At 41.0% G+C, this 71,280-nt stretch overlaps 4 protein-coding genes across 6 annotated transcripts in view; all 4 read left to right on the top strand.

Annotated features, from left to right (window-relative positions):
• Positions 1 to 1,520: 1,520 nt before the first annotated feature.
• On the top strand, positions 1,521 to 6,749 carry matn1 (matrilin 1). The gene is made up of 10 exons (XM_042506933.1): positions 1,521 to 1,752; positions 3,153 to 3,337; positions 3,425 to 3,589; positions 3,680 to 3,902; positions 4,784 to 4,906; positions 4,997 to 5,169; positions 5,261 to 5,492; positions 5,576 to 5,728; positions 6,290 to 6,370; positions 6,482 to 6,749. Exons 1-10 carry the CDS (start codon positions 1,665 to 1,667, stop codon positions 6,529 to 6,531), a joined length of 1,473 nt encoding a protein of 490 aa, XP_042362867.1. The 5' UTR covers positions 1,521 to 1,664; the 3' UTR covers positions 6,532 to 6,749.
• A 2,917-nt stretch (positions 6,750 to 9,666) lies between these two features.
• Positions 9,667 to 23,281, top strand: sesn2 (sestrin 2). Of its 2 annotated transcripts, none has more exons than XM_042507095.1 (11): positions 9,667 to 10,440; positions 11,965 to 12,030; positions 12,682 to 12,873; positions 17,051 to 17,233; positions 19,411 to 19,638; positions 19,846 to 19,978; positions 20,064 to 20,179; positions 20,303 to 20,386; positions 22,042 to 22,148; positions 22,257 to 22,401; positions 22,664 to 23,281. In XM_042507095.1, the coding sequence occupies exons 1-11, from the start codon at positions 10,138 to 10,140 to the stop codon at positions 22,748 to 22,750; spliced, it is 1,644 nt and encodes a 547-aa protein (XP_042363029.1). In that variant the 5' UTR covers positions 9,667 to 10,137; the 3' UTR covers positions 22,751 to 23,281. The 2 variants fall into 2 exon arrangements, with proteins under 2 accessions (XP_042363029.1, XP_042363030.1); XM_042507096.1 differs by lacking the exon at positions 9,667 to 10,440 and adding an exon at positions 11,131 to 11,244.
• Positions 23,282 to 26,426: 3,145 nt separating this feature from the next.
• yrk (Yes-related kinase) lies at positions 26,427 to 51,842 on the top strand. Of its 2 annotated transcripts, none has more exons than XM_042505975.1 (13): positions 26,427 to 26,570; positions 38,158 to 38,201; positions 39,849 to 40,109; positions 41,227 to 41,329; positions 42,542 to 42,640; positions 42,833 to 42,936; positions 43,269 to 43,418; positions 45,537 to 45,692; positions 47,740 to 47,919; positions 50,178 to 50,254; positions 50,371 to 50,524; positions 50,697 to 50,828; positions 51,443 to 51,842. In XM_042505975.1, the coding sequence occupies exons 3-13, from the start codon at positions 39,872 to 39,874 to the stop codon at positions 51,649 to 51,651; spliced, it is 1,602 nt and encodes a 533-aa protein (XP_042361909.1). In that variant the 5' UTR covers positions 26,427 to 26,570; positions 38,158 to 38,201; positions 39,849 to 39,871; the 3' UTR covers positions 51,652 to 51,842. The 2 variants fall into 2 exon arrangements, with proteins under 2 accessions (XP_042361909.1, XP_042361908.1); XM_042505974.1 differs by lacking the exon at positions 45,537 to 45,692 and adding an exon at positions 44,441 to 44,605.
• A 15,151-nt stretch (positions 51,843 to 66,993) lies between these two features.
• Positions 66,994 to 71,280, top strand: part of ahdc1 (AT hook, DNA binding motif, containing 1) — a 10,486-nt gene continuing 6,199 nt past the window's right edge. Inside the window, exons 1-2 of the mRNA XM_042507154.1 lie at positions 66,994 to 68,190; positions 68,744 to 70,470. Of these exons, the coding sequence (XP_042363088.1) occupies positions 66,994 to 68,190; positions 68,744 to 70,470 (2,924 nt within the window). The remainder of the gene's footprint in view (positions 68,191 to 68,743; positions 70,471 to 71,280) is intronic.

Here is a 71,280-nt window from a genome sequence, read left to right as displayed (position 1 = left end):
TCATGGCGCTGTGGAATAGTTCGCCAATGCTGATAGATGCAGGTAAAGCTCATCCAGCTTATGTTTGTGTTTGTCCTGCCTGCCGAGCAGACGGGGGTTACATAACCTGCGTGTGTGTGTGTGTGTGTGTGTGTGTGAATCTGCTGTATATGTTTGTGTTTGCAATATGTGTACGTGTGTGTCTGTGGTGTCCTCTCTTATAAGCCAAAAAGCTCATTCCCAGAGATGACACGCTGTCCAGGAATAACATCTCAAACCTTTCATCTCCAAACGCATCGCCACCATAACACACACACACACACACACACACACACACACACACACACACACACACACACACACACACACACACACACACACACACACACACACACACACGTTGATTTTACAGCTTGTTCAGTTCAGTAGGAAATCTGTCTAGCTAGTTACTGTACAGCCGGAGCCCCAACTCCTCTTCCCCTCCCACTTACCCCCTCAATTTGCGGCTTGTTCAGGTCGTGTGTGTGGGTGGAGGTGTGTGTGTGTGTGGAGGAGGAGGAAGGGGAGGTGCGGAGGAATGCAGGGTTGGGTCGGGTGGAGCGGGATGTCGGAGGAAAAAGAGGGGTCTCTGTTTAGTGTGTATGTGGAGTCTATAGAGAGATTAAAGATGTGTAAGTGAGTATTGATGAAAGTGTGTTTTCCTACTGTGTTTACTCTGCTGGGGCCCAACGCCTACCTGACAGTGGAACGGAGACTAATGGGGAAATAGGTGGGAAGAAGAGTCAAGGTCAAAGCTTTTTTGATCTAGTTGCAAACAGGGAATCTTTTATTTTTATGTTTGTTGTGCGAGTCAAAGCTTTAAAAATCTAAAAAAAAATGCAAAGTCGTGAGGACATGAAGAAAGATGGATGAGAGGAAATGACCAAACAACTGATAGAAAAACAAATCGTTATAAATCAGAAGCTGAACTGAGCTGAACTTCAGAATCTAGGAATTGGCGTGTACACTTCAAGTTATACAGAAATGCACGCTTATGCAAAAATGCACACACACCTCCCAACGTGCCGAGCGGTGGGAACACTGTGGGCTGTGTACGGTGGCTCTCCTTCACTTCCGCACCATAAATGTGTGTTTGCTATACGAGGGAACACGGGGAGAAAAGAGGAATTCATGTTGGTGTTTATTTGAGCTTTGGCCAAATCCAACCTTGGGCGGCTGCGTTGGCGCGCACTCTGCACCAAACCCCAGCCGCTCCTGTACCCCCAGCCACACACACATACTGTACATGCTCAGGGACTGGAGCGCACACACAATTTTACTACTCCCTCTCTCTCACATACACACACATACCTGTCCATCCTTGCCATATCAAGGTGTGTTTGTCTTTCCCTGCCCACCATTTTAGGTCCTCCCAGAGCAGGTATTTCCCTCTCGTACCCACGCACTTACACACACACACACTTATACACACACGCAGCTAAAGGGGGGGTGTCTGTGGGCTGAGTGTGAAGCACTTGCATTGATAACCTGCAGCTCCGAGTCACTCAGTCTCACTTTGTGGCCGTCCCCCTCGCCTGGAACTCCCTTCGCCCTGCTCTGTCTCCTTTCTGGCTTCTCACTTTAGGACTGTCTGCAGACACGCTCAGACCCCCGCGTTTCCTCATCACCCCTCTGTTGCTGTCACCATGATGCCTACGCCGCCGTTGTTCCTGCTGCTGCTCGGCCTCATAGGGGCTCAGGCCACCGTAGACGTCCGCACAGCTGCCGCCATGGGTAAGAGTGATGACCTTTAACCCTGAAAGCTGATTTGAACTCCAGTTACCAGATCGCTGATATCGAAGATTTTTTTTTCCTTATCCTCAAAAACAAAAGAAAAATCAGAGGATAGTTTACCTCAGAATAGACATGATATGATCAAGCGAATAAGATACTTTAAACAGATGTAAAAGCGTTTCAGAGGAATATCCCTCTGGTCTGAGTTTAGTCTTTTCCATCTATTCAAGGATGATGTGATGTATGTGAATAGTTGCACTGCTGTGGAGTGGAATTAATCCCCTGAAGCAGAGGAATGGAAAATTTAAAGTAATTTATTTGTCTTAATCATGTTTTATTCATTTACTTGTTACATTTAAATTAATCTGGTCAATTGCATAAGAACTTAAATTACATTGGCTGCTGCCCCCGCGACCTGACTCCGGATAAGGATAAATTTTTTAGTGTCTTTGGGCATTCGTTGATTAGTCAGCCGGCATTAAAGACAGGAGCAGTTTTTGTGTTGTTGCTGGTGTTTGGATAGTGTACGTGCACAGTTTGGATGACTGTTTCAGGATGGAGCGTGGCAGTTGGTACAGTGTGTGTGTGTGTATGTGTGTGTGTGTGTGTGTGTTTGCGATGCAGAAGTTAGTGGGAGGAAAAACTGAAGGGAGGGAGAGAGGTGAAGGGTGAGAAGGGAGATCAGTGATGCTGAACAGACAGTGGAAGTTAAGCAATTTAATTGAAAGAGGCCTCACTGAAAATCCAATACATCCTTCCTGATGCAAACAGCTTCATTAATATTATTATTACAGTTAAGCAAAGACCTTTATTATTATTGATAACAGACACTAACACAAAAACATTTTTTGTCTTACACATAAGGTAGCTTAATCGGTGTTCAGCTGAACAGGGAAAGAATTTTCAGGCAAAATATTTGTATCAGTATGATAATTATTACCAAAAAGAAAAATATTGAACTTTTTCACATCTCATCTGCTTAATTTTGGTCAGTGGTCATTGTAATTATAATTTATTCAAAATATTATCTAAGAGGTCTTTTTTAAAATATATTTAAAGCAGGCAACGTCTCATTTGATCTTTCTCTGGTCTTCATCTTTGTTTTTTTTGACAAATATTTTTCCCTCCACCCTCACCTCTCTACACCCCTGTTGCCTCTATGCATCCTGTTTTTCACTTTCCTCCCACTTTCTCACCAGCCACCATCTCCTCCGCCCTCTTTCTCCTCTCAATACCTCCGTTCTCTCCACGCTCCTCCCACCCTGCCCCCCTTTTCTCCCTTCTTCATCGACGTACCCATCTACGTTGCTGGATCATTTTGTGGATGTGCAGTTGTTATGCAAATTACTAAGATAAGATCTGATAAGATGATGATCCTCTTTCTGTCTTTTCACATATAGCGGCAGGTTTGTGCAAAACTCGTCCCACAGACATTGTGTTCATCATCGACAGCAGTCGGAGCGTCCGCCCATCAGAGTTTGAGCAGGTCAAAGTCTTCCTGGCTAAGGTCATTGAGGGGCTGGATGTTGGACCCAACGCCACCCGTGTTGGTGTTGTCAACTACGCCAGCCGTGTCAAAAATGAGGTTTGGGGCTCAGCTCACCTTCATTCAGAAAAGTTTTTATTATTGTGTCAATTAAATATCACTGACTTTGCGATTATGCATCTGTAGGTGTCTCTGAAGACACACCGCACCAAAGCCGGCCTGGTTAAGGCTGTGACCAAGATTGAGCCCCTGTCCACTGGAACAATGACAGGCCTGGCCATCCAGTTTGCCCTGAATGTTGCCTTCAGTGAAGCCGAGGGCGCTCGTGTCAAATCTCCTGATATCAGCAAGGTTAGACACATTCGTCCAAACATGAAATTCAACATATTCCATCATTATGGTCTTTATTTTTTATCTAATTTTGCTCCTCCTCCTTTGCAGGTCGCCATTATCGTGACAGATGGCCGTCCCCAGGACAACGTGAAGGATGTGGCTCAGCGTGCACGGGAGGCTGGCATTGAGATTTTTGCCATCGGTGTGGGACGTGTGGACATGAGCACTCTGAGGCAGATGGCCAGCGATCCTCTGGATGACCATGTAGACTACGTGGAGAGCTACAGCGTCATTGAGAAGCTCACCAAGAAGTTCCAGGAGGCCTTCTGTGGTAAGATGGGAGGAGGTAGAGAGAGAGGACGAGGGAAAGATTAGAGCTTTATTGTGTGAAGTTGGAAGGGCAGATGTAGAAAATGTGGATGGAAATAGACAAAGATGGCTGGAAAGAATTACTGTCAGGGTGGCTCATCATCATTATCACAGTGGAGCGAGCTGTCTGCTGTCCCCCCTATACTTGAGGGTAAGGTGTCAGGACTGTCATCTTTTCATTCCTATATATTGTTCCCTTCCTTTTGTCCTCAGCAAGTCGACAGTACGTTCATTCAACCATTCACTCATTAAATGCTCCCAGTGCATGAGGGCATCAGGGCAGAAACAACCTTTAGGAATGAAATTTGCTCCTGTTCTTCAGTCAACTCTCACATAACCGAGAGGCGAGACTGATCTCTCTGTAATTACCGATCCATTAGTGACAATCATTAAACCTCTAATTAGTGATGCCCTTTGGCTCTCCCCGTCTGCGGCAGCTCTGACTGCTGCCTGCCACTCAGTTTGCAGCAGCCAATCTCGCTGCAAATGTTTCATCCAAGGGCAGAGCTGCATGCTCGCAGTGCTGGATTGTTATTGGACGAGCCTGTGCCTTTAATCATTGACAGATCTTTGGATCGTCTTTATTTTAGGCTACTCCAATCTTTTCCACCTGTTCACTTTAAGGATCCACTGGATTTATGCAGCATCCACGCATATTCAAAATTGTTGGCTGCAGGTCACAGTGGATCATTAAAAATCAATGCTAGAAGTTCCCATTTTCAAACTGACATAGTTTCATTCTCTCCTCCTAACCCCAACCACCCTCCCCCCCTCTACGTGTGTGTGTGTGTGTGTGTGCCTCAATGTATATTTGGCTGTGTGTACGTGCGCACACACACACAGTGTCGGACCTGTGTGCCACCGGGGATCATGACTGTGAGCAGGTATGCATCAGCACCCCTGGATCATTCAAGTGTGCCTGCAAAGATGGCTTTACCCTCATGGACAATGGTCGCAGCTGCAGTGGTGAGTGTGTGTGTGTGTGATGGTATTTGTCCAAGCGTGGTCACTGTGCTGTCAGAGTAACATGCCCTGTTGTGCGTCTGACATCACCAGCTTGCAGCAACTCAGCGACAGATGTGGTGTTCCTGATCGATGGCTCTAAGAGCGTGCGCCCCGAGAACTTTGAGCTCGTAAAGAAGTGGATCAACCAGATCGTAGACAAACTGGATGTTTCTGACAGCAAGGCTCATGTTGGACTGGTTCAGTACTCCAGCCAAGTCAGACAGGCACGTGTCCATGTTTGTTATTTTGGTGTCACTTAGTAATCAGCTTCCTTCTCTTCCACATCATTCTCATGTCTCCGTCTTCTTCCTGCAGGAGTTCCCTCTGGGCCGCTACAACAACAAGAAAGACCTGAAGGAAGCTGTGAAGAAGATGGCCTACATGGAGAGGGGAACCATGACCGGCCAGGCTCTCCGTTATCTGACAGACAACAGCTTCGGCCCCGGTCAGGGCGCCAGACCCGGAGTCACCAAGGTAGGCATTGTCTTCACCGATGGACGCAGCCAGGACTACATTGGAGATGCTGCCAAAAAGGCCAAGGAGCACGGTGAGAGAATAGATGGGTGTAGTATAAGTACAGCTGACCTCTAGCAACCAAATGAGGGAAAATTAAGTGCGTTTATGTTACAGGTTTTAAGATGTACGCTGTTGGAGTTGGCAACGCTGTGGAGGATGAGCTGAAAGAGATTGCGTCTGAGCCGACTGGAGAGCACTACTTCTACACTGCCGACTTCAAGGCTATGACCCAGATCGCCAAGAAGCTGCAGATTAACATCTGTCAAGGTCACACATGATGATTAACCCTTTGAAACTTAAAAAATGGGCTAGATTTCTTTCAAAAACTTGTGAAGAAGGCAATACTCAACTTAAGAGTAAAAGATCCAAAAATGAGCAAGAAAATTGCAAAAAATAAGAGAAAATTACCTGGAAATTTGCAAAAAAGGAAAAAAACATGAAAATGTTAGTTAAAAAAAGAGAAGAAAAACAAATCTGCTTAAAAATTATTAATATATATATATATATATATATATATATTATATATATATATATATATATATATATATATATATATATATATATATATATATATATATGATTATTATAAATACAGTTCCCTGGCTTTAAAAAAAAGGCAAATTTTACTAATTTCTTGCCATTTGCCACATATTTTTGAAGAAATCAAACCGATTTTCTCAGTTTTCAAAGGTTTTAACATTTGCGAAAGGCGTGCCTAAAAAAGTGATGCTGACCCAGGCTTTAAAGTCTTAAATACAAACATTAAAAATACTTATTATATCCATTACTGGTACAAAAACTCAAAACGTGTGCTTTCTGTTTCCACAGAGGAGGACCCTTGTGAATGTGACTCCCTCGTAAAGTTCCAAAAGAAAGTAGAAGACGCCCTACAGGCACTAACAAAAAAATATATCCTTTACAACGGGAGAAAGCTGTGAGAACATGATGTTGGGAGAAAGTTTTAATGTTATCCTATTTTCTGTCTTGTCTCCATTGTTGCTGTCCTTGACAAAATCTTACTAGACAGCATGTCGAAGAGGATCGCCTTGCTGGAGAACAAAATCGTCTGAGGACTCACATCCCACTCTGTCCTATACATCCTCACACCCATCCACGTACACACAAAAACACACACGAACACACAAAAATTTTTTACTTCCTGTAAAACGCTGAAGAGGAACCCGTGTGTGTGAGTGTGTGTGTGTGTGTGTGTGTGTGTGTGTGTGTGTGTGTGTGTGTGTGTGAGAACCCTGACCTCTGCTTGTATCCTGAGCTCTCCCAAACCACATCTGTCCCCCTCCTTTCTCGGTCTTACCTCTTACACCCTTGGGTCTCCTGGGACACGAAGCGCCGGTTGCCATGGGGACCATGCCTTTGTGTGTGCTCCGAAGGTCATCCTCCATAGCCAGCCTGTGTGTTTGTTAATAAAAGTCTTCCCTCATAGGGAAACGGTGACGGTACGCTGAAGGGTTTTTCTTTGTTGGCTGCCACAATGTTGAATTTACTCCTAAACCCTGTAGAGTCTGTGTTGTCATGTCAACGGAGCAGCGCATCACCCTCACTCCTCTGTTTCTATCTGACACTGTCATCTTTCCCTCTCACTCTTCTCATATCTTAACTTTCTTCACACCTATCTAATATTATATATGTTATATATATATATATACAGGTAAATTAATATAAGATATATGTCTGATAATAAGGGTACACCATTGATGTTTTTTATTTTCCTAAATAAAGGTGATACAGGAAGTACATATTATAAATTGTGAAACTATTGTATGCACACACGCACAAAGCAAGTCATACTTTTACACAGTTTTTGAATACAAATAAGTATAAAAAAAGTACACTGGATTTTCCCATAGCTCTAATATGCGGGCTACAAGGACCACAAGGACAGGTGCTCCCAGAAAATGGTGAATTGTTTTATTTCATTGTCAAAGATTTCCACTACAGCATTTATATTTAACAAAATTCTGCATAAACATTGAAACTGTGAAATTCTTCTCAGGCAGTGATCAGGAAAAATAGTTTAGTGTGGGTGGTTAGATTCCCCGTCAAGAAAAGGTTTACTCCTGCGTCAGAGTGCAGCTGTAGAGGTAATGTAGTGCTGAAATTAACTGTAATCAATTATTTGATGCAAAAAAAATTAATTCACCCTAAATTTTGATATATTTCAAGTAAGATTTACAACAACAATTTACAGCATCTTAAATGCTAAATGTACTGCTTTTCTTTGTTGCATCTACAAATTTGATGACAGCGTAAGTTTAAGACATTACCTGAGGCTCTGCTAAGTATTATTGATGTTTGCAACCAGTGTTGACATTTTACGTTCTCCATAACAGATTGATATATAGATTACAGGGCAATAAAAGTAAATCTAACTAAGTACATCTACTCAAGTACTCTACTTAAATACAAATTTGAGGTACTTGTACTCTACTTGAGTCTCTACTTTTCCTGCCACTTTATACACTACATTTCAGAGGGAAATATTGTATTTTTTACTCCCCGTCATTAATCAGAAAGCCTCCATTGCTAGTTACTTTACAAATAAATATTTTACAAATTTTTTTCATGAAACAAAAAGTCTGCTATAAATTAAACTACCAAATTAAACCAAAATTTGATATCAACATTTAAGTTGTTTGCTAATTTATTTTGATTTTTTTTCTGCATTTGATACTTAAGTATTTTATACTTAAAGTATATGTACTTTATACTTAATTGCTTCAAGTAACACTATCAGTGCAAGACTATTTGTAACCGATGCTTGTAACAGAGTATTTCCAGTGTGATATTAGTACTTTTACTTAAGTAAAAGTTCTGCATACTTCCTCCACTACTGATACTTACCTACAGTCATGTTAACCAGTACATTTTTTTAGAAAGCTTAAATCAGGTATTGCAAATTAACTTATATCAGTTTCTGTTATATTGATATTTGCCAATTATATATTAGTTTTCGTTTAGCATGTGGTAACATACATGAAGTGTTTAAACGGAGAAAACCACAGTTAACATTATTTCAAACAGATGATGTCAGTGTATGCCAAAACACTTCTAATAATAAAATGTAGTTAAACAAAGCAGAAATAGAAACATTACTATTTTTTAAATTTGGTATCATTTATTAATGCAGCCTGAGGTGTATTTAAAAAAATGTTCTTAATTGAATGCAAGATCATTACAAAAATGCATACAAATACATAATACGTAAAATAAAAATGCATTAAATGAAACAGGGTGCTATACTGTTGAAAATCATTAATACAGTGCAGGAAGGTTGGTTTAGTGCCTGACCATTTTTTCTTAGAAATATGGTTTTCCCAAAAATAATAAAAAAGTTGTATCTTATTTTCAGCCTTAACTTCCTTATGACATTACATTAATTCTGTTTATTTATACATTCATCTAAGTTTCTTTTTCTTTTTTTTTTTTTTTTTAGCAGCAACATCAATCCAAAACATTAAGGTGTAAATACACAGAAAAAGTGACAAATACTTTCTTTTTCAAGCCCACATAAATCACATTTATTATTAATATTCAGCTTGAACCTTTCCAACACAAGCTTTACTGGATAAATTATATGTAATATATCGAAGGGCACTTCCTTAAGCTTGTTACTTATACATATTATATAGTGTATATAAGTGTATTTTTTTAAAGGTTAATTTAACAAAAATATGTACAAAATATGTTAGGCAAACAAGAACACAGACATACATGAGAGAATGAATAATGACACGATATTCGACACAGAACATGATAATTAATATAATAATAATACTAAAACTACAACTAATCGGGATTCTAGTACTACTACTACTGATAATACATAAATCAATAAAAAAAAATCTTTATAAAAAATGGACACGGACAGAAACAAAAGCAAGCAAACAAAAATAATTCATATTCATATTACATCAGGGGGTTCGCCAAATAAGTTTTTGCTTTTGTGTTATTTGAGAGGAAAGTGTTGGGTTTAAATCAATCAAGAAAAGATAGAAAGAGCGGTGTGAACCTAAACTTTTTTTGTCTATGGATAAAAAAAATCATCCTTGAAGTAATATGTTAAAACAATAATAACGTAGTTCGCACCCTGAAGTGTAGTTCATGAGTGAAAAGTTTCGTTTACGTCACAATGACGTTGCATAAAAGCAAAAAAAAAAAAAAAAAAGCTCTCTAACTGTGAGCAGCTGAGCGAAACCAGCGTGTGAAACCCGAAAATTGTGTCTCGGTGCCTCATGAAAGCTGATTCTACACTTTAATCCGACTGGGCTCTTACTCTGGGAGTCCAGTGTAAACACAAACCTCTGAGCTCAGAGTGTTTTTATTGTCGAGCCACCGTTTAACATTGTTAGAGGAGTTTGCAGCATCTGCTAACAGCAGCTAGGCTAGCTCAGCGAGCTAACCGGCAGACCGTGTTTACGGTCATCGTTAGCTGACCGGCTATGAAAGAGCTTTGAAGGTGGTCCGTTAATGATTAGTGAAAACAGATGATTGCGCAGTGAAGTGAGGCCACGGACGCCTCAAGTATACGACAGGAAAGAAAACAAACCTTTGCATCAAGCTATCGTTAACGGTTAGGTTTTAGCTAACAGTAGCTAGCATTAGGTAGCTTAACCCAGGTGCTTCAACGGTCACTTCGAGTTGCTCTGGGACAAGAGATGGCCAGTAACGGAGAAAACACACCGGGACAAGTGTCCGGTTCACGTCGCCACAAGTCCGAGTCAGAGTCCGATGGTGACCCGACTGTCAAAAGCTTAGCACGGCTGTGCAGCAGGGATGTAGAGGAGCGAGCAGCGGCTCTGGAGGAGCTCAGCCAAGGGGTCCTGCTGTGTTTAGAGCTGAACCGGCCCGGTTCGGCACGGCTCAGTAAACAAACACTCCTTCAGCTGCTTCGGCTGTCCCGGTCATGTCCGCTGCAGGAGGTACGAGAGAGAGCAACCGAGCTGCTGCGAACCGCACAGGTAACGTTGAGATATTATATTATTTTCTGCTTCATAATGTCTGTTGAAACACAGATGGACCAATTTACCAGCAACGAGTAAAGATACTGCAACCAGAAACATGCACAAGGTTCACGAGTATCCTGAAAAACACTTAGAAGGTATTGAATCCATCAATCTAAAAATAAGGCCCTAAGTGGTATTAACATGTCTTAAAGTCTTTCAAAAGTCATGAACATGCAAATACAGAGGAAGTAGGATTTTTAGTTTGACTGATGTTGCATTGTAAAGGTTCAAATAATAATAATTTACCGAAAGCCTTTTGCACCAAGAAGTTATGTTTTACGTCACAATACATATTTGTCAAATATATTCCGTATTTTATCGATCAAAATTTAGAAAAACTCTTAAATTTCATTACGAGTGGCATTAAAAAAGGTTTTAAAACGCATTATAAACCCTTTTCACTAAGCTGTAGGGACCAAGTGAATGATTGATTATTAGTCCGGATAACCTTGCAGCTGCTCAGCCACAGTTATCAGCTGATTACCATTTTCTATCAGATTGCTGAATATTTCATCAGACGTTGAACTGTATGAGGTGATGCAAGACTCTGCTGCGGTGTGCACAAACAAGCAGGCCGGACACGCCCCCTCCCGGTGCCCTGAAAAACACCGGACACACCCCCGAGCCTTTTCACAGCCCGCTGTTAGCTTGGAGAAATACAAAGGCAGGCCGCGTCTGACGCATTTTTATTTGTCTCGTCTGTTGGAAATAACAAGCGGTGAATTGAGGTGTTTTGCTGCCTGTTTTCCGATGATGTCGGTGAGTTTAATTCATGCTTTGGATACAGATTTTATGGGCTGAGAGTTATGAAACTAGGTCTCCAGTTACAGTACAGCTGCTACAGCACAAGTAGGTCTTGTCAAGTTCAAGGAGGTTGAAGCTTTTCTCCTTTATGTTCAAATGACCTTTATTATATGCATGATATAAAGAAGAAAACACACTGTTGTTTCATTGTAAATCTTCAGTTTGCTCAAAACTTTAAAATTTCTAACATGATGTTTTGTATAAGAGGATTTTAGATCAATATAATAGAGTTGTTTATCAACAGAAAAATAACTAGCTATGTTTATTCCATCTTGTGAAGGGCTCATTGTGTGAGTGGAGTGTACTTTCAACCAGAATATATCAAATGTAAGTCTCCTTCAAAAACAATCCAAGACACAGTGTAGGATTTATGTGATCATTAGAAAGACTTAGCAGCGCTTTTACTCTTTTGTCTTCATAATCAGCAACTATTTAAATATTTTTTGGTTTATAGTTTGTCATTTTTTAAGCAAAAAATGCCAAACACGCCCTTGTTCCAGCTTCTCAGTTGTGAGATGTTGCTGCTTTTCGGTTTTGTGTGATGGTAAACTCAGTAGATTTGTGTTTTGGACTTTTGGTCAGACACAACAAATCAATTAGGTTACATTATCCTGGGCAAAATTTGTTTCTATTTTATTGTATGAAAAATGTAACTGTGCGTGTCTTGTTTCTTAGGAACAAGGAGTTGAAGTTCCTCGGGCTCTGGCATCAGGACCAAGTGCCTTTATTCCTGCAAAAGAGGTGTGTATGGCTTGTTTTTAAAGTACATCTGTTTGCTCCATTATATCAGCTGCTATATATGTCCAAATGAAACGCCTGTTTAAAATTGTCTTCTGGATACATAGTTGTGAAACGTGTAAAAGAAACTGAAGTGTTTTTCTTCTAATTGATCAACATTTTTCTCTTTATTGCTACATAATGCTTATTGATGAAACTATTCATATTCAAGATTTGGTTGCACAAGTTGACTTCAGTGTGGCACACAGCTGGCCTCCATGTCTAATCCCAAGATTTGACTGGGCATGTTGCAGGCTGGTATCATGATAAATGGTCAAATAAATGCTATTATAGGCAGTGTAGCTCAGTGTTCTGCCGCAACACTACAGGCCTGTTGCTTCATGTCATGAAAAGAGGCAACAGCAGAGATGTGTTGCAAAAGCCAGTGACTAGAAATGCTGATTTCGTTTGTGACTCACTTAAAGCTTTCCACTGGAGAACATGGGGGTTTTGTATCAGCTCTTTAAAGCTGCTGATTTCCAGCTTCAAGACAAACATTTTTTAAGTGAATCCTTGGCAATCTGTCCACAAGCACAGTTAGATATATATAAGGAGTTGAGTTTTCAACTGGTTGTCAGTTTTGAACATGCGTTTTGTCTCATTCTCCCTCTTCAGATGTTGAAAGATCCTGGGCCAGACCAGGACATCCTTATCGAATCTTTCCTGTCACTGGGTCGCGTGGACCACATCACCATGGTGATGGCACTGCACCCAGCCTACCTAAGCTGCTTCCTGAGGACCCAGCATGCTTTGTTGGAGATGGATGGCCCCTTGCCCTGTCACTGGAGACATTACATTGCTGTTATGGTAAGAAAACCACAGTATATGACTGTTAATTAGTGACATATATCAGCACTTATAGATCAGTTTTAGTAACTGTAATAACAGCCTTCTGAATGTAATATTTTACCTTTATCTTAATTTTGAACAGACACAATTAAAAAAAACACTTGAAGTTTGACAAAATGACATTGACTAATTTGCAGTCAAATGAATGTACAATGAGAATCAGCAGTTTCCGACTTCCAGGCAAAGTAGTTGTTGTAACTGACGTCAGCTTCAGTAATTCTCAGTGTTTGGTGACTCAGTCGAGTTTTTTGGTTGTCGCAGTACAGCCAGTATACAAGACAAAAGTACACTACACACAACATACACAACATACAAACACAACATAAACAATAACGCCCAAACTATTTTGTATATTTAAAAAAAACTAATCAAACAAAGATAGCTTTGAATACAAAAGGCATGATTGTGTTTTCTTTGCTTTTTCTCAAACTCCCTTTGAAATACTAAGGTCTTAGCAGTGTCTCATATTAGTCAATAAAACAGTTCAGTTTTCTGAGTGAATGGAGGGATGTTGGTCATAGTGTGTGTTCCTAGATGTAAACACATTATTTTCTTCCAATGAGGTTGAAGTACTTTTAACAGCAACTATAACTGGTTAGCTTATAATTAATTGTATATACGTTTATTTCAGTTAACAAAATGAAACTATATAGTCCCTAATGTGATGCAAGCACTGTATATTGTTGCACTGATTGGTGTGTTGCTCTGCATTATGTTGCTGTCAGTCAGCCCTTTCTGACAGGGAACTCACGCCGTTCTCTCGCTCTCTTTAAAGCCTTTGACAAAAAAATGGTAATTTTACCTTGCAGAACACAGGAGTTGCTGGTTTTCCGCTGCCTCGATCAGATGGTTTGTTTTTGTTATTGTGTGACTTGGTGTTTTAAAGGGTTAATTCACATTCACCAAAGTCACACAATTACACAAACTAACCGATCAAGGCAGCAGTAGATCAGGAACTCTGTTCTATCAAAGGAGTCTGGTGGCTTTGAGGAGAGCATAGATGGCATCAGTTTACTGTTGGAGAGGGCTGTTTGACGGCAAGGTACAGCAGGGAAAATATTCTTAATATAGCGTACACATAAACTGATATAAAACTGCTATCAGAAGCTAAAATACGTTTTGCTGCAGACCTAGTCCACAGCAGTGCCTGCTCCTCTTCTCTCTCTGGGGTTGTGCAGATCTCCATCTACTGCAGTCAAAAAAAAAAGCTAAAAAATCGGAACTATTTTTTTTAAATATAATTTCTGTGGTTCCTTAAAAGTGAATAATTTGATTTGCTGCTAACGCTGTAGATCGGCACTTGCACAAACAACCATCATTGGACTATGTGAATACAAATAGATCCAAGTAATATTGGTGCACACTAAAATTTTCCTTTATTAAAAACAGATGATTGTTGCTTAGATTTCCCATCATGGTATAAAGCGGTGGCACTGGGGGTGAATTCATAATGTCAAAGTGATTACTTTACAATCTAAATCATAAGCCCTTTAGTAAAGCATTTAAGGGTTAGCCACCAAGTGTTCGTCTTATATTTATTTACGTCAATATTAATTCTTCTTGTGTCAAATGAGGCAGCAATAACAGCAGCTATAAAGGCTCTAAAGCCTGTAATTGGATTGTGAAAGGCCACAGTCACAGGGAGTCTATCCTTTCAATGTTCAGGCCAGATATTGCATGACTAATAGCCTAAACATTCAAAGTAATGGCAGACTCTGCAGCTATTATTTTCTGTTTTTGTAACCAAGTCAAGCGTGCCAAAGTGTTTATATGATTTCTTTCTTCTACACACACACACACACACACAAACACACCTTGTTATTTTATGTGATACCATTATCCCCCGCCTCCACTAGTAGTTGGACAAAAACAGTATTGCAGTATATTAATATTGCACTGCAGTCCAGTGCTTTTACAGTCCCAGTGAGTTTAGCTGTAGTGATTAATAAATGCATTCAGACTTGGTTGCTGGCTCAAGCAGCTCTTTTAGTAAACTGATATCACTACACTTCTGCTTTTCTACATTTCCAACAGAACCTCTCAATGCCAAAGCTGTGTGGAAACACCAGTCGCTAATAAAATGAGTGGAGTTGAGTTTGATTTATGTGTGCCAGTTACAGTTGCAAGCACTGACAGTAATGATTATTGTCAGCGCTTGTTCCTTAGCAAACAGTAATAAAAGGTCTTGTTATTTTATTTTGCTGGAGCTGTAAAAATGGTAAATGGGGACACAAACTGTTACAGCTACATATGTTTAACAGTTCATTTAGCTTTTTCTTTATTTTAAAAGCCATTTCACACTATAATCTACACATGTTGAGCCAGATGTTAATATGTGCTGTCATCTTTATGCTCCACCTTAGAGCTGTATCACAGGTTGTTGCCTCATCAGGGTTTCAGGGTATCTTCAACTAATTATTGAAAGTGAGTTCTTTAAATATTGACTGATGCTTCAGATTTGGGTTGTACCCTGACTTATCCAGTTATCTAAAAGTTGTGCTTTAAAAACCTAGATAAGTTATTATAAAGCACTGCAGGCAAACGTCAAGTGTACAGATAGACCTTAGTTTCCTCTAAAACAGTAATACCATGAAAGGGACTAAGATAGTCATGTAGATATTCAAATCATGGGCAGATCATGAATCAGCGGGCCCCTGGGCACAGATATGCAAGGGGCCCAACCACCTCTTAACAAATTTATGGTGGTTTTACATCAATTTGTAGTTATTATGCGTCTTTGTGTGTGTGGTTTTTTTTTGTTTTTGGTCCCTTCACTGTCTTTTTTTTGTTGTTTTGTGTCTATTTTGTAGTCGTTTGGGTCTCTTTTAGATAATTTTATGTAGGGGTTGACAGATTACCAGCCTGGCGATTACAGGGGCAGAAAGTTGGCATTTTATCTGTATTGGTGTTTTATGTTAATGGTCATTGATAAATTAAAAAGTGCAAAGAAAGTGTCAGCATGGGAGGAACTTTTCCTTTGTGAAACCTCAGGGAGCTATTTTTATTTATCCATTTTTAATTTAAATTTTCACTTGACTTTATTAAAAAAAGAAAAGTTGCTGGGAACTTGATTTATATGATGCTGAAAGTCTCTGTTTTGATTTAACATTTGCCAAAGGTATTTTAACAAAGTTTTGTGTTGGAGTGTTATATTCCAAATTCTAAATATTGACAGAAAGCTTTTCATTTTCATTGTATATGCATATCAGTTCCAAATATTGGTTATGGGTCTCATAAACTACTAATAATCAGTTCAATAATCAGTTCAGCTCTATCAGTCGACCCCTGATTTTGTGTCTCTTTGTAGTCTGTTGTGTCTCCTTGTGGTTGTTTTGTGTCTATCTGTAGTTGTTTGGATCCCTTTGAGGTCATTAAGTGTCTTTTTTTTGGTCGTTTTCTATTGTTTTGTTGTCAATTTGTGTCTTCTTGTGATTGTTTTGTGTCTCTTTGCAGTCATGTCCGTTTGTCTTGTTATTTTTTGTTTCTTTGCTGTTCCTTTGTATCTTTTTGAGGCAGTTTTGAGTCTCATCATCTTTTGCACACATTAATTTAAGTGTCATTATGCATATGAAGGGGGCTGACACTTGCACACACTTGCCTGGTAGGCCTGTTTAGTAATCCATCCATGATTCCAATCAACAGTTGCGAGTACATTTTAGGATACTTCAGTGGTTAAAGTCAACTATTACACAAAAATGCAAATGTTGAAAGTGATAGAAAAGTCAGGAACAAGATTCTTCTAAGGTTGTAGGAATCCAAAAATCAAGAAAAATTGAACGATCCTAACTGAGAAGAAAGATGACAGGTGCAAAATGAACTTGGCAGGTCATTCTGTACTTGAGGGTTTTCCAGCCACTGTATCATAGCGAGCCACTAACAGGGTCTGCCAAAGACTGTGATCCTCTCATAAACATTTAATGACTCTCATTGCTCATATACTCAGCACATTAGCTGCCCTTTCTCTGTAGAAATGCCAGTCATTACACTTAAAATGATCCACTGCTGGAGAAATTTAGTTGTGTTGCTTTAACCTCTGAGCCCTATTTTTTATTCATGAGCACCAGCAGTTCTTATGCATTATGTAGTTGCTATACACAGACATTTTTATGGATGTGGCCCCATGTTTGACTCCCAGGCTGCAGCCCGACACCATTGCTCGTACCTGGTCCAGCAGCACAGCGCCGGCTTCCTGGAGGCTGGAGGGGAGGAGAGCTGGTTGAGCGGCCTTGAGCATGCTCCCACCAAACTCCGCAGCCTGCAAACACTCAACAAGCTGCTGGCACACAGACCCTGGCTCATCACACAGCAGCACATCCAGGTCAGACACAACACCCACTCCATCCCTCCCTGTGTCTCACTCTCCTGCTCTCTCCTCTGCTCCTAGTGTGTCATCATATAATAGTAATATGATTTGATGCATCGGATTTCTGACTTAGGCTGCATCTGAAATCAATCACCCACTCACTACATACACACACACACACACACACACACACACACACACACACACACACACACATATATATATATTTATAATCTACTGTAATACAACAGTCCATGAATAAATACAACCTCTGTGGTGTTTTTTTAGGCTTGTCAGGTGTTCATGTAATGTTATCCTTTGTATTATGTTTTCATTACTTACATCAGAATGCTAACATGGTCACACGTGTTTACAGGTATAATGTTTATATTGTTTACAGTCGTTGTTTGTGTGAGCATGGTAGCAGTTGTAACTCTGAACACAGAGTGAGTGCAGCTGAGGCTGGACGTGAATATCCTTCTAATCAGGAGAGACTTCATGTAGAGTGAACAGTAATGTATTATGCAGTGCACAATAAAGATGAATAGTGAAAAGTTCTTTGGGGATTAGACTCCATCATGAGGTGTATATGGCGCAAAAGCTACTGATAGACGTAGAGGGGGACCAATAGAATTAATCTATGAAAAAACATGAAAACAGTGACACGTGGAGATACGAGGTTTGCGCCCGACAATGACGATATGTAGGGGGTAGCGGCCCCATGTTTGTTCAGGAAACAGTCCCCCAGATAGAGTCACTGGTTGTGGAGGTGAAGAGACAGTTGTTTGAAGGATGACAGGGTTTGGAGCAGGACTGGGCAGTGGATGCGCTGAATAGCGGAGGTGAATGGCGTGGAGGAGGGTCGTATCTGTTCACCCAGAAATGACAACTGACAGCAACAGAGACGAGAGCAGTGTTACTTTTTGAAAGCAATCACATGATTGGCTTTGGGAGATTGTGGCAGAATCTGGTTGGATACATTTAGAGTGACGACCATGGTCAGCTGATAGAGTAGAAACTGGAGATTGATTTTGGATCGAAATGAAATTGCAAAGAGAGTCTTTCTCACTAAACTTTCGTCACACGTTAGGAACGTGTCTTAGGTTCAAGAACACTGGGTGCTTAGCCCCGACCTTCGGGGGGGGGGGGGGAGGGATCCAGTTCAGCACCTTATTTACACCTAAAACCTTTTTTTCTTTCCAGATTATCTATGAATTGAGATGTTGAAATTGATCGTAGTCGTTACTAATTTGTATTAAATAGAAACAGAAAACTTTACGTCTGTTATCATTAAAAATGTATTGACTAGTGTTGGAAAAATGGTTAAATGTATGTATTGATGTTAACAGTGGTGAAATGTACATTTATTCAAGTAAAAGTATGAATGGAATGAGAGAGATAATTAGATCCAGGGCTTTTTATTATTAGACGTATTCTTATTTTTAAAACTTATACTGTGTGTAACCTACATATTTCTACAAAACATTTAGGGCTGAACCCTCAGACGCCCGGGCGTTACGACGCCACTGCGAATTGTCATCAGCTTTGCAGCGATTTGATTATAAACCAAAATGAAATATTTATAAACTTGGCAGTGCTTGATAAAAAATTGAGGATCACCAAAACAATTCAGTACAATTCATCCTGAGGGGAATTTGAATATCTGGACAGAATTTCATGACAATCTCCTCGACAATATCTCCTCATGTAGACACTGAAGGCTTTGATTGATTTCAAGTGACAATGTATGATGGATTCAGAATGCATACAACAGTTGCAGGATGTTGTGTTTTTGTTGTGCAAACTGCAACATAGTAAAGTCAGAACTATTAACAAAGTCTGACTTTTTTTAGTCACAGAAAGTTTTATTATGTGTCTTGGAAAACTTTTGAAATTTAATCCATGAAATTGTGTGGGTTAACAAGTGTTATTAATTGTTAGAATCGTTAGTATGAACTAACTAACTTTTTTAATCAGTCCTGTCCCGTTCATGACAGTGTGTGCTGACTGCAGTGCTCTTTGATGCCTGTTGAAGAGTTAGAGACACAGATTCAGCAGTGCATCAGTATGACAGTATATGAAAAAGTCAGATCATAAGGGAAATTAAAACTGGAATACCAGACGAACTGATATCATATCAAACCTACCATATGAAACTTCACTTACCCAGCGCCCGTCCCTCTGTCCTGCAGGAGCTGGTGTGTCCCGGAGCTGAGGCTCGCTGGTCATTGGCTGAACTCATACACGTTGTGGTCCTGATGGCACAAGCTCATTCGCTCTGCTCTTTTGTGTGGGGCTGCGGCCTAAACCCCGAACCCGACCACATTGGAGGCTATACTTACCAACTTCCATCACCCAGTCACATTCCTCGGAGCCCTCATAGCCCCCACAGCCCTGCTCATGAGGACGGAAGGCAAGAGGTGAGTAAAACAGTCATTTTTCACTACAGGTCTGACGGGTCTGAACTTCACAATGTCAACAGGAGAAGAACAAAGAGCGTTGTTTCACCAGTCAAGCTGGTTTAGTAAAGTAAAACCACAGGGCTGACTTTCTATATTTGATTTACTGTTAAAAACAAAGTGCTAAGTCAATTCCCAAGCCCTTCTCTCTTTCGTTATCTTCCCCAGTTGGTTGATGGAGCGATGGAGGTGGAGGTGTTGATGCAGAGGATGGTGGAGCTGCAGCAGCAGGAGGAGGAGTGCACACAGGAGGAGATGGTCACTCGCTTCGAGAGGGAGAGGAGCGAGAGCATACCGACTGGTACAAACATGCACATGCATCACTCAGTCTTTCACTCAGTTGGCATTTGTTTACTCACTATTTCCTCTTTGTGGTGTTTGTTCAGCGGTGGTGCGCGGAGCACCACCTGACCTGGTGCTGCGTTTGGTGCAGGATCCAGAGTTCAGATACGAGGACTTTGCCCCCAAAGGAGAACAGGCACCACCCACCATGAGAGCCCAGGTAGTTTGGAGCCTTTTTGGAGTTATTTCTCCATATTTTTTACTTCGTACAGTGCCTGTTAATTTTTTATGCTAAGTTTCATAGTCCTGTGTTTTTGTTGATGCCTGTGTCTGATGTGTGCAGGACTATTCGTGGGAGGACCACGGCTTCTCTCTGCTCAACAGACTACTGCCAGACATGGGACAGCTCCTAGATGAAAAATTCCAGGTACCCTCAACTCTAACCTTGTCGAAGTACACTACACAGGGTTCCCATGATCATGAAAAACCTGGAAAAGTCACATTTCACATTTTCCAGGTCAGGAAAAGACATGGAATAAGTAAAAATAATTGTAGGTTTTGGAAAAGTCATTGAATTAGAACCTTTGAAACCTTAGTAAACTGGATTTATTCCTTTCAAAAACAGGGAAAAGGCAACAAGCCAATTATAAGACAAAAATTAGCCCAAAATTTGCAAGAAATATGTACGAGCAAATTACATAAGCAAAAAATAATAATAATAAAAAACAAGGAAATGACCTGAATTTTATTATTTTGAATATAGAATTATGTTGATTATATAGTTTCCTCAACATTTTCTCCAGCTTTTTTAACATAAGTTTCTAAAACTTCTAAATTCTTGTTATTTGCAGGACAAATTCATGCCAAGTTGCTCATTGAAATCAAACCAACTTGCTCAGCACTCAGAATACCTGTGGAAGGCATCTGAATGCAACACAAGAAAATAAATGACCATCCAATTTTTAAAGGGTTAAAAATAGTTGAATATTTTTTTTTTTTTTTTTTTTTTACAGTAATCTTGCATTGATAACCTTCCACACAATGTAACATAGTTGGTGGTCCAAGTGAAAAACTAGATTGTTTTACAAACATACAAGAACAGTATTTAACCCTTTAATTGATCCTCTCACATCTCGTATACATGCGGCCTGAAACAAGAGATGCATAATTCCCTACACCATGCACAGCTCAGCTAAGAGATAAGGAGTTCACACTGGGAAATAGTTATGACCAACATTACTAGAATGTGGGGAACAACACAAAAAAGAATTAAAGCAGGTGCCAACCAGGTCATGAAATTACTCGTTGGTATCTTGTTCAGACTTGAGAATACTGTATACATGAATTTATCAGATTAATTGAGCATATAGCCGGTTTGCAATCATGTGACTATCATGACGCGTTGTCCAGACCTCCTAACGTTACATGGCGACCTAATGAAAGCATGCAAGAGTCTCATGGACTGTTTTGTGTGCGGTTGCATCCACGACTAAAATGACTGTTGTCTTGTTTTTGGCCTGGTCAGTAAATGATCTTGAGTATAACTGTTTTGGTTTTTTTTTATAAATTCAACTCTGTACATGGATGCACCACTGCCAAGCTAAAATTACTAGGCAACAGTAGAAAACTTTAGCTGCTAATTTTTAAGTAAAGTTAAAAAAAATGTTCTCGGAGGTCTGGTGATTCGGTGATAAAAATCTGGGTGCCGAAAAACACTAAAAAGTTGTCACAGCAAAGGCATGTTTTATACAGTGCTTTAACATTAATGTTTGAAATTAGTTCATTCAGCGCCTCGAGACTGAAGACAGAGATTTTTGATCCACATCTGCCACTGTTTGATTTTTTTTTTTATATACTTCTCCCCATTGCGTGTTATTGTCGGGACTTTAAATGTGCTGTTTTTTCCCCAATTTGAATGATTGTCGATATCATGAGCAGCTGTAAACAGCATAAGTCGTAGGTCTTTGTGTAGTGTTTGTAGTCTCTGCCTCCAGTTAACTGTCCTCCATCTGGACATCGCACAGATGTTTGACATCATATGCAAAGAAGCTATTGTAATGAGATTAAATGGCATCTTTGCAGGTTGTGAGCAACTTGACCTACCACAGGATGGCCATGCATGAAGGTGTGGACACTCACACTCTGAGAAAAGCTCTGTGGAACTACATCCACTGTCTGTACGGGATACGGTCAGTGCCACACACTTTTAGAAATCACATAATCAAAGTTTTAAATTGTTTTTTTTTTTTTTTTTTACTTTCCTGTGTCACTAACATTTTATCATTTCACCTGTGCAGCTACGACGATTACGACTACGGCAGTGTGAATGTGTTGTTGGAGCGCTCCCTGAAGGTTTTTGTTAAAACCATGGCCTGCCACCCCGAGCAGACCACGGCACGCGTTTACCACGCCTTCTGGAGACACTTCAGACACTCCGAAAAGGTGCGAACAAGTCCAAACACACACCCGACCCTGCCTCTTCAGCCGCACAATGAATGAATCATTTGACATTTTAACAGGCTGTGTCTCTTTGGTACCTTCTCGACAAAGAATGAATCATTTGACATTTCAGCGTGTCCTCTCTTTTTTTTTGCGTCTTTTTAAAAATGTCATTAGAGACGGAAGCATTGGATTGCAGACAGGGCTTGCAAGTGTGTGACCTAGTAACCTGAAGGTAATGACATGCATTTCTTTCCCCCTGCAGGTTCATGCAAACCTTATAGTGATGGAAGCCCGGCTACAAGCAGCCCTTCTCTATACCTTACGAGCCATCACACACTACATGAGATGACACGCTCACTCACACACATTCTTGCAGATGCTGAGCCAGCTGTGACGTTCCACAGCCCAAACACAACATGGAAAGACAATCTTACACACACACACACACACACACACACACACACACACACACAAATACAAATACTACAGTGAATGTTTCTTTATGCAGATCTTGTGTTTCAGTGTTAATGTTTTGATGCTGCTTTGCTACTGGGATATTCAATATTTAAAATTTGTTACTTATTTTGCACTGAAATTTTAGGTTTTTTTTCCCGCACTTGAGCGCCAAGTGTTGTTGTGAATATCTTGCACATGTTTCTGTCACACCTAGACATATCGACATGCTTACATGCCAGCTATGCAGGTGCAATCAGGTCTGGTAGAAATCATTATCATCATGGTTCAACTGTTTGACATGTCTGTTTGAGCTACTAATCCATCACCTACAAACAGCTGCTGTTCACCAAACCATGACTACTAATGTCTCTGTCCTCTCTGTCTGCAGCACACGGAGGCTGAGATCAAAACACAAATAACTTGTATTTTTATATACAATAAAAAGTTACTTTATCAAAATTAAAACAGTGTTGTGTCTGAACGTCATGTTCTGGCAAAGACAGTCAGACAGAACAATTTTTCATCTGCTGCTTGTAATCTGATTTGAAGACTAATAAGACTTTGCTCTATTTACTTAACAAAAACTTTAAATGCAGCGCTTTTGTTTTTGCTCCCATTTTTCACAGTTTAAAGTTAACACCTGCACTGAAATTTTAGGGTTTTTTTCCCGCACTTGGGCGCCAAGTGTTGTTGTGAATATCTTTCACTTGTTCATAATATTTGAGAAGACAAGTATGACTAAACATATTCGGTCTAGACTCTATTTTCTCTACTCTTAATATCACAAGTCTAAGCATTCTAGCACAAAACATCGCGCAAGCTTTTTTATTCTTTTTTTTTTTTTTTTTTTTTTTTTTTATCTGTTTTTTTTTCCTAATCTAGTTTTTTTTTTATTCTTATCTTTTTTTTTATATTTTTTGTTATAGTTTTTTTTTTTTTTATATTGTGTATTTTATGTTGTTTTTTTTTTTTTTTTACCCCTGATTTTTTCTTTCTCTCATGTGTTTGTATTTAGGTTTTTTTTTTTTTTTTTTTTTTTTTTTTTTCGTGTTTTTTTTATTTTTTTTTTTTTTTTTTTTCGCTGTTTTTTTTATTATTTTTCATTTTTTTTTTCGTTTTATTTTTTTTGTTTCTTGACTTTTTTTTTTTTTTTATAGTTTATAGCATTAAAGAATTTTTTTTTTTTTTTTGTTTTTTTTTCAGATTTTTTTATTTAAAGCTGATTCCTGATGTAATTCTTTTTTAATTTTTTTTCTTTTCATTGCGTTATTTTCTTTTTTTTTTTTTTTTTTTTTTTTTTTTATATCCGATTACTTTATACTCGTGTTAAAGATTTAATACTTTTATAATGTGCTCTATCAATATGTTATATTTTATATTATATTATATTATATTATTAGAATACAAACATACACCTCACAAAGCTACATAAATCACATATGAATGTGAGTATCAATAACATGTTTTTTTTACATTTAGGTATTTGATAAAAAAAACTTCCAGGGCTAAAAATCAACAAAGATTGTGCATTATATCCTCCAGACTTTTGCAAGCATGGTCTTGAAGTTGGCACTAAATTTCATTCTAGGTGGTAATAACAAGATGGTGCAGGTTTTGAGGGGGTGTGCCATTGGCATGCGGACTGCAGGAATGTCCACCAGAGCTGTTGCCGGTGAACTCAGTATTCATTTTTCTACCATAAGCTGTCTCTAATGCTGTTTCCTTGAATTTGGCAGTACATCCAGCCAGCCTCACAATCGCACAAGTCGATTACGATAACAAACTGCTGTCAGGTCAAGACCCTGGTGAGAACAAGTTTGCTTCCCTGAGACGGTTTATGAAAGTATGGACAGAAATTATTCAGTTTTAAAAACAAATAGTTGCATCAACTGTCCAGGTGTCCGGTCTCAGACAATCTGGCAGGTGAAGACGCTGGATGTGGAGATACTGGTTTGGTGTGGCTGTGTAAATTTCAGGGAAAACTCTATAGTGACCATCCCAAGGCACACCTGTGTTAATGATGCTGTTAAACCCTTTGGAATATGAGCATATTGGTTTATTGAAAAAAAAAAAAAAAAAAACACGGAGAGGTCAATGGACAACTTAACAAACAGCCCATAAAAGCAAGAATTTAGTTTAAAAAAAAAAGTTATAAGAAAATTAACTGAAAATAAGCAAAAGTAGAAAAGTAAAAAACAAAATTAAACAAGAAAATGACTTGAAAAAAGTGCCAAAAATTAATAACTGAATGATTATCAATATCGTTTTCTGGACATTTCCCTTAGATTTTTTTTTGAGAATTTGAATAAAAATAATTTAATAATTCTTCCCTATTTTCTAAAGTTTTCATCGCCTTTTACTAATTTCTTGCAATTTTTGGGTCATATCTTGCCAGGTTGGCTGTTGCCTTTTCCCTTGTGTGTTTGAAAGATATCCAACCAATGTGCTCAGGTTGCAAACGGTTTAAAACTTGTGAAAGGCGCCTTACCGCAGCACAGAAAAACGGATGTCGACCCAGGTGTTAAGGGGTTAAATAATCATCATCTTGATATGCCAGGCTTGCCAGGTGGATGGATTATCTTGGAAAAGAAGTGCTCACTTCGCACGGATTTGAGCCAGGAATTTGAGAGAAATATATCTATTGAGCGCATAAAATGTTTTAGATCTTAAGGCTGTGGAAATTGGAACAAAAAACATGAATTTTGTTACATTTTTGACTGCGTATTTTGAGACTTTATTTCTCGTGTTGACAATCAAAGAAACTCGGATGGACGTGTTGCTGCTGGAGTTTCATTGACACGCCACAAGATGGAGACAAAGACTTGGATAAATGTGAAATAGCACTGCTGCTCACTTTGCCAAGTCACTCTTCAAGGTGAATTGCAGAAGAGTGGCAGCTCACCTGTCCTCTTTCTTGAGTTACAGCTGAATGAGCGTGATCCGGCGATGGTCCAAAGTAGTATCAGCGCGTGGGGGGAAAAAGGCATGCCGGTAAAGCGCACTGTACAGGTTTTTGTACGCGGATATCACACATCTCATTCAGGCTTCCTGTAGTTCACACCAGGGAGTGCATACGTGTTGCATCTCACCCCGCGTATCGATCGATCACACCAGACAGCATCAGAACCCGTTACTGCCGTTTTGTGGTTGTATGAAACTGCACTTATTTCCACATTAACTTCTTTTAAAAATGACCTTTTACAGTATGAACATCAACTTTTGTGTCAAGGCAGTCCAATTCAACCTATTTTTTAAAATTTTATTTTTATCTATTTAGGCTATCAGTGTAGCCTGACGCTTGTTAGCGTAGTTTTTTTTATGTCGGCTGTCGAAATCATTTTTTAAACTGATTTCATGGTCAGACTGTGTAGCCTACTTCAACTTCACAATCATTTTAGGTGGTGCATTCTCTATATATGAGCTGAAAAAAATGGTTGTCCACACTTCTTAAAGATTGTTAAGAATAATATTACTCACTCCTATTACACATAGGTCCGTTTTCAACTACACGCGCGCTTCCCTCTGGGGTGGACTTCATCGCGCGCTTAAAGCCCGTTCCTAAAGTCATCCGGACGAGGCGCGCGCTCACTTCTCACTTTGCTCAGCACAGTAGCTCGCGACTGTTCTCCGTGCGCCCCGTGAGCCACCGGTCACCGCAGACACTCGCCTCGGGACAGCAGGATTCCCCGGGATTACGACGGTATTTGTGTCAGGTATGTCTGCTCTGTTTCTAAAACGATACATGCACTTATTGTGTTATGATTGAAGTGAGCGGTTTGTTGTTTTTTGAAGAACTGCCCATAATTTACAGGTAAACTGAGAATCTGGTGAAACTGGTGAAATATGATACATATTGACAGGTAGTTTTCCCACATAGTTTATCAAATGGGTTTTACTTTACAGTTTTCACTGTTTAGTACTTGGTGTGTGGAGGAAGTCGCCTGTAGTTCATTTTTGTGTGAAAGAGACTGAGACATTTGACTAAATTTAGGTAGGTAACAGGACACTGGACGCACCAAACAAACCTTAATGAGTATTTTCACTCTTGCCTTTAAAAAATGTATATAAATTAAAGTCAGAACTCTGTGGACACTTTTCAGTGTTTCTGAAAATTGAGTAATTTTGGACTGTTTGCTGTTAGATAAAAGGAAGTTTGGGTAGTTTGCCTGTGAGAAGTTAATTAAGTGCAGCTACCAGTACTTCCACTATTGATGGTGGATGGACACCACAGTGTAGAAATCAAACAGCCAGCGTTGCAATATTGACAGAGTGGAATTTACCAGAGTTTAGTAGGAAGTGCTTAAACTGGGATCTCTTTCTGTCAAAATGCTCATAGTTACTCTTTGAAACCTGGACTGACATCAGTTTTTTGATCCTACATTTAAACGCCTTTTACAAACATTTTAACTTTGAACCCCCAGCAAATAGGTTTAATTTTCTACAGAAACATGCTAGAGAAATAAGAGTATTAGACAATTAATGTCCAAAAACGATATGAAAAAAATGTTACAGAACATATATATTTATTTTTTTATTTTTAGTACTTGTCTTTGGCTTTCCCTTTTCTTGATAAATTTTAGGTAATTTTCTAATTTTCTTTTTTTTTTTTTTTTTTTAACTAATTTTCATTTCTTGTTAAGTTGCTTATTGCCTTCCTCCCATGTTTTTGGAAGAAATCAAGCCCATTTGCTCAAGTTTAAACTGGTTAAAGGCAGGGATTATCTGTTAAGGTTGTTGTCATGGATCATTTGTTAAACTGAAAAGATCAAAGGGTCAAACAAAAACTCTTCATAGGGGTTGTGGCTGACTGCATCATGTGGGATCAACTGAATGTTTTTGTAGTGTGTACTGCATATTTGTTAAATTTCCAACAGATAAATTCAGAAAGTAACTCAGACTGAAGTCCTTAGGTGTGCCAAAATATGTTAAATTGGCTCCAGAGGCAGAATATTGCTTTTAGTAAATGTAACTGTGATTTATTTGGCAATGCGCCTACAGGAAACCACCTTGAGGAAAAGGCAGGGCTGGATGTTTCTTTAACATGTTCGTCCATCTGAAGTGTTTCTGTGGCTTTAGTGCGGTCAGATCGTGGGTGTTTATCCCTTCATCACGATTGGTTGCGGGGTGGTTGCATAGTAACACCACCTTCCTTTAAGTTATCAACATCAATCTTTGTTTCGCAACTCATTTAAAGGTGGCTCGTGTGTCTGTGTGAAGGAGTTGTCGTGGAATTTTGAGGGTCGGATGGGGAAAAACGCGATTAGGCTGTCCAAGGCCAGACTTCATCACTTCCTGTTTCTTTTTACGAGGTCACTTCCTGTCTTTAGCCTCAGGGCCAAGCAGGAAGGAAGGGGGAGTAGATAGGTTTTGTAGTTGGGGTGGTTAAAAATGGATGTCAGCGTTGTCATGCAGCTTTCTCACCAAGCAGCTGAGGGCTGTGACAGTTGAGGGCTTGTCTAAGATGAGCCCTGCAGTCATTGGTGGATTACTGAACGGGCCTACAGGGCACAGGCCCAGGGGCCCAAAGTGTCCCCTGGCCCTCACCTGCAAAATGCCACTCAAATTAACACACACTGACCAGGGAGAGACTGAAAATGACCACAAAGAGACACAAAAAGACAACAAAGAGATACAAAGCAACTGCAAAGACCCAAAAAGATTAAAAGAGACACAAAATGTCTTAAAAGAGTCATAAGACAACAACAAAAAGATACAAAAGACCAAAAAAGACAAAATATAACCTCAAAAATATGCAAAAAGACTTAAACGAGACACAGGATGACACAACAAAGACCCATGTTACCTCAAAGAGACACAAAAGCACCACAGGGAGACACAAAATGACCAAAAAGACAAAACCTAAGAGACATATAGTTATTTCAGAAAGGCACAATTACCTCAAAAAGACAGAAAATGTCTTGAAAGACTCATAAAACAACCACAAGGAGACTTAAAATGACCAAAGTAGACAGAAATTATCTCAAAGAGATATACAATGGCATGAGAGAGACACAAACTGACTAAAAAGGGACACAAAAGACACATATTACCTCAAAGAGACAAAAAATGACCCCCAAAAAAGTTGTCAAAAATATGCAGAGATTTTTTTAAAACACACAAACTAACCCCACTTAGACACAAAACTGTGCCAAAGAGGCACAAAATGACTTGAAAGAGACATAAATGACCAAGAAAAGAAACAAACCTCATCAAAGAGACACAAAATTACCTCAGAGACACATAATGACCAAAAAAGACAATATCTTTCTCAGTAAGACACAAAATTATCCCAAAGAGGCACATATACACACTTATACATACACTTGAATGTGACACAAAACAACCCCAGAAATACATAAAAAAAAGACAAGGACACACAAAATGACCCCCCAAAAAGACACACAACTACGACAAGGAAACACAAAAGGACTGCAAAGAGACATAAAACCACAAAAAGATGTAAAAGAGACGCATAACCAGCACAAAGTCTGTTTGTCTTGCTCCTGTGCAGAAGAGGTGGTCTTTGTCTTTTGTGTATCTGGGCCCAGGGGCTCATTGTCTGATTGTCTCTGCCTGTAGTGTGATGTTGGACACCTGTGGAAGGAGGGCGTCAGCTGAATGTGTCATAACAGGTGCTTTGCTGTCGTCAGCCTGCCTAACTTTGTGGCCTTCCTGTGTTTCACACGAGCATAATGTTAACCCATAACTGTGTTTCTTAACATTTTATTAAGGTCTACGTCCTGAGTCTTGTGTTTTATCTCTGCTCTGTCTGTTGCTGCTTCTTGTTGCTGCTCTGCATGTCTGCATGTTATGCTTAGTGTGTGTTGTTGCTCCGTGATGTGTGCATTACTACTTAGTGCTAAAATGCTATATGTTGTTGCTGTGCTGTTGTTTTACACCGTTGTTCTGCTGTTTCTTGTTGCTTCACATGACTTGTGTTCCGTCTTGGGAGTTCCTGTTTGTTGTAGCTGTTGCTGTCTTTATGGTGTCCTGCTGCCATTGTTATGTGAATTCAATCATTTTACAGGTTTCAGAACATCTTACATATTAGCCTGATGGCTAACACTGGCACATTTACAGAAATAAGGGGTCAATCGCTTTTGGTTTTTCAGGGCCGATACCAATTATTAGTACTTAATGAGACCTATAATCGATATTTGGAACCGATAGATAAAAATGAAAATATTTCTGTCGACATGTAGAATTTGGAGTATAACAAATTCAAACGCAAAACTTTGTTTAAATGCCTTTAGCAAATGTTTAATCAAAACTAAAAACATTCAACATCAAATACAGCAAGTTCCCAATAACTTTTTCTCATAAAGTTCAGTGAAAATTTAATTAAAAATGAATGAATAAAAGTAGCTCCCTGAGGTTTTACAAAGTAAAAGTTCCTCCCATGCTGACACTTTCTTTTCATGTATTGCAGACTGCCCTTCCTCTTTTATTTATTCATTTTATTGGCGATCATTAAAATAAAACGCAGATAACTGGCAAAATGCCAAATATCGGGCCGATAATTGTCCAGGCCGATAATCTGTCGACTTCTAACAGGAATGTTGATTTATGTGTGTCGTCCTTATAAATAAAATAGATCAAATGAAACCTCTGATGCAACCTGAGGAAGACTCAGGTCCTGAGTGCTTAAAAAACAGATTAGATCGGTTATATTCAGTAACTTAAATCATGTACGCCTTCCTACAAGCTACTTGAGTCCACTGTATCTGGAGGATGTGATGACATCATGTGGAAACAGGACGTCCCGATGACCAAGACACCTTTCTTTTCCATTGCCCCCACCCCCCTCCAGTCTCTCTCCCGCTCCTCTCTGTGTACTCTCTGAGTGTGTTATGCGTGTGAGGGTTCGGTGACAGCTTGCTTCCCATTGTCCTATCATTCCTGCTCCACTCACCCTCTGCATCCTGTGGGGCTTCCTGCTAACGAGGGAGCGAGTCAGAGAGAAAGAAAGGTTAGAAAAGAGACGGAGAAACAAGAAAAGAGGAGGACTGGAGAAAGTCTGGAGAGAACTGGTGTAAAAGCACAGAAACTCAACAGATCCGAACAATCGTGTGTGTGTGTGTGTGTGTGTTTCTCTGTGTTCCCGCAGTGAATTCCCTGCTGGGAGCAGCTTATCTGCAGTCCACTGTGCAGGAAAGGGTGTGTCATTTGGATTTGGATGTTTGCGAGTGTGACGATGGAGGGTGATGTTATTGTGATTTTGTGAGAGTGCACAGAATGCGTGCTAATGCCGTGTAGGTCCATATTTATTTGTTTCCTCATATTGTTTTAGAGTTTACCTATATACTGCAATATACTGTTCTGCAGTTGTGGGAAGTATAATTTGGAGGTACTTATACTTTTCTACTGAAGTATTTTGTAATTCACTTATTTTATGTTATTATTTGGGTATACATTTCAGAGGGAGATATTATACAAATATGCTGTAGATATCTGTTGCTTTTAAAGGTGAAATGTATACAACTTAGGGGGATTTGGTGATTTCTAGCAGTGAATTGCAGATTGCAACCAGTTAAAAACTCTCCCAGATAGAATTTCTTCAGTTTTCATTATTAAGGAAGTTTTAAATGGGAGTCGAGTTATCCACAGAGGTCTCTCCTTCTTTAAAATAAACAAAGCAGGTATTAAAATGGCTATGAATAGCAAATAAAGCAGTTTAGCGTTGCATATCAATCAATCTCTGACGCCCTTTGGCATTGGCAGTCAAAAACTGAATAAAGCAGTTTCCGTTGAAAAATCCATGTATTTTGAATGCACTCTGGCATGTCACCGCAGACTGCCAATCCAACACATGATAATGTGAAGTCACATTTTAATAGCTTAAGATCCAGATGTTCAGGATGTCTTCATTGAAAGTCGAATTATCAACAGAGGTCTCTTCTGCTCCAAAACGAACTGATCCGATGATTTAAACCCCCAAAAACACTGAATAAAGCATGTTCACATTACAAACAGTGTAACTCAGGTGCTGCTCAGTGCAATTGGGCTTCTTACTGTGGTGGCCGATGCAAAAACGCAAACGGCTGTATCTGGAGCCGGTGTTTGGTTTGACCATTCTGGGCTACTGTATCAACATGGCAGTGCAACATGAAGATCTCCAAAAACTAAGGACCCACCCCCTTTGGTCCCTATGATCATTTGTAGGTGAAGTATTCCTCTAAAGTAGTGCAATGACTAAAAATTCGTGCCATGTTATTTTCAAAGATTCTTGTGGTTTCACAGTATATCACAGTATTTTTTGTCCTTTTATGTAGGTTATATTTAGTTATTATACTGTCAGGAGTTCAACGATTCTAGACTTTGGATTTGAAGGTCATGCTTTGATTTTTGATTCAAAATTTTTACTGACAGCTATACCACCGTTTCACAAGTGTGTGTATTCAAACATCAGCAGGTCATTGGTTTCATGAGAACTGCCACTTACTTTTTTAAAGTTATTTTCTAAAAAGATGCTCTTTGGTGCCTATTGAAAAGTTACAGCTGTTGTTTCTGCAGTGCATCGTTTGGGATAATGATATAATAATATAAAACCGTTAGGGGCCATTTTACACACTGAGTACTTTTACCATGGGTCATTTTTGCAGACTTTGCAAATAATACTTTTTTACCTATACTTAAGTGCATTTTTTAAAAACAGAACTATTTTGTAATATGTGCAGATTCGCTCCTTTTACTGAAGTAATTTAATTAAATAGTTTTTCATTACTGTTGTTCTGTGATAGGTTTTTCTCAAAGGGTCTGTTCACTAAATTAAAAATAAAATCCATGCAGGTAGTTTTGGTTTTGTCCAGGTTTTTAGATATCCACATTTTGCCTCTAACCCAGTGCAATTTACAGAGGTGAATCGGATTTGTGGTGCTCTCAGCAAAGAGAAATAACATTAAAAAAATTAAGCAGTGACGACTCTTTCCAGAGACAGTTTCCCCGTCACTCTGGAAAATCCACCACTTTCTTAAAATCCGCTTCTTTGTAGAAAGAATTTTATAAGTTAAGTTTGTGAATTACAAAATTCAATTCACCTCCATTGTACTGGGTGGAGGTAGATATTTCAAAACATGGGTAAAAACACAGCCCTCGTAACAACCCTTAAAAAACTCACCAACACTGATGCCTATCATCCAGTAAAGATGAAGTATTAGTATGTGCTGTGAAAGAGCCTGTTGTTAAAGACAGACTTATCACAAACCAACATCACACGTCCCCCCACCAGAGGAAGCTGCTGTATTCTTGTTATTTCTTTTTGCCAACTGCTATAAAAATCTGCTGTGACGGGAAGCAGTGAACTGAAGTTTTGAAATAGCCAACAAAGATAATACTGATCTACCTTTGTAATGAGAATGATTGAAAAAGTAGTTGTTTTTGTTTTATGCTTGAGCAGGAGACATGCATTAATGGGAGTTATATCATGGAGGAATAATGACCAGTTTACTGTCACACCGCAGGCAGGTTTTTGCAACTGGTTCAGAGGGCTAAACACGTTTTAGATAAGGTGAGAGACAGCATGCAGAACTGGGACAGAGACTGTTTTGCAAGTCAGAAGTAAGTCTCTATTCTTTGAACTCAAGTCCTGAATAAAGTTGCAAGTTAAGGCCAGAGTCAAGTTCTGACTGGCAAGTCCGAAGTTTAGACGCAAGTAACAAGTTAAGACATGCAAGTCCTGAGTCAAGTTAAAATAGGGGAGTCCTAAGTAAAGACCCAAGTAAAGACTTAAAGGTCCCTAGCACTGAACTTTCAGTTTTTAGTCCTAAATAAGTCATCACAAAATGTAATGCCATTTTAACAACAAAGTAATAATAAAGTAAATTTACAAAAATCCTGAATGCCCTTGTAATGTCCTCCCGATTGCTATACACCGTTTGTCCTCTGGGGTCATTTTGACCCCGCCCTGTTTTGAGTGTCATTTAAAGCATATTGTATAAATTGTCAATCAATTCTGTGTTACACCTTTAGAGTTACTTCAGTCCAACCCATTACCACACATTTTCCCCTTCGTTTTAGGACCTTGTTTACATAAGTATAAACAACATATTTTGATGGCATAAGATTTAATTTGGGGTCAAATTGACCCCAAGGACAACACAAGGGTTAAAATTTGTATTTTTTTGTGAAAACAAAATTGTTGGAAGCTTTTGGGTTTCCCTCTGTAATTTTTATGTTAATTTTATGTTGACCACGCGTGGTTTTGATCACACACAAAATATCTATCATTTTTTCACACTGGCGCTCACTAATGTAGAGTTAGCTCCTCATGGTTCTCTTCTGCAACACGCTGTCAGACTGCTTCAAACAAAGTGGATCTGTGTAATTAATGGCGACTTGCAGGGATTGAATAGCGTTAACATTAGTAGACTCAGGAAATAAATTGATTTGTGGAATACATCTGAGATAAATATTTTTCGAGCTTCGGGAAAGGTATTAAGTGTTTTCAAGTAAAAAGGCTCAAGTCCAAGTGACGTAACAAGTCATTGGTGTTAAAATCCAACTGAAGCTGCAGTGTTTTTATGATCCTCTAGAGCAGAGTCTTAAATCGTTTAATTTGTGACTCAAGTCTGACTCGAATCCAAATCCTGTATTTCGAGTCGACACCTCTGGTGCTCTTAAGTCATTAAGACTGAAGAGCCTTTTCAAGGCAAAATTGTAGTCTTTTTGTGTATGCATGGATATCACTACGGCTTTCATTTCTTTAACTTGGTCATGACATATTTCAAACTTCATGTCAACAGCTAAACTCATCAAAAATTGAGCATGCTTTGTGTTTGTCTGTCTTGCATACTGTATCTTTGTATTTGTTGCTTAGTTTCAAGAAGCAAAGAGGAACTCGAACTATTCTTAAATAACTCTGGTGCAATGGTTGCAGTCTTATACGGACTCTTATACAAAAATACCCTGTACAGTAGCAACAAGTGTTCAGTGCGCTAATTTCCTCAACATACCACGTATCACCACAACACACCCACACACTCACATACACTACATACACTTTGATCTAGCACCTTTAATGTTTGTGGCTGACTGAAAGGGATGTTCAGCTAAATATCACATAAAGCACAGACAAAGGTGAAGGAATACATGTTTAATTCTACAGCAAGGCAGGTTATATACACTGTAAAATCTGACAAGTTGATCTTAAAATATCTAGGAAACAGATCACCTTGAAAAAGTTAAGTTGATTTAACTGTTCTATTCATTATGTTTACTTTATATCTATTTGTAAGGTTTACTTTGTTGTATTTACTTAATTTTGTATGCATCAATTAAAACCAGTAGTTATATTTATTTATTTTTTATCAAGGCAATCAGTTTTGTAGATTTATAAAAGTAAGATCAGCTTGTGACTTTACGGTGTATCTGTATGTGGGTGCACAAATGTGTATTTTGGTTCTCTGTGCATGCTTGATTGGTGAAGCCTTTGTCCAGCGGGCCATGCACCCTGCTACATGTGTGACTACTGTCAAAATGCTTCCTGACTGTAAACACTGGTTAACTGAATTATCAAGTGCTATTTATGAGTTGATACACCTTCTGTGTGCAGAGAGGAAGACAGAAATTTGATCAACAGGAACCTAATGGAGAACAATGACTGTATGGCTGTCCTGCAAACTGTGTGTGCATGTGTTGTGTGTTAATACCTATCCCTGTTATTGTGCTGAGGTCATCTGCCAATCTCAAAAAGCAGAAAAAGACGAGATGAGAGAAAGGTCAGAGGTGAGATAAGGATGAGAGGGAGGAGGCTCCTTCTACACCCTCTGTCATTTCTTGTTTCTAAAGTTTATTAGAAAGAAAGAGTCAGCAGCTTTGGTCCAACGGACGGGTGGACAGAGAGACTATGAAAAGTTATTGTTGGAGGGGTGTGGACACAGAAGAGAAAACCAGCAGCAGGGAGGAAGATGTGTGTGTGTGTGTGTGTGTGTGTGTGTGTGTGTGTGTGTGTGTGTGTGTGTGTGTGTGTGTGTGTGTGTGTGTTTTCAGGGTGTTTTGTGGCACTGCAGCTGCGTGGTGTGTATGTGTGTGTGTGGACTCTGTCCTCAGTTTCCAGGAAAAGGGGGGAGCCATCCAAAGGGTGGACAGGAAACTCTAACAGGGCTAACTTCCTGTAGCTCTCCTGATGGCTGACCTGATAGTGAATGATTGTGTGAGTGCGTGCACGTGGGCTTGTGCACACGTAACATTTTTGCATATTTTGCTCTCCACTATCCTGGATGTAGCCCATAATGGCTTTTAAAGATTGAGTGGAATTTTGGAAGAATTTGTCAGGTTGATGGGACGATACCTGATGCCGTTCACTGGGAGCTCTGGTGTTCTTTCATAATGAAAGAATTGCTTACTTTTTTTTTTTTTTTTTTTTGTCGCTCCCTGCCATAACCTGTATTGTTCTTCCTGTGTGTGACTTCCCTCACATTCCTCAGGAGGTGGGGGGCTGCAGCCTGCAGTTCAACAAGCTTGACTGGTTGCCAGTTTGAATCCTAGAGCAGCTCTACATTTAGTTACCAGTTTATTGATAACACCTACAGATGGTAAAACAAATGCTGTCTAATACAGCAGCTCTGCAATAAATTTTACGTTCATAAAGGTTATAATTTTCAGTTTAGTTGATACTTTTAGGTCGATGTTGAATCAATTTTACAGTCAGTTTGGAGGCTGTAGTTTGTGGTGCTCTTAGATTGTATTGCATCATACAGAGATGTGTGTCTAATATTTTGCGTACCTGAATTATATCAGTAACAATAGACTAAATATTAGAAACAACACTCGTCAAAATGACCATAAAGTTTAATCTAGGGCTGTAATTGATTATTTTCATTACTGGTTAATCTGCTAATCCATTGAAATATCTAAAAAATAAAAAAGGGAAAAATATCAGTCAAAATTTCTTAAAATCCAATGTGACATTATCAGACAGCCTATTTTGTTCAATAACAATACCAAAACCTAAGACATTCAATTTTCTATCAGATAAGACAAAGATATGCATAAAATCCTGAAGATGGAATCTGTTTCTTTTTGGTGTCATTTTTGCAAAAAAATTAACTAAAATATTAACTAAAATTAACTAACTCATTCTGAGTGAGAAGCAAAGAATACAAGTCTTCCGGTTCAGTATTGTGAACAGTAGTTAACTGTCAATTGATTTAATGGCAAACTTCAGCTGTAGTTCAATGTGCACCTCTTCAAAACAGTTTCATCAAAAACTGACCATTTCAACGTTCATGAATTGCGAGGCTGTTGTACCACAATGTATGCTTTTAAAGCAATAATTTTTGTTCATTTGAAACAGACAAGATATGACATGTAAGTGAGCTTTAAGACTGCTGGTAGGTGGATATTATTGCAGTTGAACAGAGCCAGGCTAGCTGATTTCCCATGTCTTAAGACTTTGTGCTAAGCTAAGCAAACAGGGTGCTTGCTGTAGTTTCATAATAACTGTACAGACTTCAGTGGTATGAATCTTCTCATCTAAATCTGCCAGAGCGAAGTCAAAATGTCAAACTTTTCATTTAAGTTAGGTGTGTCTGATAAACTGTCGCCTGGTGCTCTGAAGAACGTCCTGGAGCGAGGCGCTTTGCAGTACGCAGATTTGTTTTCCCGAAGATATAATGCTCAAAAAAAACCCCAAAAAACCCAGACTCGTGTTGATCAGGAAAGCCAGCACACAATTCAAGTGTTTTACAGTCCTCTCTGTATGTTATTTCCTCTTGATGCTGGCACCAGCTTTTACTTTGTCAACACACGGTCTATTAAAGCCCTGCGGCTCGCTCAAAACTGGAAGTCAGGATTGCGCATATGTGTGCACACAATGATCTTTGTGAAACACATTTCACATTGACAGTGACTGTCACTTTGTGTCAGTTATCTCTGTCCAGTGATGACATTTACAGGTTTATTTCACCACAAACACCCACCCACACACACACACACACACACACGCACACACACACACACACACACACACACACACACACACTCAGCTGTTGACCAGCGAGAACAGAATAACTGAGTCCCCCTTCTCGAAACTGCAAAGCAAAAAGGGAAGTGGCTAACCTCAGATCTCTCTCTGTCTCTCCTTATCTCGGGCTGTCTGTTTTTTTTCTTTTTTTTTAACTTCTCTGTCTTCTCGCGTCTCCCTTCACGCATCTCTTTATTCACGCTTTAACGCTCTTGAACCTTTTCTCTCACATTCTCCAAAACCTTTTCCCTCTCCGGTGCTCTGCCACTCATCTCCTCCTGTCCTGCGCTCTCATTCCTCCCCTTGTCACTCACCACATCCCTCTTTTTTTTTTGCAGTGGCGATGGTGATTGACAGATGATCTGACAGAGGAAGACATCAGGTGAGGAAAAAGTTAACTTCTTCTTCCCGCCTTACCTCTTCTGCTCTTCCTCCCCCAGCTCGAGGGAACTTAAGTTTTTTTTTTTTTGTATAAAGTTTGTTACTTCTCTCCTCATAGTTCTCTTTCGTTTAGTGACCTCCTGTTCGCTGTTTGATGTGTGCTGCTTTCACTTTCTGTCAGCTCTGTAGACATAAATAACATTATTCAAAGTAACATTAAAAATTCAGGTTCTAATTTTGAATCTTATGATAGTCCACTTGATTTTTTTTGTTGTTGTTGTTGACGAGCAGTGATAATATAATTAACTAAGTAGTAATTTCTGGAATTAAAGGGGTATTCCACCACTTTTACACATGAAGTCCATTTCACCATGAAGACAGTTATATAATGTTTTCTGCAATTGAAGATCTCCAGAGTTTTAAAAAAGCCCTTAAAACTGATAATGTCATAGTGATGTCATCAGGGTTACTGCGGCTTAGGCTTGAGACTGTTTAAAGGTTACATTTTGTTTGTTTACTTACACCCTATTTTCCCGTGTTTTCATGTCTAAGTGACTAATGGGAACAACTGTTTTTGAAACTAACCCAGTATCTGCAGAATATGGCTTCAATGTAACCACCCTGGGCACCACATGGCAGTTTTCTCACTCAGTACTGGACCAGTTTCAGAACTGATTGTTGTTCCCATTAGTCACATATACCCCTTTTCCATACACAGGTACGTCTGCTAAAAATAGGTCATAGACTGCTTTCCCATTGCCAGTAGAGGAGAGATATGTACACAGCACTGAAGTAGATGAGTGTGTCTTTCTGTTTGTGCTTTGTTTACAGTAGAAAGCAGCATCGATGAAAACTTTACTGAGTTTACTTCTTTTTATATGTTACTTCTTTTTTCAGTATCTCTTTAAACTTAGTGCAGACTAATTTGGATCGAAGTTTAGGTGGAAATGGACATCAATTAGTGTAGACGCGTCATTATATCTCGCTGGTTAAGGAGCTAAAAGTAACACGCTCACGAGACTAAGCAGTCATTTGACCCAGGTGAGAATGCTGATTGTACATTTTCCCATTGCATAAAAAAAAACACAAATGTTAGCGAGTTTTTTGTGCAGTGACAGTGAAGTTTTAGACACAAAATCTTGGGAAATAGGGTCCAGGTTGAAATATACCAAACCTACCCTTTAATAGAAAGCTGTTGTTAGAAACTGGAATTATGGAATTGTTGTTTATTTAGCGGCAGTGGTAAGAAAAGATGTTATCAAGTTACATTATGGGAAATGTCGGCTTTGCTGCTTATGGGCCGCGAATCGTACTAGCACTAAAAGAGACGATATATATCTCCCTCTGTGGCTTTAAGTTTGTCCACTGCTTTTTTTAAGGGAGTGAAATACTAAATCACTGGAATACCCCTTCAAACAGGTTAATTTTTGGATTCATATTCCCTATTTTTTATTCTAAAATAACCTTTAAACAAACACATTGTTACTAAAGATTGTTATACTTACACAAGCTTGCTTTTATATGATTTTATAAACTGCATACAGCTTAAATCACTGTTAACATCAAGCAACAATGAAGAGAGCGAAAATCGAAGTTTACATATTGAAAAATTTGTGGCGTTTATCTTTAACTCTGCTTGCTTTCACAGACGTTGTCTCCGTGCTGGTTATTATGGGGTGTGCCTGTTGCAAGCAGAAGAAGTCCGCCAAAGCAGCAGCAGCAACATCAGCAGCAGTAGACGTTACAGATCTGTCTCCTAGCAACGCAGATGGAGGGTTGTCCGCGGCCTTGACCTCAGGCCGTTATTGTCCCGACCCCACTCAGACCATCCCCGACTTCAACAAGGGCTTTCCATCAAGCACCATCTTCCCCAACACCAACACGAACCAGCGGTCTGGAGTTACATCAAGTAGGACTCTGTGTGTGTGTGTGTGTGTGTGTGTGTGTGTGAGTGTGTGTGTGTGTGTGTGTGTGTGTGTGTGTGTGTGTGTCTAAATACAAATGGTCCTCTAGAATGAACGTACATACTAATATGCACAGTTAGTCATAAAAGATTAATTGAGAAAAGTGAACCAGCACTTCTTCAGTGACATTAGTGTCTATACTAAAACTATAGATTTTGTGCTATAGAAATCAGAGAAATCTACAGTAAAAGTCTCAGTTTTAAGCCATGATCATGTTTCACCACCAAAACATGATTCCAAATATTACGTTAACATGAAAAACATGTGGAATAATGACAAACTTCACAGTGTTTTTTCTTGAGTCCTTCTCTGGCCCGACACATTTTCAAGGATAGGCTCACAATTTTTTCAGTCTGTCTTAATGTCTTAAATAAAGCTCCCATATGTATATTAAAGGAGTTATTGATCATTATCATCATTTCTGTGATCCACACTGGCCCTGAAGTGATCCTACAATTTTATAAAAGTAGACCAGGGACAAAATCCATAGTGCTTGTTTTGTGCAAAAATGCATGTTAAAATTCAGTTAATTAATATATGAGGCATCAGAAGCATCATTTAGACAGATTTTTGGAACAGATGATGACAATTGTTTCTATCGGGGACATAATTTGCGGTTGAAAAAGGTCATAAATTGTTGTGCAATGTTTTTGGAATAATCAGTATATCAAAAAATGTTTAAAATCACAATAATATTGTATTGTTACTTCTGTATTGTAATGATATTGTATCGTTTGGTCTCCGCTTAAACTTACTACTAACAACTACAAGTAACTACTAAATGCGTTTTTGCATAGGTAGAAGACTGGGGATTTTGCCCCCAATATCTTAGATTAGAATCTGGCTATGAAGGGATCTCTTCACAGCCAGATCAAACGATAGGAATTCTTACTCCAGTAATTATTTTATTATACCTTCTTTGAGATTATTTAAAACAGTAAAACCCTGCATGATATCTGGAGTTTAGTGGCAGGAACTGGTGGGTTTAACTGGAAGCTGCTAACTCCTGTATGTCATGTGGTGTGTGTTCATGTGTATCTGTGTATGTGTGTGTTTGTGCAGGTGGTGGAGTCACTCTGTTTATAGCTCTGTATGACTACGATGCTCGCACTGAAGATGACCTCACTTTTCAGAAAGGGGAGAAATTCCAGATCATCAACAACACGTAAGTACAAATGTACACAAACACTGTTGTTTTTTAAAGTGACAGTTCACCCCAAAGTCAAAAATACACATTTTCCTTTCACCTGTAGAGCTATTTATCAATCTACAATGTTTTGGTGTGAGTTGCTGAGTGTTGGATGTCAGACGTAGAGATGTTTGCCTTCTCTGTAATATAATGAAACTAGATGTCACTGGTTACTCAAGATAATCCACAGACTTTGTTGTGAGCAGTGTCATGTAGGAACTATTTTCTCTCTACCAAACTACATCTGTCAGCTGTATCACTGCGCAGAAGAAATCATGTGCTGTCATGAGTGTGGGCCTCTCCTCCACAATAGATGGAAACTGATTATATGGCTGGTTAGTTTAGTTTGGCAGAGAGAAAATAGTCCTTACATGAAACTGCTCCCAACAGAGTAACCGGGTCATGATTTCTAGAAAGAGACATTGCTGTTTTTAAATGTATTTTTGGGGGTTTGAGCCAAAAAAGCAGAGTGCTATCAACCTCCATTACATTAGAGAGAGAGGAGATATCTCTATGGCTTATATGTGCAGCACTGTGCAACTCAAACCAAATAAAAAATCGACATTGATAAAGACCACTCCATGTAAAAGGAGAAAATATGCAGTCTTGATTATGAGGTTAACTGAGCAATCTAATCACAGATGTTGCATTTGTGGGAAAATACATCGTGTCATAAGATATTGCAATTGACAAAATGCACCAGGTACTGAGAAATGAATGCTAACTATAAATGCTAAATAATGTCTTAAATGAGGTCAGTTATGACTCCTAAACAGTAATTAATTTTGTTTGCCTACATTACATGCCACAGGCTGCAATTAAATGCCGCCCATTAACACTGCGAACTGTCAGTGGTGTCAGCTGCTCCTGGCGATGTTGACAAGCTCATGCTCTTGAACAATGTACTCGTCCTACACTGGAAAAAATCAGTTCATATGACGCTCAAGTTTGAAGGTGTTTGGAGCTGCTGTTGCAGAGTTCACACATTTGCTCTTGATCTTCTGTCTCATCTCGACATGTTTTATTCTAGTATAGTACAGTGTCATTTTTCCTCTTAATTTCAACATTGTTAAAATTAGAATTAGAGCACCGAATAACGATGTGTCATAACAAACTGTGAGCTGACTGTATTGTTACACTTAATTCTTCATTTAATCAAACAAACTGTGTGTGTGGTTTTTTTTGCAGAGAGGGTGACTGGTGGGAGGCTCGCTCTTTGGACACAGGCAACTCGGGTTACATCCCCTCAAACTACGTAGCTCCTGTTGACTCTATACAGGCTGAAGAGTGAGTCTACACACACACACACACACACACACACACACACACACACACACACAGAGAGAGAGAGAGAGAGAGAGAGTAAAAGCTACGTAGGCAGCATTACACTGACAGTTTATGCTAAAAGATTGACATGTCAGAGGTCACAGGATGTGTGCTGTTGCTGTGGTGACCCACGTGTTGTTGTCATGGTTACAGGTGGTATTTTGGGAAGATGGGGAGGAAGGATGCGGAGAGACAGCTGCTGGGCCATGGCAACCAGAGGGGAACTTTCCTCATACGAGAGAGCGAGACCACCAAAGGTAAAGAAGCTACATGCACACACAGGCGCGCGCATACACACACAAACTCACACACTTTTAATAGAAGCGTACCACTTTAAATATGTGAAAGTTTTTAATATCTCTCTCTGTATATCTCTCATGTCCTCTCATGTCCTCTCGTGTCCTCTCCTCTCGTGTCCTCGTGTCCTCTCCTCTCTTGTCCTCTTGTTTCCTCGCCTCTCGTGTACTCTCCTCTTGTCCTCTCCTTTCCTTTCCTCTCCTTTTGTGTCCTCTTTCCTCTCCTCTTTTCTCCTCTCCTCTCCTCTCCTCTCCTCTTGTGTCCTCTCCTCTCCTCTTCTCTCTCCTCACAGGTGCTTACTCTCTGTCTATCCGTGACTGGGACGACAACAAGGGAGACCATGTCAAACATTATAAGATCCGCAAACTAGACAACGGTGGCTACTACATCACCACGAGATCTCAGTTTGACACGGTGCAGCAGCTGGTCCAGCACTACACAGGTAACATACATAAACACAAAGAAACTAATTCTCTGTTTTTTTCCTGCCTCTCCTTCGATATCAAAAAAGTTGTGCTGCTGTAAAGCTTCTGCTCTCTGCACAGATTTTATCTAAAGTTTTTTGCCCAATCACTCTCTGCTCAACTACAAGAGAGACTTGAATCTGTTTTTCTGCTTGATTCATAGTGTTGTTATTTTATTACCTGTGTTGGAAAGTAAGTACTTTTACTGTACGTATTTTGAGGTAATTTGCGTAAATATCTCAATCTGAATGTTGAATTGATCACAGCAACAATATTGAGATGGTTTCTTGTAAACTCATTAGGGTTGAGCACATGTATGTGTGCATGACACAAAAACAACAAAATCAATCTACCAATGTAGGAAAATATAAAATTGAGAGTACTTTTACTTTTGATACTCTTATTACTTTTTCTAATTTGTACTCTCACATAAGAAATATTTTGAATGCAGAACTTTTACTTGCACTTTTGCTTTAGTGAAGATTTTGCATACTTCTTTCACCACTGACTATTAGTGACCTTTAGAGCTTGATTTGGGGATGTTGTAACAAGCAGGGTTCACACCCTCCACTTCCTCTGTTGTCTGTCAGTGTAAATCTGCCCCCTAGTGGTTTGCGTTTTTATAGCAAATAATCTGCAGTTTGTGACTTTGACATGACTCAATCATCAAAAGCAAGCTGAGAGATTTGGCCACAAATATAATTTAGACTCTTTATTTTGCTAGTGTTTATTTGTTTTTCTTATGAACTGTGTTTTCCCTGTATTGTCTTGTCTGTACCTGTACATGATGCTGCTCAGACTGTGTGTTTATGTCTGTTTTGCTGAGTTTTCCTTGTGCCTTTGTACTTTTGGTTAACTTGTCAGTTGCATAAGCGCATAAGCATCCTGTCATGTTCTTTTTTTTTTATCTCTGCATTTGCTGCTTTTTTACTCCTCTGTTTTCTTTTCCTCTTGTTTTCTTTTTCCTTCGCCTGCTTGTTTGTCTCTCCCTCTCTCTCAGAGAGAGCGGCGGGACTATGCTGCCGTCTGATTGGCAGCTGTAAGCGGGGCATGCCTAAGCTGGCCGATTTATCAGTGAAGACCAAGGATATGTGGGAGATTCCCCGTGAATCCCTCCAGCTGATTAAAAAACTGGGCAACGGCCAGTTTGGAGAAGTCTGGATGGGTAGGAATGCTGGGACTGTGTTGCAGTGGGGGAAGGTGAGAGCGGGAGCACACCTGGATAAAATAAAGTATTAAAAGATGAGCAGGTACATATAATGCGTTTAAGTCTTGGCTGTGTTCAGTTGACAGGAACATCAGTAAACACTTCTGGTTTAAAGACACCTGCAGGCTCACAAACACACACTTTAAAGCCTGATTTATCAGCTTGTACTGTTTGGACTATGGCTACCTGCAACAAATGAACCCCCCCCCCCCAACACACACAGAGCTGATAGACAGTGTGTATACTAGTTTTTTAAAACCCTTTTAAACCTGTTACAACATCAGTTTTCATGTGCTGCATTTAGACGCTTTTCACATTCATTTAACCTTTAAAACCCGAGCAAATTAATTTGAATTATTTTCAAAATATGGCCAAAAAGGCAATTAGTAGTAGTAGTAGTAGAAAAAATGTACAGTAAAAAATGAAATAATAATAATAATAATAATAATGATGATAATAATAATAATAATAACAAATCTAACCTTTTTACCATTTTCTTGTCTTTTTCTTACTATATTTCAGGTAATTTGCTGCTAACTTCTTCCCATGTTTTTGAAAGACATCAAGCAGGTTTTTAAAGGGTTAATGTGTGTTGAAACTGCAGCAGTGAAACAAATACTTTAAAAAGCTGAACGAAAGCAGCAGTTAATAGACAGAAACATGGCTTTGTTTTACATCCAGGTGTGCAGAGTCGTCCCTCTTCTCCCCTGTTGTTGCATGTGCATGATTCATCATCTCACCACCTCACCTCTTTGTCACCCCCCCCCCCCCACCCATCTTTCTTCCATTTTTTTACCCATCACTACACCCATCTCTCTCATTCTTCATCACCCACTTCCACTTGTTCCTTTCTCTTCATCTCCACCCTCCCACTTCCTTCCCCTAATAGGCTCTAATGACGGCCTGTGTTATTACCTGACCAAGCCCTGTCCCAACAACACCCCACTCACCATGGGTCTTGGGCGGGACGCCTGGGAGGTGCACAGGGAAGCGCTGTCCTTGCAAAGGAAGCTGGGACAGGGCTGCTTCGGGGACGTATGGATGGGTGAGACTGACACCATCTGATGCCCTCCACAGGCTTAGAGGGAGAACTGTCTGTCCAGCGCTGTCCTTTGTAGTGTCTGTTACTGTCCTGTAGCAAAGATCGTCAGTTATGCTAAATGTCATTAATATCGGTGTTTGTAAGTATAGTTTGCATTCCCATGTGACGTATTTTAATTACATGTGTGACCAATTTGTGTTGAAACTGTCATGCAGTTTTGCTGACGAAGCGCTCATTTATACCCCTTTATGTACACAAAATAGATACATCCCTTTTAAACGTTATAAATGCAGAATTTCTAATCTCACCTAGATACCAGACCAAAGATGGTACCTATTCATTCCAAAGGAGTTGCTTGTCAGGGGCATTCGACAAAAAAATATTCTAGCTTCCAGGTTTTGCTTGCACAGTATGCAGCCTACTTACTATGCGCAGTAGTGTTTCTTTCCCTGGTCCCGCCTGTTAGGTCCCGCTCAGCTCAGAATTTTTATTATGTGATGATGTCACAGGTTTTTAAATTTCATTTCTCAACTTGAGGAAAGCTTTACAAATGTAAAATCTCCATGGCTCAAAAATTCAGAATAGAAAGATTTATATTTGACTTTGAAGTTTGAGGTGTCCTGTCTGCTGTTTTATAGATATCTCTTTTCCAATGGTGGTGTTGAGGAAAAATGCTTTATGGGCCAGCTGGGATTTTTTGCTGCAATGCCGCAAGTGACCACAAGGAAAACGTTGGCTGCAAGGCCATATGGCTTTTTGAAAGACCTTTGTGAAAGTCACTGTCCTCTTACTTCAATGGATCCTTTACGTTTGCGTAGATAGTTCCACTAGATGGCACTGTAGAGCAGACTCAAAAGTGTCAGACAACAATAAACAAGGCAATGGTGGGGGAGGTCGTGATAATTTACCTTTTAGCGGAGGAAGCGTTGAAGACGGTGGCTGTCTATGATGCCATTAAATGCATATCGACATTTGGATGGGGAATTCTTTTCACCATATTTTGTCCCATACTGCCAAATGTCTTTGTAGTCTCTTATGGTCAAATCATAGTTGAACTACACTACACTGCCCCCAGGAAATTTGATGGTACTGCTCTGTTTCATCAGAAAATGTCCACAAATACGGACAAAATGAAGGCAGAGTAGGAACAGAAGGCTTTATCTGTGTCTGCATATGTATGTTAAATTGAGCATAAATGAGCTTTTAAACTGAGTGTGTAAGATGCTGCAGAGTTTCTCCCTGAAGCCGGCCAAGCTTTGTGTCCAGGAATGGGAATCCAAAACCAGTTCCAGCTGAGAATTGTCCGATCTATCGGAATCGTATGCCTCCGAGCTCACCAATTCCTTTCATAGATGCTGGCACGTTTTTCTGACAGTTGCGTACTGCAAAACTATGACATAATGCTGAAACATCTCTCAAAATGGCCTTAAATTCCATGAATGCCATGAATTTGACACTGTGCACAAGTGCAAGTGCTTCACAACTGAGCAGCACGTCCATTACCGAGGGTAAATATCTTATTATAATATCATGTGCTGTCACATGCATGACTTTTTTCTACTCTGCATCTACACTGTGCTCAGACTCAGAGATAGTAAAACAGTTGCATTTGTGCTGATAAACACGTGTAGGCCTACTTGTTTTCCACACTGGGGATTGATTAGGAATCAATTCAGAAATTGAGAAGGAAGCCGATAAACAGAATCGATAATGGCACCATTATCAATAAACTCTTATGAATTCCCATCCCATTTCCTCTGTCCATGTTTCAGATATGGCTGGTGTCGATGTAGGAACAGTAAACCTCCTTCTCTCCTAACATCACTCTGTCTCATGTCATGCTATTCACCTCAACAGAAAACATTTGCATGCACCAGAAGTATGACCACATGTGTGTTTGTTACAGCATCTATATATTTATATCTGCATGTGTGGGTGTTTGTGTCTACATGTGTATATATAGCCTTTACCTTGCCAGTACACCAGAGTGTATGTGCAGTACGTCTCCATGTACCATGTGTGTGTTAACATCTCCTTGTCTCTATGCCAGGCATGTGGAACGGTACCACTAAGGTAGCGGTGAAGACTCTGAAGCCAGGAACCATGTCCCCCGAGGCGTTCCTTGAGGAGGCTCAGATCATGAAGAGACTCCGCCATGACAAGCTGGTGCAGCTCTACGCTGTCGTGTCTGAGGAGCCCATCTACATTATCACCGAGTTCATGAGCCAAGGTTGAGTAAACTGTCACACCTGTGATGTAGTGTAGATATAGTATGAATCACTGCATGCTGCACTGCAGTTCCTGAGAACTTCACTTAATCTGCATCTGAAAATCCTGAATCTGGAAAATATTTCACCTGTTCCAACCATTTTTTTAAAAAAACTCGAGTCCTGTTACAGTTCAAAAGAGCTACAAAATGAATGTTGTGCAGACATCCATGACGTTACCTGGCTGTCAGGCGGATGTCCTTCTCGAGCGTCCTTGCAACATTGAAATCAAAGTTAATATGACTTAATATTTACATATATGGTGGCTGAGAAGAGACTGTTGTACAGTTTCCTGTGCTTAACCCTTTGACACCTGGATCGACGTTGGTTTTGTCATGCTGCATTCAGGTGCTTTTTACAAGCATTATCTGTGAAACCTGAGAAAATTGCTTTGATTTCCTTTAAAAACACACGGAAAAGGGCAATGAGTAACTTGGCCAGGAATGTCTGGCAAATTGAAAAAAAAAAAAAAAAAAAATATATATAATAAAAGGTGAGAATATAATGATATGAAAATTGTCTGGAAGGATTATTAGGTTTTATCAAAAAACTAAAATTATGTTATAGAACAAAAATTATATATTTTTTTTTATTTTTACCTCTTTGTGAAGGTTATTGTCATCTGATTGTTAGTATTTTTAATTGTCCTTTTTCTAATTATTTTTAGGTAATTTTCCAATACCTTTTTACAGATTTCTTGGTTATTTTAGGTCAGCTCTCTTTCCAAATTTTATCAAAGAAATCCAGACAATTTGCTTAGTTTTCAAAGGGTTAACCCATCCAGCACAACTTGGTCTTCATGTTATGTCACCTGCCTTTCTGACACAAAGACCTGAAGAATACTTCTCCCATGTGCGTTGACAGTTTGGATAAAGACTTTTGGCTCTTACAAACACAACAAAACAAATGATGAGACAGGAATATAACTGACTTTTAGATATACATAAATCGCATAAACACATTTTTTATATTTAAAAGATGGCAGCTGAGTAATACTAGTCTTTGGACATGGCATGGATCTCATACTGTGGCCATCTGATCACAACCATTGCACAAACAAACAAACTGTCATTAAAATGTATTTTGAAAAACGCATTTTTAGTAATAATATGATCAATATTCCCTGGTTGTCAGAGAGGGTTCGCCCTGACCTTTATTAGATGTGGAAACAACATCACCGTCTGCCTCATAACCACGTCCCAGGCTTTGGTATCCAACCATGACCGTTTTTGGCTATGGCCAATATTTGCTGGTATCCTGTTGAGTACCAAATAGACAAACTAACAAACAGGAACAAAATCCTAAACTGTCTAAACAGTCAAAGCCTTTAGCCAGCAGTAAACATTTTGCAGAGGGATGGTCCAGTGATCAGGGAGACTGTAATTTGGAGGAGCAGAGTTCAAGCCCCCCACACCTCCCTGCTGGGCGAAACATTGAAATAAAAACTCCAGGGATTCTCTTTCATCCTGTGACCTTTGACCTCCCTGTGGACGTGGTCTGGGGACAGGTGACACATTCTGTCAATATTCACTAAAAACTAAAAATAAAGACAAAACTTGGCATTAAAATGTACTCTTGCAAAAGGAACTGAAATACATCTATCTACTTAAATGTGTCACAAAGAATTTACACACATCTATCTGTCTGACAGGAACTTGTCTGAATTTTGTGTGAAACAGCAGATATGAGTTAACCCTTTGAAACCTGCAACATCACTTTTCTTGTGCTGCTTTCAAATGCCTTTCACAAGTATTTATACCTTTGAACACTGAGCAAATGTATGCAGTTTCTTTCAAAAACATGGGAAAAAAGGCAAGGAGCAACTTTGTAAGACAATTTTCCACAAACTGCAAGAAATTAGTAGATTTACGAAATTATTTTTTTTAAAAACTAGGGAAGATGTATGGAGAAAAACACGAAAAAGCAAGGGAAAAAGTACAGTATTTTTATAATCATAACTACATCATTCTGTTACAACATTATATGATTTTTAAGCACTGTTTCAGGTTATTTTCTTTTTCTTTTTCTACTTTTCAGGAAATTCTCTTTTACTTGTTACTAATTTCTTTCTTTTTACTATAGTCTTTTTGGGGTCATTTCTTTGTGCGTTCCCATGTTTTTGGAAGGAAATCAACCCTATTTGCTCAGGTTTCAAAGGGTTAATTGACTACAGGAAGCATAGGGACTGGTCAGTCATGATTCTGCAATCTTGTTTTTTCAGGAAGTTTATTGGACTTCTTAAAAGATGGGGAGGGTCAGAGTCTGAAGCTGCCTCAGCTGGTGGACATGGCTGCACAGGTACGTTAAACACACGCACACACACACACACACACACACACACACTGACAGACTTAAAGGAAGCACACACTCTTTCACTGTGTATCTCAGTTTTTTTCCTGTCTTTGTTTTTATAGATTGCAGCTGGGATGGCGTACATCGAGAGGATGAACTACATCCATCGTGACCTGCGGGCAGCTAACATCCTTGTTGGAGACAACTTGGTGTGCAAGATCGCCGACTTCGGCCTGGCTAGGCTCATCGAGGACAACGAGTACACCGCCAGACAAGGTAAGAGCATGAGATATTAAGTGAGCGTGTATGAGGGAGAAAGATTACGAGAGCTGCGCTTTCACAATGTGATGATTAAGAGTGTCTGCCTCTGCCTCCATGCCTATATTTTTATACATAACCTATCCTAATTATATGATTATGCATCTTCACTGTGTTGCTATGGTTTCAGGGGCGAAGTTCCCCATCAAGTGGACGGCTCCAGAAGCTGCATTGTATGGACGCTTTACCATCAAGTCGGATGTGTGGAGCTTTGGCATCCTGCTAACTGAACTCATCACTAAGGGACGGGTGCCATACCCAGGTACTGGCTTATAGCTGCTTGTTCAGCATAATTGTCCTTTGCTCACATTTTCAACACTTAATGAGTTTAGTGCTTTTAATGCCTTTCTTGAACGTGCTTTTATAGTAGATAGTAAGGAAGGGAGACCCTGCTTTGCAAATTTGCACATAGATCAAGCTGCCTTCTCAACCTTTCAACATTCCTGGTTTTACTGTATGTCCTTGACCCTTTGAAACCTGGGCAAATATTAATAATAGTAATAATAAAAAAAAGTTCAATAGATTCAAGTCATGTCGCGCCACATTTATTTATAGAGCACATTTAAAAACAATAGATTAGACCAAAATGCTTCACAGGGGGATAAAATGAAATGAATGGAATGATCAAATAAATAATTCCTAATAAATTCATAATAATTAAATACATGAAATATATCAATAAAATCCTAAAATAGATAAGACTTGTGATCAGGATTAGTGCCAGTTTGTGGCTGTTTTAAAATTCAGTGAAGCCACATATGTTTTGTTTTTTTATCTAACCGTCCTTCTCTGAATCCTCCTCCCACTCTTCTGTGTCCACATCCCTCCTCCCTCCTCCCCCCTCCCTCCTCCCTCCTCAATCCTCACTCCCTGTAGGCATGAACAACCGTGGGGTGCTGGAGCAGGTGGAGAGGGGCTACAGGATGCCCTGTGCCCCGGGCTGCCCCGCCTCGCTCCATGAACTGATGGTGCAGTGCTGGAGGCGGGAGGCCGATGAGAGGCACACTTTTGAGTACCTGCAGTCCTTCCTGGAGGATTACTTCACCGCCACAGAGCCGCAATACCAGCCCGGAGAAAACCTGTGACGGCACACACGAGTGTCGGACAGATGATGAGCAATAAACGGACAAACAGAAAGACAGACAGGCAGACATGGATGTATACATACAGACACACTGATAGGCATGTCATAATGCATACTTCTTTGTATTTGCGCCATGCACGCACACGCACACACACACACACACATACACAAAGACACACACACACACACACATCAGGATACATATCATTGCCTTGTTTCATTGTTAAAAGACAGTTTCCCCCTTTTGGTTATTGATCACTGCAGCCCATTCAGGACAGATCAGTCAACCGTGTTAAAGAGTCGGAGCTCTGCTGATCAGGCCTTGCAGTAATGTTGCTTTGCTCTGTAACCATGACAACAAGGAACTGAAAGAAGATGTAGATGGTTGTGTTGAGGTGGGGGGAAGTCGAGTTGGTACATGATTTGTTCAGCTGCCATATATGTTCAGGTCCTTTGATATCAGCCTCTGAGAAGAGTGATTTTTTAGCAGCCCAAACAGCAATAAATACGTTGATACAGATGTGATCAAAGGTGCAACAGGTTTCAGACAGCAGTTAATGAACCTCATGAACCAGTGTGATAGAATATGCACGCAGACACTGTAAGATTTAACCCTTTGAAACCTGGATCGACATCAGCTCACGTCTTGTTCAGTTGTCTGTATTTGGACGACTTTGACCCATTGAACCCTGGACATATTGGTTTGATTTTTTTCAGAAACATGGGGGAAAAAACAATGAGCAACTTGGCAAGAAATGTCCCACAAATTGCAAGATATTGATTTTTTTTAAAGAAAGAAAATTACTTGAAAACTAGTTATAAAAAGGGGGTAGGATTATTAGAAAAGCATTTTTAAAAAAATAGGGAAAATGTCCAGAAAGCTCTATTTATTATTATAATAATTGTATATTTAAAAATATGTTACAGGAAAATTATAAAATAAATACATATGTTTCAATTTTCAGTGCTTTATATGTAATTTTCTTGTTTTTTTTTTTTGGTTTTTTTTGCTTTTGCAAAATTATATTCCATGTCTTGTTAAATTGCTCATTGCCTTCTCCCCATGTTTCTGAGAGAAATTAAACCAATTTGGTCAGGCTTCAAAGGGTTAATACGATGAATCCTCTTACGGAAATTTTACAAACGGCTGTTGAACTGATTAATGTCCACCTGAAACAGGGAACTGACTTCAGATAACATGTGCCTCAAATAGAGCTTTTCTCAGCAGACATTTTGGCCTGACATAGTAGTAAAAGCACAGGTGAAACTGATAACATCAATAATGGCTCAGTTCCTTTAAGTTTCCCAGTAAGCGTTTGCAGTGAGCCAGCATGCAGAATACCAGGACCTCTCTTAAGTGGAATGCAGCTGTCATTAATGTTGTGAAACACACCTGTGATTTTATTGTAACATGTCAAAATGTCTGCTGTGAAAAGGGGCTGTGAAGAGCTGTTTTAGATTTTAAGTGCCTTTAACACTGTTAGTAAAGTCTGAGAGGAGAGATGGTAAGGAATGCTCTTTGTTTGTCTGATCATTTTTAAGACAATTTTTGTATGAACTGTCTCTTTTGCTGTTTTAATTTAACTCAGATACTGTGTCTGTGCGTCACTTCTATATTTAGCTAACATGTATACAGTTTTCAACCATTGGGAGGGCAGGGTGAAATGTTACACATAAAGGGGATACATCTGTGTCAGAGGACCTTGGAAGGATAGTGTTAAATCTAGAGTGTAACCTTTATGTGACTTTATGAGATTATCCTGTCATGTTATTGTAATAAAGATCAAATATCTTTTCTGGGTTATGACGTGTTTTTTTTTCTTCTAGTATTTAGATATGTTTTGTTTGATGCTTCCTCGTGTTATATCTAAGACAGGTGCTGTAACATGTAACCTACTCCAGGCTGAATGATAATTTCCTTTTGTTGACCTTTACATTTTTATTATATGGCTGATGTGACAAAATATTCAAGTGAATGTGCTTCAAGCAACATAACATTTTTTGTATTCTACTGATGCTGTGTGAACATTATTGGCATAATAAATTAACCTAAATAGACTTGAACAGGACTAAATTTTAGGAATAAAAATTCCTAGAAAGGGAACCTAGTTTTAGGTTTTCTTGTAAAACATTTCATTTTATAATTGTGTTATTGTCTTTTTTTTGGCACTGGTTTCTATTAACAGTCCTCAGAAATTCCTCCCACTCCCACTCTTGTCTGTGTTATCTCTCTCTCTTCCCTGTTTCCCTCATTCACGATCGCTCTCCTCCAGTCTCCAGTAAACTACTCTTCCCATAGTTCCACAGGTGTAAAGCGAGGCCAGCTACGGGTGCCCGGATGGTTTTGACAGTCAGGCACGTTGGAGAGGCACAGCGGAGACTGGGGCGCACGAGAGACAGAGAGCTGGAATTGCAGAGGCAGAGACGCACGGGCGCACGGTCGATTTTCGCCTCCCGCATACCGGGGAGTCCCGTGCCTGTCACCAAAACCGGAGCACAGGGCTCGAGCGCGGTAATGTCAGCACCTTAACTGGGGACAAGGCTGTTAACCAACGTCCCTCCTCACCATTTTTTATTTTTTCTTTCTTTTGTGTTTTTGCTTTCCCATCTTTGTGGGTGCAGATATTGATGTGAGCCAGAGGAGCGGTTTTTCCATTGAGCCGCACGAGACGGTGGCGCGCGACGGCAGAAGGAGACAGCGTTTACATTGATGTGGGAGGGCTATCTCCCTCCGACGCGGGGAGCCCAGATGAAGGGAACACGCTGCGCTCCGACGGCTGCAGCCGTCAAGGCAACGACTCCGTGACCCGGGAGAGGAGAGGAGCGAAGCACCGACAGCCGCGCGAGCCCACAGCCCCGCCAGCCAGCGTTGACACCGCAACAGCTCCAGCAGCCAGCGCGAGCCCCCAGACTCTCTCTCTCCCTTGGTGAGTGCGCGTGCAGCGTCTTGTGTACACAACACCAAAAATTTGGCTTACTGTCCGCTCAGCCAGTTGTGCTGCGCACCTCTGGCTACGTTCAGAGTTTTTCACATGAACCTAATCAGTGTCGCGAGCGGACGGAGCTCTGCATTCATAGTGCTCGTGCTGCTGGGTCATCTGGGCTTTACTGTGGGCATGCAGCATGTGTGGTGGGGTCTTAAATGACGATGTTCCAACACACAAACACACGCACACATACGTAATGGGGTTGAGTGTGCGCGCGATGAACCCTGCGAACCCCCACCTGTTTTTTTTCAGAGTATTTACAATTTTCTCACTTATTAGCCTCATCATCACTGATTTTTTTTAAAAGAGTGTAGGCAGGGCAGCAGGATACAGTACATCCCCTGGTAGCCTACTGTCACATTAGTGGCACACACACACACACATACACACACACACACACACACACACACACACACACACACACACACACACTTGTCTTGTTTATTTGCTGTCTCCATAGACTGTACCTCTGTTGGAGACTTTTGTAACATTGAATTTACACCAGTGACACATACCAGAGATTTGACTGTGAGCCCAGCTGCTGATGATGGACAGATGTTTGCTTTACATATAAACAGGAGACACCAGGAGTCCCGCTGAGCATCCGTCCAGCCCCTGGGTTTTCCATACCGGCAGCCTCTTGAGTTGTCAGGGCAGTTAGGCAGGACACAGCAGCAGCAGCACATCCTGCAGTGGCAACAGGGCCAGTGTGCGGCGTACTCATGGTGGTGATTATCAGCTCTTGTCTGTGAGGGGGGGTGGGGGGTGACAAAGGAAGAAAGAGTGCACGAAACTGAAGGAGAGGAGAGGGAGAGAGAAGTCAATGTCGATGTCTGGGCAGTGACAGTTTGTTATTTAAGGGCCCCTCAGAGACGTGCACGGGCTGCCCCAGTGCAGGTGCTGTTAGTATGCAGAGGGATGCTCTGTCTGTCTGTCTGTCTGTCTGTGTGTGTGTGTGTGTGTGTGTGTGTGTGTGTGTGTGTGTGTGTGACAAACATAGAAAATGTGGACATATAACAGCTTAGGCCTATTGTGCTTCCTACCTGTGTGAGCGGGGCTAGTTGTCATAGCAACGGCCTTGTAGCTCCGTTGATGTTCCTCCTGTCCTCATTGGCAGGGTCAGCGCACCTAACACACCACATCTCGTCTCAAAGCTGTGTGTGTGTATTTGTGTGTGTGTAAGCATGCATGTACTTCCAAGTGTGTGTGTGTGCTGTGGAAGTACCTTTTGTTTGCGCCTTGCTGCAGTTCGTAGGCGTGTGGGTTGATGACAGTGACAAGCCTGTGTGTGTGTGTGTGTGTGTGTGTGTGTGTGTGTGCGTGTGTGTGTGTGTGTGTGTGTGTGTGTGTGTGTGTGTGTGTTGCAGTGTCACAAGGATACACCCTGCCGATATGACAGTCGACAGCTCAACCAATCACCTGTTTTCTCTCTCTGCCTATCAGCATGTGAGGTTGCTGTAGTCAGATGTCCTCTTGATATGGAGGTCGTCATGGAGATGGAGAAGTCAGGATGGACACACATATTCATGTATGCTCAAACACACACACAAAGATACATGGAGCATTGGTGGGTTCGGTGGGTTCATTGACTCAGGCTGATTTGCGGGTGTTTTGGGAAGTTTTGCATCATGCTCAGGATGGTGCAACCTGTTGAATGGGTGAAGAGTTGTTTAGAAGAGCAGCAGTTTATTGATGCATTAGGTCTAAACATGAAGTAGACTGGTGAAAGAAACAAAATCAGTTGTCTTTTGTGCTCTTAAAATTGATCATTTTACCTTTGAAGGACACTTCACACACAAAATGACCATTTGTATATCACTTAGTCATGCTGAGTTACTTTGAATGGTAAAGAAAACTTTGTATTTCTTGCATGCCTCTATGGAAAATGGCAAACATACTTGTTTTGAAAGCTCTTAATGGTTTGGGACCAGCCCACATTGCAGGCTCCCCGTCGTTCTATAATTCTAAACAAGCTCTCAGATCTTCTACTGATGTTTTTAAAATATGCTCTAAAATATGTTATACCTTTCCAAAAGCTATAAAAGATGTGGGCTTTTTATTTAGCCTGGCTTTTAATGAATGTAATTCTTCTAAGTATTGTTTCATGTTAAATCTCTCATTTTTCTGATTCTTATGTTTCAGTTTATGTTTAACCTTCACTTTCATATTTCACTGATTTCTATTTAATAACATCATTTCTATGAATGTTTTAAATCTATATAAGATTTGTGAAATGTTCTGCTGTTTGTCAAATGTTTGTCATGCTCTGACAAACGGTTAAACAAGTTGTTAAACAAAGTTAAACAAAGAACAATTTGACTCTTTTGGTAGATAATTATAAATATCAACCAATATGGAAATACTTTATCGTGATGAATATTTTGGCTATATTGCCCAGTCCTGTCATCGACCCTCTTTTTTGTTTTTGTGTTAAATTTTTATTGTGAAGCACTTTAAGCTGCATCCCTTAAATGAATAGTGCTCAATAAATAAAGTTTATGATTATTACATTGATTTATTGATTGATTAGGGACCAAATATAACAACAGTATATCTACATAAAAACATCCATATTTCAAGTCTAATTTATCCAGTGTTATGCTGAGTACTTCCCAAATACCTGCAGTTTTCCTCAAATCCTTAGTATTGGAGTCTGCCTTAGAAGAAAGCATACATAAGTCTTTCGTTCAGTTTGAAATTGCAAGGTTTTCAAGAAAATGCATGTTTTTGGGAAGTATTCAGCAAACAACTAGATAAATTACACTTGGATTATACTGCATGAGTTGTGTGAGAGTTTGTAAACAAATGTTTTATAGTTTTGTGATGTGTAACGTGGTCACCAATCAATTAATCAATATGTTTGTCAGTTTTTGTCGAAGCATGCGAGAAAAACAGCAATTTCTTTATGTATTCAAGGTAATATGGCATGACTAATTGATATTCAAATGGTCCTTTTGTAGGTGAAGTATCCCTTTAAGTTACAGACAACACACACAGAGCTTCAGTAATCTAAATCAGGGAGGATATCCTAGCAGAGATCGAGTCTGTTCAAACGCTCATTCTCCAAAAACAATCTCAGGCGTCTCCTAATAACTACAAAGCATCTCATTTGAGGAATTTGGCTTCTAGCTGTGCGCAAGATTTGTCAACTGCAACAGTGCATCAGAGAGCTTTTTTTATAGTCACAGATGTTTAGTGAAAGTCAGCTGAAGATCATTCTGGCACACCCCTTTGAACTCTTCACAACAGATATATTATTGCCATGTAGGAAAGGGAAATTACACCAGCGTTGTGAATGAGTCAGGCCATTATTACTCAGCACTTGAAATGCCTCCCAAAATACACGAGAAATTTATTTTAGGGCACAGATTCACATAAACAATCTTTATAGTGACAAAACGTGGTTGTTTAGAGCTTAGAGCTATATTCTGATGGCTTAGAGCTATCAGACGATGGCTTTAAGCGCAATATGTAGATGCAAATGATACAAATGTTTTTTTCTGCTGTTGTTTCCAAATCAGTGATGTCACACTGTACTGCAAGCTTTATTGTCTATTGTTAAAAGCATCTTAATTTCCTTTAAGACCTCTAATTTTGAAGTAATTGAAAAATTTCAGGAATACTTTTGGAATGTTTAATATTTCCGACTATGCGACGAGCTACGGGCTAAAAATAATTAGTCATTACTTTGTCCTTGGAGTGAGGGGTCCTGTCTTTTACGACTCCTATTAATCTAATCGACACCTGAAGTGAAATAGCTTTCGCCACAGGCAGGTAAACGTGGTTCACCTCCCACACACATACACACAAACACACACAAACACACACACACACAGGCAAATACACACAGATGCACCCACACACACAGCAACCATTTAGCATTAGTGTAAGCAGTGTTTGTATGCTCCATTCTGTCACCTCCCACACAATACATTCATAAAACGGCTCCTCCGCGCCAAAGGCACTGACTCAATAGCAGACATCTCCCCTTCTCTTCTCTCGCCTCCTTCCCTTCTTTAACCCCTCTGCCCCCTCCTTATGTGTCCGTCCTTTAGTCCTTCTCTCCCACCTTTCCTATATGTCCCTCCTCACCTACCTCCTCATTCTCCTTGTCTCCCTCACACCAACCCCCCCCCCCCCTACAGGGCTGGTTGCAGCCGGTTTGAGTCTGACAGTGGAAGCGCCGACCTCTCACCTCCAGAGGATGGAGGGAGGGAGACGAGAGGAGAGGGATGATGGAGGGCAGCGGGGTGGAGTTGGGGGGTGGTGGGTGAAACTGCAAGAGGCGAGGGAGAGGTCAAAGAACAGGAGGGATTTGCGGGGAGAAAGAGGGAGAGGAGAGCTGGGGGAAGGGATTGGGAGAGTGAGGACGGAGGGGTCAGGGAGGGAGAAGGAGTGATAAATGAAGGGAGAGCGACTAGATGGAAGGACGAGGAGGGAGAGACGGAGCGCGTGAGAGGATGAGAAGGAGAGAAAGACAGAGTGTGAAGCTGCTGTGTACCTCCCTAACAAGCTGGACAGAATCAGCTCAATTATTAAAGAGGAGCGAGAGATGGGGAAAACACGCAGACACACAAACACGCACAAAAGCATCTCTCGGTGTGTCTGTCTGGCTCACAACACACACTCGCCGTCTCTCGCACACACGGAGGCACACACACCTATCTGCAGATCAACATACTTACACATGTACAGCGTGATTTCTTGTGCTCGTGCGTCAGTGTGTCAGAGTTTTTAGTGGCGTGCGAGTGTGCGTATACATGTGTCTGGGTATGTGTGTTAAAAACAGTGAGTCAGAGGATAAGCAGAGACTTGTTAGTGATTCTCCTCAACACCCCCACCCCCCCCCCCCACCTCCTTACTCTACCCAATTTGGCTTCAGCACCGTCTCAACGTTCCACCAGCGTGGCTTCAATGTCGTCCCATCAATATGAACAGATAATCAGAGCACTAAGGGGTCTGTCTATAAATCCCTGTCGTGAATAGTTTTCACCCTCTTCCCTTCCCATCTTCTCTCCCTCCTCCTCCTCTTCCTCTCTTGCCCGTTCCACCCTTGTTTCTAGTTCTCTTTCTTCTTTCCCTTTTCCCTCCTTCTCTGAGGAAGTGTATGCCCCCAAGGGACGAAAAAGATTCGCTACCTTCCAGGAGAGAAAGAGATTGTGTGCGCCTGTGTGTGTGTGTGTGTGTGTGTGTGTGTGTGTGTGTGTGTGTGTGAGAGAGAAAGAGAGAGAGAGATGGTCGAGAGATGCAGGTAGACAGAGAGGGAAGGAAGGGTTTCTTATCCCCTCAGCAGAAGTCATAATTTCTTAGAGTGTGCACAGATGTGTGTTTGTGTGTGAGACCTCGTTCAGGCTCCAGGCCAAGAATCCGAGAGGTACATTGGTGTAGCCGTCAGTGTGTGTTGTGAGCAGCATGTGTGCGCTTCTTGAGCAGTGTGTATGTTGAGGCTGTGGCTGATGAGCTGTCAGTACCTACAGTTGGAATGTTCACAAGGCGGCCATTGTTGTTCAAACAGCCAGCAGCCTTCTCCTTGGCAACGGGCGCTGCAGCAGCGTCTCCCACAGCAACTGTGGAACAGGAGTACGGAGGGAGGAGGAGGAGTCAGGAAGTCAGGGCCGCAGCACAGAGGGCCCCTCTCCAAAACACTGGCCTCAAGGTCTGAGTGTGTGTCGGGGTCCAAGCATCTGGTTTGTGTGTCCTCTGTGTGTGAGGTAGACATGCGTGACTGCGCTTGTGTGTCGGTATGTGTGGTTTTGAAGTGCGTCTGTGAGAGTTCTCGCCAGCGTGACTACGTGGAGTGTGCGTCAGTGTGAGCGTGCATCTTTGCTCACACTTGTGTGTTTCTCCCCACTTGTCAGCTCACTGTGTGTGTCTGTGTGTGTGTGCGTGCACCTGTGTGAACTGTAAGTAGGAGCGTTTCTGTGTTTTTGCACCTATGTGTGGTTGGTTTCATCTTCCTGTATTTGCATGTGTTTGTGTGTTATCCTTGTTTGTGTGTAATCCCGTATGTGTTTTTAAGTGCGCACATGTGCACACTCTTAGCTGTTCCCAGCTGGCGCGGTTGGTCACATGACCTGACTGAGGGGCGGCCATCAGCAGCGCCAGGAAACTGCCTGCAGGAGAGAGAGAGAGAGAAATAGAGGAGAGAGAGAGAGTGTCAGGCTGAGTTGAAGATGAGGGAGGGGTGTTGGGGAGTGGGAGCGTGTGCTGTGGGAGAGAAACTGGGGGTGGGAGGTGTTTGTGTGGAGGGGGGGGGGTCTGGAGAGATGAGAGAGGGAACAGTGAGGAAGATAAGTGAGGAGGGGGGTGAAGGAGGAAGAGGAAGGGGTAATACAGTCCTCTATAGTCTTAAAATAACTACAGCATGTAGGTTCCTGCAGAAACAACAGGAGAGAGACAGTCAGATAGTGAGACAGTCAGATGGGGGTGGGGGGTCCTGGTTTTGTGTTGACTAGTGTTCCGAGCTACTTCTCCAGTCCCCCGTGTGCATCCTTGGCTGAGCCGCCACTGTATCTGGTCCGTGTGAAGTCTGTTTACGTTAGATGTGTGTCTGTCTGTCTGAACGTCTGTCTGTCTTTATTGTTTGTCTGCACATATGGTTTATGTGTTGCTCTCTGTTCATTTCTATGCTTTGCGTGCGTGTTTGTTGCGTGTGTGCGTGCGCATGCCGGCTCTTGGCAGGAGATACAGCACGCACACTGATGATGGAGATCATTAGGAATTTCCTGCAGCTGGGGAGGTGGTAGTGGGGTTTTTTGAAGGGAGGGGGGGAGCAGGACGGGTGGGATGTGAGTGGGTAAGAAAGATAGGAGAGGTCAGAGTGAAGGAGAGTTTGTGGGGGGGTATGTAAGTGTGTTAGTCGGACTGTCTCTGTTTGACTGACGGGAGTGTGCGTGGAGCCGCAGCCCACCAAAGCCCAAAGTTCAGCTCTGTTTTTGAGCGTTGCTGTTGGTAATTTGTGTGCAGGCATGTCGGCCTCAGTAGTGCAATATATGTGCACAACATTCCTCGCCCCCTTTGGCACACTTACACACACCTCAAGCTCCCAAAAAAGCCAGGTCTGTTGAGTTTGGATGTGCTTAAATTCTGGCTGTTCAGTGTTACTGCCTGTTGGGCTACGATGCACTGCAGTCAAGGCGAGACCTCATAACTCCAATTTTGCTTTTATTTATTTATTTATTTATTTTTATTTAGTTGAATTTGAAAACTTTGTTTGGCAGAGTTATAAGTAAATTGTGAAAACTTTCCTCCCACTGTGGGAAGACAGATAAAGCATTTAAATACAACATGTCCACCAGTATCAGTTTAAGACAATGTCTTGTTTAGTTTGTGCTCATGTTAAATGAAGCTTTTTCTTGTGTTCTTTGATTCTGCTGAAGTTGAAGTTGTTGTTTTTTGTTTTTTTAAATGTCATCAATATGCATTAGAAATACATTTCAGTTTATTTCTAATATACATAACTCCTCACTCAGAGACCTTAAGGATATTGAATACCCTTGATTATTAGAACATTGTATTTTGTGATACTGTATTCATTCCCCAAATCGCTATCGATTTTTAATTGTTTACAGTATTTTATTTCTTAATTTGTTTACCTAAAGAATTTCTACAAGTAATTTTATTTCTTTATTTTCTTTTACTAATAAAGGCAAATGTTAATTCCTTTGCTCAGAATGTAAAAAAAGTAGTGCTATGATGTCTGATCTTACCGGGACTATAGTATCTATCAACAGATGTACATATGTATGCAGAATATGTATAGGCGAGGTGACAAGATTTGGTATTGGAAGTGTTCTGGTTTGTGTTTGTAGTCTGTTTATTCTGAGTAGTATTGACCAATCAACAGTAGGTAAACGGTCCATGTGCTTTATATTAGCCTTCTTAAAATTTATCTGTATTCATATGCAAGCATCTGTGAATAGAAATTAGCTGAAATGACCAGTCATGGAAAAGGACTCTTTGTTCAGATATCTGCTGACTACACAGGATCAGCCCGAAATATTGGCCAGAGCAGCCGATGTGTTGCGAGATTGCAGGGCCTGTGTTAAATACAAACACAGATTCCACTGTTCTGACTGCATACAAAAGTTAACTTCTGATGGTGTGTTTTTCATACTATGACAGTTTTCTTAAAATTAGATACTAATGGCAATATATTACCTTGCTTACGTTATTACAATATATTGAATTGCAACTTCTGCGGGGGGGGGGGGGGGGGGGGGGTTGGTTTTCAGAAGTGCTTCAAAAAGTACGCAATTCTGATTTTTCTACCAGATGAACTGTAGCCTGCCTGATGGGCAAAGTTGTGCCTTTTATAGCGACCAGATTTGTTGCTGCAGTTGTGAAGATTTACCATCATCACCATCACTGATCAATATCTGCTCACATCCACCGGGCTGACTGCTGTTTTGCTTTTTTTTTTAACTTACTGGTGTATAAATAACTTATTGATAAGTTACAGAAATGTTGTGTACAATAGTCCACCTTCTCCTCTCTTAATAACGCTCTCTCTCACACACATGTTGTGACACTCAGTCCATGTGTCTAAACAATGGTGTTATTGTTCATCTCAATGTTTCACTGCAGACATTGTCATATGCCAATGCGGTACACATTACACAACCCTTATTAGTAACATGTATCAATAAGTACACGCAGTGAGTGTACGAAGTAACAAAGTCAGACAGACGTTTATTATCTGGAATACACCTTGACACACTTGTTTCCACACTGTTCTTCACTGAAAACACCTCATAGAAGATTTGTGAACAGTTAGTCATCAAGTTGTCTAACAGTTTTGTAGTTCACCTTTGCATTATTTTTCTCTGTGATGATTAGAAAAAGTTGTGCATTGTCGTGTATTGTTGGCATGCTTGCGGCTGCCGGAGCTGCAAGTTGAGGTTGCATCTGGGATAAGGTGGTGTGGAGGAACGAGAGACTGATGGTAGCTGAGTTTCTGCACGGTGTCACTCAGTCTCTGTGGACCCCCCCCTCCCACCTCGTTTTCTCTCCTGGCCTCACATACACTTTCTCCATCTCTCTCCCTCTCTCTGTTTTATCCCCTCTTTCTCTTATCTGTCTAAACCTCTCTGTGGAGCTCCCCCCTCCTCCCCTCACCTCCCCCTCTCTCTCTCTCTCGCTCTCTCTCTCTCACTACCTCTCTCTCTTCCTCTCTCCCCTCCATGTCCCCCTCCCTTACACCCCCCCATGCTGTTTCGGTGCTGCTGCCTGTCTCTTAGCAACAACTGCACACCCGTTAGAGCTCAGTGAGTGCTTTTACAAACACACCCAGGAAGACACACTTATACACGCGCACGCTCGCAGACACACACACACACACACACACACACACACACACACACACACAGACACACACACACACACACACACACACACACACACACACACACACACACACACACACAGGTCTAGTTCCTCATTGAGGGTTGCTGCTGGCAGGCCTGTGAGTCTGCAAGCCTTTGTGGCAGTGAGATAGATGGGAAGAGAATAGATATGCTGTACAGCTACCATGTACAGAATGATTGTTTTTCTCCCAGACTATGCACAACAGGGCAACTGCCCAAACTGGAAAATGACAAGTTCCCGTCTCTGATTTCTCACACCGCGAGTGCACACAGACACTCTGTGACGTGTTGTTGTTGCCTTTTCTGTAAGCACACAATAGCTACAAAAAACTTTTACGTGCAGATGAGAAATGTACAACATCTAAAATGTTCAAACATGAGAGCTGCTCTCTGCGAAACACATTCAACAGATCATCATGTGGGAGCAGTGCACACACTCGGCTGTTTCACAGAGACAATACTTTGTGTATCCAAAGCCCCAGAGCCATTCACAGTAAAATGCACCAAAACGCTATGTATGACGGCGAATATATCGGAATGGCAGCTGACGGATGCCAGGAGTGTTTGCTTAAACAATGAATCAGAGTGGGAGCGTTTGATTGGCTGGCACCTAAGCTCTGTCAGAATGCCCCCCCGCCGAGCACAGTAGAGGGATATTTGCATGTGTGTCTTTGTTTTGTGTGTGATCATGCATAACTACATATGTGTGCGTATGTGTGTGTGTGTGTGTGTGTGTGTGTGTGTGTGTGTGTGACATGTATGTCTTTATGTGCAAATCGATGTGCGAGTGTGTGGGAGGATGAAGCAGTAGGGGCACATTTGCATGTGTCTTTGTGCGTCTGTGAGTGACAGTTTGTGCATGTATGCGTAAGCACATGTGCAGCAATGTTTAATTAAGGCATGTGTGTTCCTCTCCCTCTCTCACACACCGTCAGATGGAGCTTTAATTAAGGAGTGCTGTTAATTAGACGAGAGAGAAAAGTGAGAATGGGAGAGAAGAGAGGCAGGGAGACAGCGTTGGGCATGGGAGGGAGTGGGTGAGGGGGTTAAAGAAAGTATGTGTTGTGTGTGTGTTCATCTCTATGTGTGTCTGTCCCAGTTGTGTCATTCCTCAGAGCAGCAGAACACTGAGGTTGGTCTGCTCCATGTGTGCAGCCTTAAACTACAGCAAAACTCTCACTCCTCCTCTTTGTCTTCCTCTGTTTCCTCCTCTCACCTCCTTCAACTTTTTTGCCCCTCTAAAATCTGTCTGCCTCCATCTATCCCTCCACTTACCATCCTCTCCCCTGTCTCAATCACGTCTTTCACTCGCCTGCACTTCTTCTTTCTCTCGTCCTCTTTTGTACTTTCTCACCCAATCCTGCACTTATTCCACCCCTTTCTCTCTTGTCCCCCTCTTTCTCCCTCTCTCCCTCTGTCCTCCTCCCTCCCTCCTAATCAGAGCCATATGTTGGAGAGGGAGGCAGCGAGATCTGGGGATGGACAGGATTTTGTTGTATGTGGTACAGTGTCTGAGCCAGCCGTGCGTGTGTATGCGTGCAAGTGTGGCACGCATGCTGGCGATTGTGTTTGTATGTGTGCATGCGTGAAGTCACGTGCAAGTCTGACAGCACGTGTGGTCCAGATTTCGTAAGACTTGTGTGTCTGGCAGTCTGTACTTTCATTTCTCCTCCTCTGCTCTGGGTTTCTATAATCCCTCTATCGTTCCTGTCTTTCTGTCACCTTCATCTCTCCATCCTCTCAACACCTCTGTTCATCACCTCTCTGCTTCCCCCTGGTGGCTGCGATTATTCACACATTCTCATTCTTGTTGCACCCTCTAAGTCTACTGCTTTGTAATGCATTACAATAGTTTTGGCGAAATGTGGCGTGCAGTGTGAGTATGTGTGCTTTTCACCACAACACAATTGCTTATTGTAATGTGTGGACTTATTTTCCCCTTACAACACATGCATCTACTCATTCAAACATGGTGAGATTTAAAAATGTGGCACGCAATCCCACACGATTCTATAAGTCTGGTTTTCATCATGTAGTGATGATCCTTAGTGTGTTTAAGTGCACACATTGATGAAAGATATAGTGGCACTGGCTGCCTACAATCTGCTGATACACACTGAAATGAAATAACTACAATAAGAGTTTAAAAATGCATATTGCAAGTCATCCTCCAAAATAATAGTGTCTGAGTTGAGATGGTGCAGCCCTCACCAAAATACTGATTCTAGTCTGGTCTGATGCATGCTGTGACATCATGTACTAATCTCTTATTCTCTTTTTCTTTCTGCTCCACCCTCCACCCTCCTCCTCACTCCTTACTTTTTCTTTTTTCCCCCACTCCCACCTTCTTCAACTCCCTGTCCCTTCTTCTATCTGTCTGTCTGTCTATTTCTCTGTCTCTCACTCTAGCAACCATGGGCAAAAGACAGGAGCAGAGGGGAGAGAGAGAAGTATGTGAGCTCTCCACTGCAGTATTGATGACCCAATGATCCCCTGCAGAACAGAGCCAGTCAGGCAGACAGAGTGAGGCTCAACTCAGAATCAAAATCAGAATCAGCGCAACAACCATTCGGTAAAAGCAACCGATTGAGCAGGGTATGAATGGTAAATGTAATCTGATGTTGTAATGCTTGTGTGTGGGTGGCACAGTTAATAAATTAGAGTGTGTTACGAATTAGGTGTATGGCCCATTGCCAAAAATTCCATCACCCAGCCACAATTTCATCTGAGCTGCAAACATTTGATTTTTATATGTTCAGTATTTGATGCATTACAATGACCAATTTATTTAGACTTTAGATTAAAAAAATGAGTTTAATTGATAATGTGGTTTTTTGCATTTTAATATCTTTGACAATATTGTTTTTTATTTCTGCCTTCAGGTGATTGAATCTTCTTGCCTGTTGTCAGAAAGCTACAAAGAAGAAACGCTCATTTTCATACAGCAGAAAACATTTTTCCTCCCTCAGTACCACCAAGACCATCCACTGAATGAGTGGCTTGTCAGATCACCTACATTCAGGCCAAACTGGGGCTCCAGTGGGCTGTGGTGGGGGTCAGGCAGAGGAAAAAGCGTGTGTGGGAGGGCTGGAGGGACTGGCTGGGCCTGAGCTCTGGACCAGGGAGCTTGGGCTCCAGGAGGGGTCCCAGGATCCCTCTAATGATGGACTGGCACTGGTGACCTCTGATCACTTTCCCTCCTCCTCTCCTTCCACCCTGGCCAACGGACTGCATCTGCAGAGAAGGCAGGGGCATAGCACCTGCCGCCGCAGGCAGACGGAGACTCACACAGAGACACACACATTTACAGAGACACTTAGAAACATGCAAACGCACATAGACCCGGATGTGCATGCACAGGCAGTTTCACACGCACAAATGGATGATTGTGGACACCTGGATGTCAACACACGTACGGGTTCTGTCGGGCCAGAACTCTCCAGAACTCTCACACCAGAGGCCATACACACAACATCACCTCAACCCCTGTCTTTGGCGCTTGGCAATCATTCTTCCTCCACCAATCAGCGGGCAGCCCCAGTTCTCGCTGCAGAGACAGACAATCCCTCGACCTTTTGTCCTGTCCCTATTGGTCCGAACCCAAACCCAAGCACCTCTCCTCTTCCTGTGGAGGCGGAGAAGAAGTATGCACTCCGCAGCTCTGGACGTCCCCGCTTCCCCTGTCACCTGCGCAAATCTTCCCGCCTCCGCCGAAGCATAGAGGATGGAGAGAAGAGAGCGGTTAGGGAGAGGGGAGTGGAGGAGGAGGTCGAGGAATTGGAGGAGAAGATCTGGAGGGTTAAAGAAGAGGAGGTGGCTGTTGGAGAGAAAGAAGAACATTCGTCTGTGGAGGCTGTTCTCCCCACGGCTCCCTGCCCCACAGACATTGCTCTTGCCCTAACTGTACCCAAACCTGCTCCTAAAGCTATACCGAAACCTGGGCCCAGACTTGGGCATAAACCTGGACCTAAATCCAGGTGTAGGCCCGGACCAAAACCTGTCCATAAAGCTGCTCCTAAAAGTGTCAAACAGCGTCAGGCAGCCCAGTCCCTTGCTAATCGTGCTGCCGCTCATCTCCCATTTGGGAACACACCCTCCATCACTGCACCTTTAATTGTGAAGCAGGAAGCTGTTGCAGAGTTGGGGGTAATTCCTCCCAATAACCGGAGACGTGGGCGTTTTGTAGGCGTAAGTTAATGTTTAGTTACATAACATTTAGGGATGCATGATATTGGATTTTTTGCTGATATCTGATATACTGATATATAACAACTCATTTGCTGATAACTGATGCCGATATTGATATATCCACTTTTTCTCCACAACTAAATTTAGTGTTAATCAAATCTCTTCTGTAGTGGAATTAAGATCATATTATGCAAACTCTTATCAAGATGGTCCACCAGCAGATGGAGACATAAAATATGGTGCTTTTCAGTGTATATAATATTAATTCATTGTGCAAAATAAGAAAAATACTTAGGGTTGATGTTGTGTACATGTTCACGTTCTCAATTAAAAAAAACAAATAAATAAAAATATCGGTTTGTGATATCAGCAGAAATCAGCATGTTGGCTGGTACTGATATTTCATTTTAAAGCCAATATTGGCCGATACGACGATATATGATATGACGTGCCGATACTGTCGTGAATCCCTAATATCATTGACATGACACAATTTTCTACCATGTATGAAATAGATGTCTTTCAGTTACATATGTTTCATGTTGCTTTACAGGTGAGGAAGATTGTTGTCAAGGTGGCTCGTATTCCTGTCAGCCTTAGCCGTCGACAGAAGAGCTACAAGATTTCCAATTTGGAGACAGTTACAGGGCCAGAAAAAGGCAATGAAGGCAGTCTGGAGGGCACAGAGGGAGCTCGAGAGCCAACTGCACTCCTCCGAATGAAGAACAATGGGAAGAGTGTGATGGTGATGTTCCCTCCTGGAGAACTGCCTGTTATTCTCAAACGCAGGAGGGGACGACCGCCAAAACAGGCTCTGCCAGGAATACCAGGAGAGCTCCCGAGTGTTGGTAATACTGGTGGTAATGGAGACCAGCCCAAGAAGCCGCAGAGGCGGCGTCGGACTAAACTCCCATCCCCTTATCCATCTTATGTTAATGATACTAATGATGTGAAAACAGAGTATGGGGATGTTCTGTCCAAACTGGCCTTTTTAAACCGCCAGCCCCCTGCCACTGGCCGCAGCTCGCCCCCGCGCTGTTGGACACCTAGTGAGCCAGAAAGCTTTCATACCCCCTTGGAAAACCCTGGAATATCCACTCTGCTCCACCGGCTTACTGGGTACAGACGCCCTCGAGGTGGCAGAGGAGGGGGCACCGGAAGAGGCGGAGGAGGAGCAGGGGGGATTGGAGGCAGTGAGCGCAATAAGAGCACCTTCAGTGACTTCTTTGAATCTATCGGCAAGAAGCGGAAACCGAGCCCCCTGTCGGAGCATGGACTACCTAGGAAAAGGGGAAAGGGTTCAGGTGGAGGTGGGGTTGGTAGGGGAGGAGGTGTCGTAGGAACTGAGCCAGGGGGAGAGAGAATTATCAAGAGGAGACGTGTGAGAAAAAATGGTGCATTTAAAGGGGAAGGGGTGTCCATGGGGCAGGACTGGCCTAATGGGGCAGGTGGCTGGGGGGAGGGATGTATGGACAAGGAGAAAGGTTTGGGTGGGTATCAGCTCTGTGGATCTCCAAGAGGGGGCTTTTCCTCCTGTGAAGTTGGAAGGGGCGGCGCCTACGGCAGTCCAGGAGGAAGCAGAGTTGTCGGGGCAGCTGGGGAGGACTCACAAGGTCTGTTTGCTGGATATTTCCGGTCACTCCTTGACTCAGATGATTCGTCAGATCTGTTGGACATCTCCTCCTCACAGTCAGACCCCCGAAAAGCTTCATCCACCCCTGGTTATGAGCCATCCAGTCCAGCTACAGGTCACAGCTGGTCCCCTGCATTCCCCAAGTGGAACTCCAAGGGAGCAACTTCTGGGGCGGAGGGTTCAGGCCAGACACATTGCTCCTCAGCCAGACCTCCATACAGCTATGGCAGCCTGGCCCAAACATCCCCCACCACTTCTACCTATCCCAAATCCACTCCTCCATCTCTCTCACACTCTCCCAGCTCCCCCCACCCAGCCTCTTTTGGCCACTACTCCCCTGGCTACTCCTCCTCTTCTCCTGCAGTGCCACAGAGATCCTCAGACTGCAGCTTTGCATATGGATCTGGACACAGCAGTGGCAAGGCCACCGCTGTTGGTCAAATGGGTTATTCTAGCTATCAGGCAGCAGGCAAGCGAGGCTATAGTGGATATCCTGCAGCAGGTCACGCCTCCATGGTGCGAGGGGAGTCCACAGGACCCACATCACCTGGAGGAGGGTTCATGTCTGTGGCTAAAAGTAGCCCCTTCAGCTCCTCCTCCTCTCCAGAAGGTTACAAACAGTACAACTCCAGTCAGTGGAACTACAGGTAAATCACTTATGTATCCTGTATGAAATACTCAAAAACCCCAAAATGAATAATTTAAAAAAATCAATCTGAGTTGGTATGAAGTGGTTTTAATAAATAAGGCATAGAATACTTTTATTGGTATTTTTTTTAAAGATAATATAAGACTTTAATCTCACACTGGGAAAATTCACATGGTATGGCAGCTCAAGAGTCAGAAGCAGAGAAAAATGCAAATAACTGATTTGGGTGCAAAGCACGGATAAAATATTATGGCATTAAATAAAAGAGACTATATAATATAGAATATAAAATCTATATACATATTTTACCTATACAGGTATGTTTGTGATTGATGGTTGCACAGGATAACTAAAATACACACAGTGTGTAATATATGTACTGTAAAAATATTGACATATAGCCTATAAATATTAATGCACAGTAAGTGGTAGAATATTGCACAGTAGAAGACTGCATGGCATGTTACCACAGTATAAATATAAAAAATATAGAATAGAATATGTACATATATTATGTGAGTATTTATGATGATTGGGAAAATAGAATTAATATAATCTATTAGTTTGACAAACTAATAGAATTGTCACCACAGCAGGGTCAAATAATATGAAATACTTAATATAAATGTTTCAACCCAGTATGTCATTTTCAATTTTACAATGTCCACCATGTGCCAACAGTCGATACTTTACATTTGTGAAAGGTGCTGTCTGTAATTTTGGAGAAATATTGTTGATATTTGAACTCAGTACCCAAACGTCCCTTCCGTCATTGCTCCCATAGAAGCTCAGTTTTACCATCTTGCTC

The sequence above is a fragment of the Plectropomus leopardus genome, chromosome 18 (genome assembly GCF_008729295.1).
Source record: "Plectropomus leopardus isolate mb chromosome 18, YSFRI_Pleo_2.0, whole genome shotgun sequence".
Lineage (NCBI taxonomy): Eukaryota > Metazoa > Chordata > Actinopteri > Perciformes > Serranidae > Plectropomus > Plectropomus leopardus.
This window is presented reverse-complemented; position numbering and strand designations above follow the sequence as displayed.

Bases quoted from the DNA above. Each gene is read 5' to 3' on its own strand.
- matn1 (XM_042506933.1), top strand. From the start codon at position 1,665: ATGATGCCTACGCCGCCGTTGTTCCTGCTGCTGCTCGGCCTCATAGGG. The intron at 4,907-4,996 runs GTGAGTGTGTGT...TGACATCACCAG, and splicing joins CAATGGTCGCAGCTGCAGTG to CTTGCAGCAACTCAGCGACA. The intron at 5,170-5,260 runs GCACGTGTCCAT...TTCTTCCTGCAG, and splicing joins ACTCCAGCCAAGTCAGACAG to GAGTTCCCTCTGGGCCGCTA.
- yrk (XM_042505974.1), top strand. From the start codon at position 39,872: ATGGGGTGTGCCTGTTGCAAGCAGAAGAAGTCCGCCAAAGCAGCAGCA. The intron at 47,920-50,177 runs GTTGAGTAAACT...TTGTTTTTTCAG, and splicing joins CACCGAGTTCATGAGCCAAG to GAAGTTTATTGGACTTCTTA. The intron at 50,829-51,442 runs GTACTGGCTTAT...CACTCCCTGTAG, and splicing joins GGGACGGGTGCCATACCCAG to GCATGAACAACCGTGGGGTG.
- sesn2 (XM_042507095.1), top strand. From the start codon at position 10,138: ATGGCCAGTAACGGAGAAAACACACCGGGACAAGTGTCCGGTTCACGT. The intron at 12,031-12,681 runs GTGTGTATGGCT...CTCCCTCTTCAG, and splicing joins CCTTTATTCCTGCAAAAGAG to ATGTTGAAAGATCCTGGGCC. The intron at 17,234-19,410 runs GTCAGACACAAC...TCTGTCCTGCAG, and splicing joins TCACACAGCAGCACATCCAG to GAGCTGGTGTGTCCCGGAGC.